General features: G+C 44.4%; 1 protein-coding gene and 1 non-coding gene across 5 annotated transcripts; one reads left to right on the top strand and one right to left on the bottom strand.

The window, feature by feature from the left end:
- Positions 1–789: 789 nt before the first annotated feature.
- C7H6orf89 (chromosome 7 C6orf89 homolog) lies at positions 790–37,371 on the top strand. Of its 4 annotated transcripts, XM_043907320.1 has the most exons (9): positions 833–948; positions 9,182–9,254; positions 10,662–10,869; positions 11,324–11,537; positions 23,819–23,973; positions 24,105–24,244; positions 25,451–25,580; positions 28,661–28,784; positions 32,004–37,371. In XM_043907320.1, the coding sequence occupies exons 3-9, from the start codon at positions 10,681–10,683 to the stop codon at positions 32,096–32,098; spliced, it is 1,047 nt and encodes a 348-aa protein (XP_043763255.1). In that variant the 5' UTR covers positions 833–948; positions 9,182–9,254; positions 10,662–10,680; the 3' UTR covers positions 32,099–37,371. The 4 variants fall into 4 exon arrangements, with proteins under 4 accessions (XP_043763258.1, XP_043763256.1, XP_043763255.1 ...); XM_043907323.1 differs by lacking the exon at positions 9,182–9,254 and having other exon boundaries at positions 790–948; XM_043907321.1 differs by lacking the exon at positions 28,661–28,784 and having other exon boundaries at positions 827–948.
- TRNAE-UUC lies at positions 18,464–18,536 on the bottom strand. The gene has a single exon. It is a non-coding gene; the product is annotated as a tRNA-Glu (tRNA).
- Positions 37,372–59,328: the final 21,957 nt, after the last annotated feature.

Raw genomic sequence — 59,328 nt, forward strand, 5'->3', positions numbered from 1 at the left:
TTCTCACCAAGTACACTGTCAATAACCTATGTTAGGGATCATGTCCTTATGCAGTTGGGCTTCCCAGGTGGCATAGTGGTAAAGAATCAGCCAGCAGTGCAGGAGACACGAGTTCAATCCCAAGGTCAGGAAGATCCCCTGGAGTAGGAAATAGCAACTCACTTCAGTATTCTTGCCTGGAGAATTCCATGAACAGAGGAGCCTGGAGGGCTACAGGCTATGGGGTCGCAGAGAGTCAGACATGACTGGGCAGGCATGCCTTATCCAGTTCAGTTCAACATTCACACAGGGCGTGTTCCAGATCAGAATCTGAGCAGAGCAAGTTTCCAGTGTAATCTCGAGCAATTTAACCTTTCCATAAACTTCAGCTTGGTTAGTAAGAGGGTAAGTGAAGGTTGTTGAAGCAGTTTCACGAATATAAAGTCCTTTGCAATGTCTGGCATAGTAAACATTAATAAGTGTGCCGTGTGTAAATTTGAGTGATCTGTTTGCCTGCCTTTCTTTTAGATTTCAAAGGTAAGGGCCTGCCCACCATTTACATTACCCCTCCCACTTCCATCTCTTAATGCCTAACACGCTGCCTGTCACATAGTAGGAGGCTCAACAAATACTGATTGAATGAATTAGTTCAGCTATGAAGTCAGCGTTTGCTCACAAAGAGACCGCTGGCAAGGATTGAAGAAGATCGAGAGGGAAGAACTGGCCGCCAGGGGGAGCAAGAAGCCGTACTCTCCAGATCTCGTGATAGTTCCCAAGCTCTCCGAGACACCGCCAGTTCTACTTCTGGCGGAAGCTTCCGGCGGGAAGAAGGGGCGCTGTCTCGCCTGTGGAGTGGGAGTTGCTTCCGGGTTGCGCGCCCGGAAGTAGGAAGTTGTCGGCCTATCCTCCTCGCCCGGCGGCTTGCTGTCCCCGAGGCGGGAGGAGCCCGAGGGGGCGCGGGCCCCGCATGTGAGTGACTGGGGCCCGAGGCCGGGAGGGGGGAGGCAGCTTCGTGACAACACTGTCGCCGCACCCTTCTGTAAAATCCTCGCGCAGCTCACCTTTCAGCGCCAGCGCCTCTCCTGCCCCTGCGCTGACCCCCTCTCTAAGCCTTCGGCGTTTTGCGGACTGACAGCTCCCTTCACCAACTCCCCGGGGTCAACTTTCTTAAGACTTCTCCCTTTTTTCCCTTGGCTCTGCCGGGGAGAGCAGAGAGTTCCACCCTAATTGAACTTGTTTCGCGGGGTCACAGTAGTGACCAAAACAGCGGACCTAGCAAAGTCTATATTTCTTTGCCCTTTTAGAGTTCTGGTTTTTGTTTTTTTTTTTAATGTTTACAGTAGATTTCCCGCCCCACTCCGAAGTATCTTTTTCTGATCATTGTTAGGGAAGGAATTTTTTTTTTTTAAGTGTGGTCTTGGTATATGACAAACATGGCATCTCGGATGACTTTGTTTATTGGCCTGATTAAATGAGCTGTTTGTAATCTCCATTTAGAACAAGGAAATTCGCCTGCTTCCTGTTGCCTAGTATTTTAAGATCATTAGTCCTGCAAGCCACACTTTTTTTCTGGTCTAAGAGCCTGCATATCCTTGGTATTTATCAGTACACCGATTTTAAGGTATTTGGCCTTCTCATGATAGAGGCTTCTCTGGTGGCTCAGATGATAAAGAATCCACTTGCAATGCAGGAGAAGTGGGTACGATCCTTGGGTCAGGAAGATCCCCTGGAGGAGGAAATGGCAACCCATTCCTGTATTCTTGCCTGGAGAATACAGTATTCTTGTTCTGTATTCTATGGACAGAGGAGCCTGGCCAGCTACAGTCCATGGGGTCGCAAAGAGTCAGACAGACTGAGCGACTAACTTTCGCTCATAATAGAGACTACTTCCAGAATAATTTCTGGCTTTTCCTATTTGCTCGTTTGGTTGTTCCCATGGTGGAATCTTCCATGGACATCTCTCCCTTAATAAATTTGCTTATTTGAGTTTGAGTTATGACAGTTTCCCTTTAAGGAAGGACATGCTTTAACCTAAATTTAGCTTTGCTACACTGAAGTTTTGTCTGAAGTTCACATCCACCAGTTTGAATACCACAGGCCCTGTTTGCCCTTTCTGCTTTAGACCAAAACAGTTTTCAAGACCCAGTGCAAATCCCTGTTCTTCCACAGCTACTTAAGGCTCCACACACACAAAAAATCCAAATGTGAAGTTTCCTATCTTGCTCACCTAAACTCTCATTAGGCTGATGTATTTTTAAAAAAATAAGAAGTAAAATAAACCATTAGTTTGTGAACAAAATGATTACTTTAGGTCTTTCTATAAATTTGTTCAACAGTGATAAGGTTCCATATCTCTGAGGTGAATTTCCATGTCTGTTATTAGTTTGTGTTGTTATTTTCTCCAAAAAATCTGCTTTCAAGAAACAGTTTCGTGGCAAGGAAGACAAGGAATAGATGTAATACAAAGTGATAGGGTTGTGTTTAAGGTTCAAAGGGCAGAAATGAAGGTCTAAGATTCAAAGGGCAGAAATAGTGTTCACTCATTGGACAAAGCACGGGGGGATAGTTTTTGTAAACAGAGAAAATTATGTGTACAGAAGCAGAAAGGTGTGAAATAATATGGCAACAAAGAATGTGAGGGAAGAATGGGAAACAAGACAGAAAAGATAGGCAGTAACCAGTGGGTCATGATAAGTAATTTGGACTTCGTCTTATTGTAATTATTATGTATTTAATTTGAGTAATAAGACAAATGTTTTAGATATATCACCTTGTAATTGATTAACAACATGGTTGGAAAGACACAATTATCCTTATTTTATAGATAAAAACTCTGAGGCTTTAGAGAGGTTAAAACAGTGTCTCATGGCCACAGAGTAGATGGAGAATCTGGTATTTGAATTCAGTTTTTTGACTCCAGTGCTGGTATTCTTAACCACCATGCTAAATTGTTCCCTAGCCAGGCGTGGGAAGTCAAGGAAAGTGCTAAAGTGCTTTAAATAGATGAGCAATGTGAGCCAGTTTGTGTTTTAGAAAAATAATTTGTAGAGACTGGCTCAGAAAGGAAAAAAGGGGTTGGAAGTATAGAAATTAAAATACCTTTGTGATGGTCTATGGGAGGGATATTGAGGGCCTTGACTGCCACTAATGTAGAGCTAAAGAGGATGTGATGAATGTGAAAGCTATACAGGATATAAAATTGAGGATTTGGTGATTGGTTCATTGGTGGGGATGAGGAAGCAGGAGGAGAGGTTTTAAATTTGGAGAACTGATGTTTCCATTATTTAAGGAAAGGAATATAGTAGGATAAACAGTTTGCAGAGGAAAATTAATAAGTCAGGTATGGGCATGTAACATGTAGGGGACTATAAGAAATCTGGGCCAGGATGTCTGGTAGCTGATTAGATAGATGGGTCTTGAGTTTTGGAGAGAGTTCTAGACTGGAGAAGAGATTTAGGAATCACTAAAAAGCTGGTGGCTAAAGCCGTGGAGGGAATGAGACAGTCAAGGACATCCGTGATGAATACCAACATTCCGAGAGAATGAGAACAAGAGAATTATGCCAAGATTTGAGGGCACTTGGGGGAGATAATGGATGGGAATGGCAGCTGCCGCAGAGAGATAACTGAAAAAGTGTCCTTTGGACTTGGCATGTGGAGAAAGCCTCTGGTGACCTTAGTGAAAGCAGTATCCGTGGTGTGAGGGGAAAAGAAACAAATGGTCCGAGGCCTGAGAAACAAGAGAGGGAAGGGAAACTTTTTTTTTTTTTGAGAGCTTAACTTCGAAGAGAGGAAGAGTATAAGCTCTGGAAATCTAGATAGGAAGGATTTTTTTTTTTTTTAAAACCATAGAAACTAGAAAAAGTGAGACTAGGAGATATGTTTAAAAATCTGGGGGTTCCTGCTTCAAATATGTCAGTGTCATAAAAGGCCAGAAAACAAAACACCAGCATCTGTTGTAGATTTAAGTAGAACAACGAGACATAACAGCTAACTGTGATATGTGATCACTGGCTGGTGCCTAGATTTCTAAAAAGCTGTATGGCCTTTCTTTGCTTTTCTTTTTTTAAAGTTTGACCATGGACTAGATATTAAGTAATGTTAGAGAATTATTTTAATAGGTATGATAATGATGCTGGTGATGATATAGAATAATACACTTATTCTCAGGAGGTACATGTTGAAACATTTAGAAGTGATTTCATGATGTGTTACATTAATAAATTTCAAATGGTTCTGGTAAAAAAAAAAAAAGAGTTGGACGGAAAGCAAATATAGCCAAATGTTTGTTAACAATTGGTGAATCTAAGTTAAGGATACACAAACATTCACTGTACTATTACAGTTTTTCTAGAGGCTTGAAATTTTTCAAAATAAAAAATTGAGAGAAAAGCAATATATTTTCAGAGAGCAAAGGAAACACTAGACTCTTCAAGTCTCAATGAGCAGAGATGTCCAGAAAGAGGAACGTTGATGATAAGAGTGTATAAAAGTAGAATTCCCTTAATTGTAAATTTAAAGCAGTTATTACAGTTTTAAATTGCATCATTTTAATGTTTTATCATTTATCTTTAAATGTGGAATTTGTTTTTTCTTAGTGGTTTTTATTACAAGTCATTGATAACGTTTTTTTCCAGTTTAATGAAACACGTCTTCAATCAATGAGAATCACTGGAAAAAGTAGAATGGAATATATTCCTAACACTGAAGAATGGATTATCATACTACATAGCTAGCATAATACTAAAAAACCTAGTATGGGGAAAAAGAAAATTTATTGTTAGGTACTCTGTATATTCCTCCAGTAGTTGAAGATTGGGACATATTTAGATGGGCTTTTGATACTTTCTTCCTGAATACAGCTTTTGTGTTTTAACTAGGTGAGTCAGTATTGCATCTTAAGAGTTGCCTAGATGGTATAGCCGTTTATTTGGGGAAACAGCTTTGGATTTGACATCCAGGGTGATGTCATATCAGTGTTCCGGACATATTTATATCAATAGAGAAATTCTGTTTTAAACAGTATAAAAGGAGAAATGTACATTTTGTCTGACCTCTTATCCTGTTTTCTGCCTTAAACATCTTTGTTGGTGAGTTCTGTCAGAGTCATTCTACCAGCTATGTCTCTGTCCTGTGTTTTCCTAGACTGAGACTCAGAAGGAATTGTGGAGAACATCCCTTCAGAGTTGTCAGTTGCCTCCTCCTTTTCCTGAAGTAATCCTTCAGACCTTAACAACCCCCAGGCCTCTCTTGAAAGCAAGATTTCTTAACCTCAGCACTCTTAACATTTTGAGTTCTTTGTCATGGGGAGTTGTCCTGTGCATCGTAAGAGGTTTAGTCTTTATGCATTAGATGCTTGTAGTGCCCCTACGGTTTTTGTTTGTGTGTGTTTATGTATAGCTTTATTTGGAGAAAAATGTATCATTCACAGTCTATTGCCAAGTGTGCTAATGCGTGTCTACCCCACCGAAGATGGTACTTTGTTACGTAAGAAATTGTTTTGTTCAATATCAGAAGTAAATACAGGCCTAGGAGACTTGCTGCGAGACATGAGTTGTGACTATGAGAGAAAGTAGAAATTCCAGGTTTTCCTGTCTGTTCCCTTTGGTTTCCCTCTTCTTGGGACTTTGAAGTTGGCATGGAGAAGAAAAAAATCATTGGGAAAGGTTGAGTACGCCTCCAGTTTTAACAGTCAAAAAGGTCTCCAGACATCCCCTGGGGAGCAGAATCACCCTGCTTGAGAAGTACTGTTCCACAGCAGTGTCTCCTGATTAGGGGTGTGCCTGTGATCAGCAAGAAAGAGATTTGAAAACTTCCACACCTGGGTCCCATTTCCAGGCTTCTGGCATTTCAGTGTATAAAGCGTGTTGCATAATACCTTGATTTTTGTAACTCCGCAGGTCACTCTGCCTATGCCCTTGCAGGTATAAGCCACTGTTAAGAGTCGAACTCACTCGTAGAAACTTCTCTCTGTGGCAAAGCTCATTTCTGCCAGAGTTGGACCTTCTTACTAGAGAGAAAGGGATTGCCATCAAGCTTCAGCTGATTTCACTCAGTCTAGATGAATATACTTGATGCTTAACCCTGACTTTGTGTTTGATTTTTTTTTTAAGGGACAAGTTCTTTGTTTTTGTTTTTTTTTTTAAAACAAACCCTTGTGTTGAGGGTTGACTTTGAAGAGATCCCAGCGAGGGAGCTGCTCTGCTAGTCTGACCTAAAGGGACAAGATTTTTTGTTGTTGTTTAACATCATATCCGCTAGATGCCAGTAGTACCCCTGAAGTGTGACAATCACAAATGTCTCCGAACTTTCCACATACCCCTGGGGGGAGGGGGAAGAGAGTTGCCCCTAGTTGAGAACCACTAATTTTACCAAAGGCAAAAGGAAGGCTTATTACCAAGACCCCCCATGTGCTTGTAGAAACTTCATTAAATCGGTAACTGTCCTTCTGGTAACTCAGGAAATGTGTCAGAATCTCAGGGAAGAAGGATGTACAGCTTGCAAGAAGTGTGTGTATTCAGTATCATATTATCATTTTGCACTTTCTGAAATAGTCATACACTCCTAGAATTTTAGAGCTAGAGGAAACTTTTAATTTTTTATTTATTTATTTATTTTATAGAGGAAACTTTTAAAAACATTCTGGTTCAATCCTCATGTCTTTTGGATGAGGAAATAGGCCAAGTGACTTAGCCAAATCATAGCAGTGAGTATAATAAATGCCATAACAGTGGTAAGTTCAAATTCTATAAATACACATTTAAAATATCTTTACTGAGATATATATATATAATTTATGTATGCCGTGAAATTCACTTATTTAAAATACACAATTCAGTGGGTTTTGTTTATTCACAGAGTTGCACAACAGTTATAATTTGTTTTGAAGATTTTTGTCACTCCAGGGAATAGCTTTGTATCTATTAACAGTCACTCCCCATTCCTCCCCACCCCCCTCCCCTAGGCAACCTCTAATAAATATTTTCTGTCTCTATAGATTTGCCTGTCCTTGACTTTTCATATAAATTCAGTCATGTAATTATCTTCTTTCACTTAACATAATGTTTTCAAGGTTCATCCATGTTGTAGCATGTACCAGTGTTTTATTCCTTTTTATTGTTCAGTAATATTCCATGAATTCCATGAACATTCCATGATGTATGAATATTATTGAAATCCTTTTTGTTATCCTTTCCTGGATATTTGGATTGCTTTCATTTTTGAGCTCTTATGAATACTGTGGCTTAAACAAGTTTTTGTGTGGATATTTGTTTTAAATTATCATGGGTACATATTTACAAGTGGAGTTGCTGGCTCATATGGTAGCTCTGTATTTGAGTTTTTGAGGAACTGCCAAACTTTTCCAAAGCTGCTGCATCATTTTACATTCCCACTCTCAGTGTACAAGAGTTCCATTGGCAGCACTTGTTATTCTCTGACTTTTTCATTATAGCCATCCCAGTGGATGAGAGGTGGTATCTCAGTGGGGTTTCGATTTACACTTCCTTGATGGCTAATGAGGTTAAACATTTTTTCATGAGTTTCTTGGCCATTTGTATATCCTCTGCGGAGAAATATCTTTTCAAATATTTTGCCCATTTTTAATTCGGTATTTATCTTTTTATAATTGAGTTGTAAGAATTCTTTATGAACTCTGACTGCTAGTCCCTTATCAGATATGTAATTTGCAAATGTCACCCCCCTATTCTGTAGGTTGTCATTTTACTTTCTCGGTGGTATCATTGGCAGCACAACAGTTGTTAATTTTGATGTAGTCCAATTTAATTTTCTTTTGCTGTTTGTGCTCTTGGCATCCTGTCTAAGAAGCCATTGCCTAATCCAGTGTTATAAAGATTTCCCCCTTTGTTTTCTAGTTTTAGGTCTTTTATCCATTCTGGATTAATTTTTATCTGTAGTGTAAGGAAGCGTCCAACTTCGTTCATTTGCATGTGGATATGTAGTTGTTCCAGCACCATTTGTTGAAAATATCCATTTTATTTTATGTTACTATTTTTTTTGGCCCTGCTATACAGATTATGGAATCTTAGTTCCCCAACCAGGGATTGAACCCCAGCCCCTGGCAGCGAAGGAGTCAAGTCCTAACCACTGGACTACCAGGGAATTCCCGAAAATACACATTTTAAAGTAATAGACTTTCACCACCCTTTCACATGAACCTTAAAATTAAGCCCTATGTGGTCTTTAAAAAAAACCCTTTGAGCAACAGCAGAGAGTTTGGAGAAAGATTGTGTCCCTTAAAATGTGTGGGGTTCCTCCCCCCTCCAGTCCTCAAAATCTAGGTTACCTGTTTGTTAATCCACCATTCGAAGTCCGACTCTGATTTAGTCGGCCTTGGGTTGGGGCCCAGGTATGAGCATCCCTGAAAAGCTCTCTAGGTGACCTACTGTGCAGGCAGTTGAGGACTAGCCGCCCTGCTGGAGGAGGAGCTGAACCAGGATGTGTGCTGGCCCGTGGCAGCGCAGGCCGCCGCCTCTGCTGGAGCCTCCTGACTGTTGTCTTCTGCTCTACAGAGGGCAGCATCTCCTCACCGAAGGGATAGAGTTGTTCTGTGTTAGTGCTTTTCCGTGTTAGAAACACCTTAGGGATGAAATCCTAAAGTGAAATAAGAGGATCCTCTGCGTTATGAAAACAACAACAAAACTCCCAACCAGCAGAAAACAGCATAGATCCCAAGTGCTGTTTTCCCTCCTATAAATGAAGAAAAACACTGTTCTGTAGCCCAAGTGCTTTTTAAAGAGAAGTGCTTTATTTTGTTTTACAAGTGATCCAGGGAGAATTCTATGTTGCCTTTAGTTTTTGCCTTTTATTGTATGGCCATTGTGGAACGGCCTGGCTTTAAAATAACTGTGCGAACACAAATTGAATTTTAAAATGAGTTATATAGATCTTAGGTTTTTAAAACATGTAAAATGCAAATGAAATGCCCTTTGTTGTCTAAAATTCTGTTTGCCGAAAAGCATGAGGACTGCAACCTGCCAAGTGTGAAGCACTCCCATGCCGTGGTCTTGTGTTGTCTGAGATCCTGGCTCAGCCAGGAACGAAGCATATCAGCAGGTTCCTCAGTAAGTCTTGCCTTCAGTGATCAGTTCCTCCTCTCGTGTTGCTAAAAGTTTCATTTGATGTGAAAGGAAGGAAATAATTGGTCAATAACACTTCCCATAGTCTGTTTCTTTTTATTTTAGTAAATTACCTGTAGCAGATTTCCTGTGATTGGTTTCAGAAATCATTTGGGAGACTTCCCAGGTGGTCCAATAGGTAAGACTTCTCACTCCCAAAGCGGGGGGCCCAGGTTTGATCCCTGGTCAGGTATCTAGATCCCATATGCCTCAACTAACAGATCCCTCATGCCATGACATAGATCCCAAGTATCACAACTAAGACCCAACACAGACAAATATTTATTTTTAAAAAATCATTTTGGATGGGCACTATTATTCAAAGTCCCATTAAGGTTTTATTTTTGTGCTCTGAACTAGTATTCCTCAAAGTGTTTGGGAACCAATGCTGGTCTGTAAAGCATTTTTGTTACTAGCCCACAATTCAGTTCAGTTCAGTCGCTCAGTCGTGTCCGACTCTTTGCGACCCCATGAACCGCAGCACACCAGGCCTCCATGTCCATCACCAACTCCCGGAGTTTACTCAAACTCATGTCCATCGAGTCGGTGATGCCATCCAACCATCTCATCCTCTGTCGTCCCCTTCTCCTCCTGCCCCCAATCCCTCCCAGCATCAGGGTCTTTTCCAATGAGTCAACTCTTCTCATGAGGTGACTGAAGTATTAGAGTTTCAGCTTCAGCATCAGTCCTTCCAGTGAACACCCAGGACTGATCTCCTTTAGGATGGACTGGTTGGATCTTTTTGCAGTCCAAGGGACTCTCAAGAGTCTTTGCCAACACCATAGTTCAAAAGCATCAATTTTTCGGCACTCAGCTTTCTTCACAGTTCAACTCTCACATCCCTACATGACCACTGGAAAAACCATAGCCTTGACTAGACGGACCTTTGTTGGCAAAGTGATGTCTCTGCTTTTTAATATGCTGTCTAGGTTGGTCATAACTTTCCTTCCAAGGAGTAAGCGTCTTTTGATTTCATGGCTGCAATCACCATCTGCAGTGATTTTGGAGCCCAAAACAAAGTCTGACACTGTTTCCACTGTTTCCCCCATCTATTTCCCATGAAGTGATGGGACCAGATGCCGTGATCTTAGTTTTCTGAATGTTGACCTTTAAGCCAACTTTTTCATTCTCCTCTTTCACTTTCATCAAGAGGCTTTTTAGTTCCTCTTCACTTTCTGCCATAAGGGTGGTGTCATCTGCATATCTGAGTTTATTGATATTTCTCCCGACAATCTTGATTCCAGCTTGTGCTTCTTCCCGCCCAGTGTTTCTCATGATGTACTCTGCACATAAGTTAAATAAGCAGGGTGACAATATACAGCCCACAATTAAGAAACACTTAAAAATTTGTATCACATCTTGACATTATCTTGACATATTCATTATGTTTTACAAAAGAATTGGTCAGCAGTGGATTGGGAAAAACACAGAACTGGTCCCTCCCCACAGGTGGCCTAGAAGTACTGTTCTAAAGGATGTAACTTTGAGAAGGAAGTACTTCAAAGAAACCACCTTTTTACATTTATTCTCTCTCTCTCTATCTCAGAGACTCTGCATTGGAAGACATGGATCTTGCCGCTAATGAGCTCAGCATTTATGACAAACTCTCAGAGACTGTTGATTTGGTAAGACAGACGGGCCATCAGTGTGGCATGTCAGAGAAGGCAATTGAAAAATTTATCAGACAGCTGCTGGAGAAGAATGAACCTCAGAGGGGGCCACCCCAGTATCCCCTCCTTCTAGCTGTGTACAAGGTAAAGACTTGGAAATAGCTTAGACGGAGCACTGACTCATCAGCATTCTCCCCAGATATTGCTGCTGACTGATTCCACCACTGAACCTTGGTTTTTCTATGAGTCAGTTGGCCTTTACTCTTTGTTACCATATATGATTAGGAAACTTGACTCTTCTGTTAAATGTTGTAGATGAAAGCTGTGTACTTATGGTTAGCTGTATTTGTATATATTTTTAAACGGTGAACATGGCCCCTGATCCATGTGATATAAACTTGGTGAGCCTTGCAGTCCTCACAGTTGTCAAGCTTTAAATCCTTTTGGAAGTGAATGTCAATGACTTGTTTATGAAAAAGGATTAGTTCTTAAAACACATTGGACATAGTAGAAAATGCCTGTTACTTTTTTTTTCCTTGGCATTAAATATTTCATTTGCTGGGACCATTATTAATCCATTTCCTGTCTTTCCTTGTAGGTCTTCATAACCCTGGGATTAATCTTGCTCATTGCATACTTTGTGATTCAACCTTTCAGCCCGTTACCACCTGAACCAGTGCTTTCCGGAGCTTACACTTGGCGCTCACTCATCCATCACATCCGGCTGATGTCTTTGCCCATTACCAAGAAGTATATGCCAGAAAATAAGGGAGTTCCTCTGCATGGGGGTAATGAAGACAGACCCTTTCCAGGTAGAACACTACATTTTCTACTTACTAGATACAGCTTTCTTGGCAGTATATCATGAGAAAGAAGGTCACATTGATTGACATCTAATGAGAGACACTTTCCCGTATTGTCTCATTTAATTCCATCCTCAGTAAAACTCTGTGGGATGGGTTTTATTACCCCATTTTGCAGATTGAGAAACTGAGGCTCAGAGGATGAAGAAACTTGTCAGAGAAACACATCTGGTGTTGTCAAATTCAAGCCCCCTGATTCTTAACACACATGTTGGGGATGAGAGTTTTTCCTCATAGGAAGGATTTGAGTGTATCTTTACCATTTTCTCTCCTATGATCCCTATCCATAATAGATATTTTAATAAGTAGCTATTGCTTTATTGAAAGCATCTGAGTCCAACCCCTTAATAGTCCTTAGCCTGTTGGGCTAGGTTTTTGTCTAGGTGTATCCCTCTCTTTCAGTTAAATATTTTCTGTTTCACAGTTCACTTACATAGTGCTTATAAGTATACAACTTTGCCAAAAGTTGAATTTAAGAAACACTTTAATTTAGTAACAATGCAATGGTAGCACAGAAATTCCTGGTCCAATTGACCATTTGGGGAGTTGCTTTTTTGAAAATAGTGTAATGCAGTAAGACTTGAAATTTACTTTTTGAGAAAGAATAGAGGGATATTGTTTGGGGATTTTATTTTAGTCATCTATTATTTTATCTGTTTATCTTATTTGCCTGTATGAAAGAATATGTACATTAACACCACAAATGGATTATAGAACTTTTTGTATAACCAGGTTCTGAAACCTTAGGCTTCAACATAACTGTTGGTCTTCTCTTCAATGTTGTTTTCCAAAAAAAAAGTTAGTAGTTGAAACCAAGCTTTATAATCATAGTGCTACTCTTTAAGCCAAAACCTAATCAGTCATAAAAATCATCACTTGGTTTGAGTCTCCTTTGAAAGTTATTTTTGTACACTTGGGGAAATCCTGAAGAGGTTTCCAGAATTATATCAAAATCAGAGGAAGGGAACATTGTAAAACAAAAACCCCACCTCGTAAGTCTTTTTCTTTTTTTTTTTTTAATCAACTCATATATTTAGACTTTTAAATTCCAGATATAGCTTTCTTATGTTTATTGGGAAGGTTATTTTTGAAATGTCATCAACAGAGCTCCAGCTCGTTATCAGGGAGGTCCAGAACACGTGGGGAAAAAGCCAGAGAAGCTGGTCAGTGAGGCCAGCCTGCCCTGCTTCCTCGGATGCATCAGCCTCCGTCCTGTCTTCCCCTCCCAGCCTCCCAAAGCTCGTCTTCTGCTCTGTGGCACATGGGAGGAAAGTCCGCAGTTTTTAGGACCAAGTTCACGGCATTTATTTTCTTTCTCCCCACTTTATAAACTACATCTCCACAGACTCTTGAGTTAAGAAAACATAGTCAGTGGACAGTGATTGCTCATTCTGTGTATCAGAGTTTAAAAATTCAAGAAACATCAGTGTCTTGTCAACAAGCCAGGTTCAACAAGCCAGGTTGTTTGGCCACTCCAAGTGAATATTTTGCCTTGCGTATTGAAATAAAATGAGTCCTTAGAGCACACTTGTAAAGAGAGAGCATTGGAAGGGTGTGGTTTTAGGTCTTTAATGTTGTTGATTCTACTGCAGAACTGCTTTTACTTGTAAATTGAGATTTGTTACCCTATTTTCTGTCTCATATTTCTGGGAAGCTGTAGACATGTAACAGCATTTTGCATAGCATTTGGAGGGAAGCTTAAGAATGCATAATGAAATAAGGGGTGAATGGAAACATGTTGGGGAGAATTAGGCAACAGAAGTGCAGGGACTTCCTGGTGGGTCCAGTGGTGAAGACTCAGCGCTTCCATTGTAGAGGACATGGGTTTGATCCCTCACCGGGGAACTAAGATCCCACATCCTGTGAGGCCCAAAAAAAAAAAAAAAAAAAGTGCAAACTGCTGGTCCTCCTGGAAGAGGGCCAGAAAAGCAAAAAACGTAAATTATCATTCCTGTTGTCATGTACCAAAAAGCAGCGGCCTTTCAGTTAGGACTACTTAGCAATACCTTAAGTAAATGTCGAGGGAGAATGTAAAGTGAGTGTGGCTCTCCAGAGGAAAGCCCTCCGGCGCACCGTCTCCCTGAGGGCTGGCCTAGTGCCCCCGAGGGCCACCTGACGCTCCTTGCAGGGGCAGCTCTGACACCCCAGAGGCGCCACACCAGTGCTGCTAGGTTCTTCCTGGCCGCCAGTGGTTTTCCCTCTTGACTCTGTCCAGGGAACAGAAGGCAACAGACGTGGGGTTGTGTTTTTCTAGGTTTCAGCCTTGGGTAGGAAACCCTGCCCCTAAATCCTCTTCATAGGGTGGATGAAGTGACTGTGGTGAGTCATGTGAACACCCCACTCCGTAGCAGAAAATAACTAAGCTGACTATTTAGTACTTCCCAGTTGCCAGGCCCTGTTCAGAGGGCTTTCCGTGTGGTGGCTCATTTGATCTTTACAATATTCCTAGGCAGTAGGTTCTGGTTTTTGTCTGTTTTACAGACGACACTGAGGTACAGTGAGATTAGGTCACTTGCCTGGGAGTCCAAGGCTGGTAAGTCATGGAACCGTGGCAGGCAGATTCTTTACCGGGTTCTTTACCACTGAGGTACCTGGGAAGCCTTGACTTACTATTTGACTTAATCTTTTCTCTCTCTTTTTTAAAAAAATACTGATACATTTTTTCTATTTGGCTGTGCCAGGCCTTAGTTGCAGCATGCAGGGTCTTTGTTGTAGCATGTGGGTTCTGTTTCCTGACCAGGGATCGAACCCTGGCCCACTGCATTGGGAGCTCTGAGTCTTAGCCACAGGGCCACCAGGGAAGTCCCAGTCGTTTCTCTTATTAACCTATAGTTTTCCCTTCACATTTACATTTTTAGTTCTTATCCACTCTCCCACCCCCATCTCCCGCCTCCTGCCTTTATATCCATTTTGACCCCACCATCTGTCCTCTTGGATTTTATCCTTCCCTAAAATCATTGTCTTAGAGCTCAAAAGGAACATTAGAGTTGATCTGGTACATACTCCTGTTTTTTTTTTAAACTTTTTATTCTGTATTGGTGTGTAGCCAGTTAACAATGTCAAGATTGTTCAGGTGAACGGCAAAGGGACTCAGCCATACATGTACATGAATCCATTCTCCCCCAAACTCCCCACCCATCCGGTCTGCTGCATAACATTGAGCAGAATTCCGTGTGCTATACAGTAGGTCCTTGTTAATTTTCCACTTTAAGTACAGCGGTGTATACATGTCCATCCCAAATTCTCTGACTATCTCCACCTTGGAATCGTCCCCTCTGTCAACCATAAGTTTATTCTCTAAATCTGTGTCTGTTTCTGTTTTGTAAATAAGATTTATTTGTATCATTTCTATTTAGATTCCCCATATAAGGGATATCATACAATTTTCCTCCTTTCTGTCTGACTGACTTCATTCAGCGTGACAATTTCTAGGTCCATCCATGTTGCTGCAGATGACATTGTTTCGTTCATTTTAATGGCTGAGTAATATTCCGTTGTACATATGTACCTCATCTATCCATTCCTTTCTTGATGGGCATTTAGGTTGCTTCCATGCTCCTGTTTTATGAAGAGGAAACTGAAGCTGGGAGAGGTGAAATAGCTTGCTTACCCAATTACGCGTAACAGACTAGCACTTGAACCTTAGTTTCTTTCTTTTTTTTTTTTTTCCAGATCACAGTGCGTTATTTATTATGCAGTGATATCTCAGTAGACAGAGACAGCATGTCTCTTTACATGTGGGTTCCACCTTTATTTATTTATTTATTTTTTTCATTTATTTTTATTAGTTGGAGGCTAATTACTTTACAGTATTGTAGTGGGTTTTGTCATACATTGACATGAATCAGCCAGAAAGATAAAGAACATTACAGCATACTAACACATACATATGGAATTTAGAAAGATGGTAATGATAACCCTATATGCAAAACAGAAAAAAAGACACAGATGTACAGAACAGACTTTTGGACTCTGTGGGAGAAGGCGAGGGTGGGATGTTTCAAGAGAACAGCATTGAAACATGTATATTATCTATAGTGAAACAGATCACCAGCCCAGGTTGGATGCATGAGACAAGTGCTCGGGCCTGGTGCACTAGGAAGAACCTTAGTTTCTTAACTCAAGTCTGCCACTCTTTCCATCACATCACATTTCCTGCCTGCTGCCTTTGCCCTCAGACAAGCCAGGTTCCAGCCTGTTAGACTGAACTATTTTGTTTACTTTGGGCATTTCTGATTTTTAATTGTAACACTCATACATCCTGAGAAGGCCTGGGACAGTTCCTCACGTACAGTTAGACGGTGCATCTCTGTATCTGTACTGCATAACTGGAACCTTATGTATCCATCAACTTTCAAGGGGTGGTTGAAGTGGATCTCCCAATATTAAGGAGTTTGGGGAATAGTACATCATTCATTGACTTAGAACTAATCAGACTTAGAGTCCAGGCCAGTGCTCAGAGATGAAGTGCTCAGACCTATTTATTTGCAAATAAAAGATTAAGTTATGGCAGCTCTGTCAAGAATTACAGTGTGTATACCAGCACTGTGTCATGTACCGCACCCTGTATTCCTCAGTCTTCACAGCAGTCACATAAGGCAGTTAGCATTTTTATGTTAATATTTGAGAGATGAGGAAGCTGATATGCAAGGGGGTTGACTAACTTAGCTGCAGTCTCACATTTAGAGACAAATTTCTATACGAGGAGAACTTACAAAAATAGGTGGACTCTACAGTTTGGAATTTTTCATACGCATTGCTTTCTGATGGCAGAGCTATTGGCAAAATGATTTCTTGGGTTCTTTCCATCCCATGGTGTATGAAAGTGCCTCTGGGCCTGTTGCCACTCCTGCAGGGGGCCTGGCCAGGGTCAAGGCTTCACCCCTGCCTCATGCCCAGGGAGCTGGAAGTGCTAAGCAAAATGAGCTCCTGGAGCAGAGCCTGATTAAATACTGAGCACGCACCAGTGACTGTCACAGAGGCTTTGTTGTGGACTTTGCAGGCTTCTCTTAGGTACATTTCTAATGTGAGACACCTAAGAAATTATGAGGTTATATTTATTTAATTCTTATTTTGAGATTTTTCTCCAAATTCAGATTGTCTGATTTTTTTTTTCTCCTGATGGACTTAATCCTGTTGTTGTGTGTGTTTTGGCTCAGTCGTGTCCGACTCTCAGCGGCCTCATGGACTGTAGTCCACCCGGCTCTTCTGCCCATGAAATTCTCCTGGGAAGAAACCTGGTGTGGGGTGCTGTTTCCTACTCCAGAGGATCTTCCCGACCCTGGGATCGAACCTGAGTCTCTTGCATCTCCGGCGTTGGCAGACGAATTCTTTACTACTAGCACCACCTGGGAAGCCCAATCCTATCGTTAAATCTTCTGAAAAGTCAAAGTTTCATTCATTCAGTCCGTCATTCAGTGAGTGTGTATCGAGACCCTACTGTGCAGCAGGCACTGTTCTCAACAGATCAGCGAACAAAACAGTCCCCCCACCACCACCCCGCTCTCATGGGGCTGCTCTTGACTCTGTGCCTTTCTTCTTCCCTGTCCTTTGTACCCACAGGCAGGTTTCTGTGCTCCTGGAAAGAAAGACATATATATATATATATATATTTTTTTTTTTTTCTTTTTGCCAGATTAATAGTCTGTGTAAAAGGACTCTCCACTGCAAATTCCAGAGTATGTTACGATTGTCCACAGCGAGCCAGCCTGGGTGCCTTTCCTTTGTAAACGACTCTCAGGCACCAGGAAGCCTCCTGACAGGCCCTGGCTCCCCGCTCTTCTGCAGGGTGCCCAACTCACAGAGAAGCCTGGGAGGTTAGTTTCTGCCTTCATTACCTTCAAGGCTATGTTTTGTCTGCAAGACTGTTTTTGACATCTCACACAGTGAAACGATGCCATAATCACAGTGAGAATTTGGAATCCAGGTCCTTTGTTGTATTGAACTCTAATAATGTGGCGTTTCACTTCTCTGGCACAACTTTTTTTAGTATAACATACATAGCTTATATAAGGAGGATACCTTGAGTAAAGAAGCCTTGGAAATCAAAAGAAAGTTAGGGATTGCCATCCAACTTCCTTTCTGTCTGGTGCTGGAGGACAAGTGGATAGATGCTGAGGAGGGCTGGAAAGAGGTGAGATGCAGCGTGTTCAGTAACTGAAGAAAAGCCGTGGACCAGGGTGGTGTGGAATGGTCTGCTGTGTGCTGTTGGCTATTTTCCAGCATGAGTGAGATTTTGCTCACTCTGTGGTATGACAGCTCCAGCTATTTGTACAGAGCACACAGCAGACAAAACCTTTTCAGACAGATGGAGGCCAAGTTGAAGTCTGGTCTCTTCTCCTTTTGTTGTTGGAAATTCTGTGAGAAGGGGAGAAGGAGCCCCAACTGTACACAGTCGCCCTCCTCCTGGTCACTTCACTGCTTAGCCATTCCTCAATCCCTTTCTGAAACAAATAGGAGCACATTCTTTATCCACCTTGGTGACAAAGGCTGCAGAGAAGTCCAGGGTAGCTCTTCCTCTGGAAGTGCCGGCTCCCCTTAATTCAGATGGAGTGTGTGACCTACCCCATTCCAGGGATTATTTTTCCTCATCACCTCCCCTCTTCCTTGGCTGGCCACCAACCTGGCCCAGGTACCTCTTCTGTCAGGTACCTCTTCAGGGGCCTGCCTTCCAAGATGACTAAACTCTGCATTAAAAGTTAATACTCTCGGTTTGAGTCTTCATGGTCTTCAAAGACATAAAAAAAAATTATTTTTATTGAAACATAGTTGATTAACAATGTGTGTTTCAGATGTACAGCAAAGTGACTCTGTTCTACATATACACGTATCTATTCTTTTTTTCCCACTGTACTGCACGGCTTTCAGTATCTTAGTTCCCTGACCAGGGATTGAACCTGGGCCCTCGGCAGTGAAAGCTCAGAGTCCGAACCACTGGACCACCAGGGAATTCCCTCCAAAGACATTTTTATTTGGAAAATACATAAAACATATACGAAGACAAAAAAAAAGACATAAGATTTTGATTTTTGAAAATATACTTTTTTTTTTTTTAACTTTTTTTTGCCATGTCGCATGGCATGTGGCATCTTTATTTCTCTTCCAGGAATAAAGCCCATGCCCCTCGCATTGGGGAGCACAGAGTCTTAACCTCTGCACTGCCAGGAAAATCCAAAAATATATTTTTAATGAAGTAAATTTTCTCACCTCTACCCCTCCCAATTCCTCCACTCGGGCAACCACTGGTAATAGTTTGAATATACATCCATCCTTCTGAGTTTTTCCGTGGCTGTGCAGGTTGCTATACTTTATATCCATAAATATAAAATATTTTTTGGTTCACACACACAAGGAAGGCTTATGTAAATATTTTTGGCTAGGCACATTGTATTAGTTCCTAAGTTTGCTGTAACAAAGTACCAAAGGTCAGGTGAATTATAACAACAGAAATTAATCTTCTCACAGTTTTGGAGGCTAGAAATCCAAACATCAAGATGTTTCAGGGCTCTTCTCCTTCTCAAAGGCTCTAGGGACGAATCCTTCTTGGCTTTTTCCAGGTTCTGGTGGTTGCCATCAGTCCTCGGCATCCTTGGCTGTGGCCACATAACCCTGTTTGGCCATCTTCCCTCTGGGAGTCATCGTGCGGCCTCTCTTCTTCTGATAAGAATGCATGTAGATTGAATTTAGGGCCCACCCCACTTCAGTATCACCTCATCTTAATTAATCACATCTGCAAGGAACCTATTTCCAAATATGGTCAAATTCTGAGGTTCCAGAAGGACTTAAATTTTAGTGGGGGGACACTATTCAACCCAAAATACACATTTTTCAGGAGTTTATATTATTCCATTGTGTGAGTATTACTTAATTTAACAGTTTCTAGATTTTTTTGCTGTTAATAAAAAAAAAAGATTTGGGACATTCATATACACATATTTTTATATACATGTACTATTATTTCTGTGGGGCTTCCCCAGTGTTTTAGGTGGTAAAGAATCTCCCAGCGATGTGGGAGACCCCAGGTTTAATACCTGAGTAGGGACAATCCCCTGGAGAAGGGAATGGCCACCCACTCTAGTATTCTTACCTGGAGAATCCCATGGACAGAGGAGCCTGGCGGACTATAGTCCAGGGGGTCACAAAGAGTTGGACATGACTGAGCAACTAACGCTTCACTATTATTTCTGTAAAACAGATTTTTGGAAGTAGAATACCTGGGTCAGAAAGCATGGGCATTTTACATTTTAATAAATACTTAAAAACTATCTTCATAAACTTATGTCAGTGTGTAACTTTCATTAACATGTATTGATCATCTACCCTGGATATTATCATGATTTTGCCAGTCAAGTGACTGAAAAGTGGTATCTCACTTTAAGTTGCATTTCTTCAGTTATCAGTGACAGTGGATGTCTTTTCAGATGTGTTTTTAGGCCATTTGTATTTATTTTTCTGTGGACTACTTGTTCATATTATCTACACAGAGAGAAAAAAACAGTGCCCTTTGCCTCCAGACCTCCTGCCCAGCACGGAGGTGACCCGTGAGCTGTTGGAGGTGAAGGTCCTCGGGTCTGCCATATGCCCAGTGTCTGTCACAAGGCTCTTATTACATCCTCTAACTGTACCTGTGCCTAAGGGGTGTATCCCCCATAGATTATAAGCATGACCATACTTTATAATTCTTTTGTGTTACCCCAGGATGCCTTTGGGCACTTAAACATTTCCTAGAGTTAATTTGGCAGGTGGTGGATTGTTGTCTGTTGTTATTCTCATACATTTTTTCCTTCTAGATAAACTTTAGAATGCAGTTGTCACAGCCCTACCTCATCCCCACCTTCACCAATAAGAGACTCTGATCAGAGATTCTATCCAGTTGTATTAAATTTATATATGTGTGTTTTTGAGTAGGCTTGATGTCTTTATGACATTTAGTCATTTATCTAGGTCTTATTTTATATCCTTCAGTAAAATTTTATAGTTTTACCTTTTTTGTTTAGTTTTTTGCCAGTTATTATGAATGAGATCATTTTCCATTTCTGTTTTTAAAAGATTATGGTTAGTAATGTAAGAACAAGGTTTCCTAGGTGGTTCAGTGGGTAAAGAATCTGCCTACAGTGCAGGAGATGTGGGTTTGATCCCTGGGTCAGGAAGATCCCCTGGAGAAGGAAATGGCAACCCACTCCAGTATTCTTGCCTGGAGAATCCCATAGACAGAGGAGCCTGGTGGTCTACAGTCCATAGGGTCACAAAGAGCCAGACATAACTGAAGTGACTGAGCACACACAGACACAGTATAGGAACAGTGTTGATGTTTACGTGTGTAGAGATCTCTACCTTGTATTCTGCCACCTTAAATTCTCTTTTTAGTATTCGATTCTTGTTTTCTTTTCCTCTTTGGGTCTTCTTCCTCCACCTGCTGTTCAAGCATCTCTACCTGGAAATCCCAAGAATACCTAAAGCTCAGAATAAAACTAAATTAAGTGACAGTTAAAATAATCTTTTGATACTCTTAGGTTCAGAATTGCTGCTACTAGTCCATGAAGCGGGCTTCCCTGGTGGCTCAGATGGTAAAGAATCAGCCTGCAGATCATTTTCCAGTCCCTGGGTTGGGAAGATCCCCTAGAAGAGGGCATGGCAACCCACTCCAGTATTACCTTGAGAATCCCCATGGACAGAGGAGCCTGGCAGGCTACAGTCCATGGGGTCACAAAGAGTCGGGCATGACTGAGCGACTAAGCACGAACACAGCCCACGAAGCACCTTTGGTACGTTAGAAGAATTTCTCCCAGCAATTCACTCCTGGTATGATTGTCAGAATTAATGGACTCATTTGAAATATGGCATGTTATTGCAGAAAAATGTGATTATAAGTATTTGCAGCCCTCCAATGTCTCCCTTAAATGAGGAGCTCTCGGACCATCTCAGCCTGTATAGATGGTCTCCGCAGTGCTGCTGAGAGCCATGGACTTTGTCATCACTGCCTCTGGAATCACCCCTTTCTTCCCAAGCCCACTGCCTCAGACTCGTTAAATTTCCCCTCTCATCACCGTACACCTCCTCCTCCCCAATAAGAGGACAGAAACAAAGCATAACTGGGTCTGCCTCTTCCCAGCCTCCCTCTTCCGGGACACCCTAATCAGCCGCAGAATAACCTTCCTAGAAGGAAGCCCTAGAGCCCTCATCACTGTCTTCCTCAGCCGTCTGTGTTGTTCCCGCCCCGCACCCTTGGGTGGTAATTCCTCTTGCCTTCACTCTCAGTTTGCTCATCTGTAAAATCAGAATAGTGATGCCGCCTCAGTAAGTACGTGGTAAGGAGTAAACAATATACTACCTGTGAAAATACAACTGACATTGGGCTTATCACTTTAGTTTTCTCTTCCCTTCCTTCCCCCTCCCTCACAAGTACTTTGGAAACTGAAATGCTATATAACTGTAACATAGTATGTTGCCTCAGGGCTCTATTTTGGCAGCTTTTCTTCTGTGAGAATTAAGACTTTTCAATTGAATTTGACTCAATATAAGGTGCATTTGGGGTTTCCCAGGTGGCTCTGTGGTAAAGAATCTGCCTATCAATGCAGGAAGACGCAGGAGATGCAGATTCGATCCTTGGGTCGGGAAGATCTCCTGTAAGAGGAAATGGCAGCCCACTCCAGTATTCTCGCCTGGAAGATCCCATGGACAGAGGAGCCTGGTGGGCTAGAGTCCACGGGGTCGGTCACAAAAGAGTCGGACATGACTGAACAACCGAACACATTCTGAACACGTGATTACTTATGCCTCATTGTATGTCTGTTACCCGGAGTTCTTGTGTTTTGGCAAAAGTTCATCATATTTGACCTCTAATAAGGAACATGTGAAAATACTCCAGAAGGGAAAATAAGAGGGTAACTGCAGCCTCAGTGTGCCGCTAAAACAGGTGCCACTGGAGGTTTTTCTACTGCCCTTGGAGCCTCGCAGCGATCGCTGTGTGCTGTGGCGTGTGCTCGTCCCAGGGGTGAGAATAGTGGGTGGTGCTGCCTGCGGGAGACACAGAGTCTGTCTGCAGGAGATGCGGGCTCAGGGGACACGCTGAGCACACGCACCGCCCTCCCCCGGTGAGTGTTCCTTATCCTGCAGACTCCTGCCTTGTGCTCACTACAGAAGATGTTTTGTGTTAAGAGTCAGTTTCCACGTCTGCTTCTTGGCTCAGAGAACTGATTTCCTTTCAGCCACTTTCGATTGTTGTCTTTTGTTCTAGGCTCTCTCCTGATTGGATTTTCATTGGGTTTTAATCAGAAACCATCTGGTGAAACATTTTGGATTCAAATTAAAGATCTATCACAAACACATATCTCAGAGAACACAGATGAAACCCAGACTGGACCAGAAAGCAAACAAGACATAATGCAATAATATTATGAACAGAATAGTCTCAGAGGGAAGGAACGCAGAAAAAACCAAGAAGGGCTGCATAGAAACAGAGCCAACCCCTCAAAGAGGGACCTACCAGAGTAGGGTGTGGGGGAGCCAGTGAGCACTCACATCAGGGCCTGAGTGGGATGTTCTTCTAGTTCTGACCACCCTGCAGTCCTTTGGGCTGGAAGCCACGGTTAGTAGCCCTTTACCCTCCCCTGAAGTGGGACAGAGCGCTGATGAGCAGAGGCCATTTACTTTACTCCACAGATGGGCCCTGAAAAGTCCCGTCTCTCCTCTTCATCCCTTGTCTCTGCACCCGTTTCTCACTCTTCCTTCCCAGAGCCGTCCTGGCCCCGCCTTGTACTTGTGAGCCCGGGGTCTAGGATATCAGAGAAATGCTGGCATCACTGGCAGTGGGACCACCCTGCCTGCCTGCCCCTCCCCCACGTGCTGTAGCCGGTTCAGACCTGTTGGTCACAGGTTAGAAAACCGGGAAGGAACTGCATCTCCAACCCCATGTCACAAATACAGCTCCCCAAACTGTCTGACTTCAGTTGTTGATCTGACTTAGGAGATACTTGTATGTGTTAAAAAATAACTTTCCACAAAGCCTAGAAGGGTGTACAGAGGGAAGGACCTTCCCTCTCTGCCTCTGTCCCCTAGCTAGGCTGTCTGCTTCCTTCTTGAGGGTTCACTTATTTGATATGTACCTTTTCAGAGGTCACCCATGCTGATCACTGTGAGCTTTTAAAATTATTATGCCTCTCTGTCTCCATTGCTGGGCTTCCTGGATTCACCCACTGTATTTGCTTTCTCCACATGCCTTCCTCTGTCAGACTTTGATCCCTGGTGGACAAATGACTGTGAGCAGAATGAGTCGGACCCCATCCCTGCCAACTGCACTGGCTGTGCCCAGAAATTACCCCTCCAGGTGATGCTCCTGGAAGATACCCCAAGGAAATTTGAGAGGCTGCATCCTCTGGTAATCAAGGTGCGCAGAAAGACTGGTTCTTCCACTGCCTTCATAACCCATTAAATGGCTAGAAAGCATCAAGCCCTGGGACGTTCCTGATAAGTAATTCCGTGTTGTCTTGTTGCACTTTTGTTTTCTGCCTCCCCAAGACGGGACAGTCCCTGTCGACTGAGGGGCTTCAGGATTTTTTGTGCCAGTATCCGGAGGTGACAGAAGGCTTCACCGAAGGGTTTTTCACCAAGTGGTGGCGCTGCTTTCCTGGACGGTGGTTCCCGTTTCCGTACCCATGGTGAGTGCGGAAAGGGGCACCCAGCCGTGTGTGTGTGCGTGTGTGTCTGTGTGTACAGAAAGAGGGCAGACCAAATGTCAAAATGGTACTAATTACTGCCGTGACCCTGCTATGCCCGGCACCGTGTAAACTTTACCACACACCCTCCAAGTCAAGTGATAACTCCAGAGCAGTGTTGAAAACCTGATGGGAGAGAAAGGGGCTGAGTTGAAGAGGTGTGTCGAGAGGGGAGTCACCATGGTGGGCATCGAGATTGCCTAATAGAAGCACAGTTTACTTCTAACTGTAGTGTTTGGCATTTGCTTTCATGCTGAGTGGGTCCTGAGTGTTGAGGACTGCAGAGAGAGCACAGAGAATAAAAGGGAAGGTTATTTCTTAGCATTTGTTGGTGCCAGGCAGCATGCCTTGGTGCTTAGTGTCTGTTCCTCATTGGAAATGCTCATCATAGCTCTGGGAAGTCGAAATTGTCATTGTTGTTTTTCAGTTCAGGAAAAGTGGGAATCAGAGAGGTTAAGTACTTTGCTTAAGGTCACCCAGCCAACACTGAAACCCGCATCTGTCTCCCTGTTCCTTCTTGGGTCTTATAGAAGACATGGGCCATTTCTTGGGGGTGAAACTTGCTTTCTACAAAGAAAAGGAATGCCAGTTTACTTCTAGAATCATTCCGAAGAGGATTAAAACTGCTTGTTCAGGCTTTTTGTTGGGTCGTTTCTCTGCTTCTGCCTTTCTTTAAATTTGCTGTTTATTTGCATGATCAAATACTCGGTTTACGAGTTGATACAGGCTTCCCACGTCATGCTGCTCCACTTCAAAAGGGTCATGATTGTTGCCCCCTCGTCCTCCCTTCTCCTTTCTTGCCCTGCCTGCTGTTACTTCAGTCTCTTTGCCAAGAGAGGATGAATGGAGTGTTTCTTTTCTCCCTCTATATGTTGTTTTAGCTGGATTTTATAAACACCCCACCCACACAGACAAATTGTGGCTGTAGAGTGAGTGAGAGTGTGTGTGTGTGTGTGTGTGTGATGTTTCAGTTAATTGATTCGGCATGACTGTTCTTCATGGACGGAATACTTCAGTTGTTGTCCTGACATCTTTCCCTCTTCACCCACCACCCACAGTTTTCCCACCCTTGCCGAGCTCTCTTTAGCCATGGTTTTGGGCTGGCTTGCCCAGTTTAACTACCTTTTCCCTCTTGTACACATTCTACAGGAGAAGACCCCTGAACAGATCACACATTTTACGTGAGCTTTTCCCTGTTTTCACCTATCTGCCGTTTCCAAAAGAAGCCTCCTTGAAAAAATGCTTCCTTCTTCAACCAGAACCTATTGTGGGGAGTAAGGTAGGAAATTCTGAGAAGATTTGGATCTAGAATTTTTCTTGTTTGGTACCTAGGCTGATGGCATAAAGCCTTCCCTTCATGTCAACCTGGAGGGTGAGCTGAAGGGTCATCCACAGAATCTGGAGTTCTCTCTTCCTGCTGCTTGCCAACACACCTGCAGCGGCCTGACTTTTTACTGAAGGCATGCTTCCAGAGAGTCTAGTGACCTTGCAGATCTATTTCCTGTCCTTAACACCTGGGGGCAAGCTACCTTTCTACATTAAAGGAAGTAGAATCCTCAAGTTTAAAGAGTCCTGAGCATGCAGTCAGACTGCTCTACCTCCAAGTCGAGAGCAGGCAGACTGTGAATGAATAGTGTGTAAATGAACAGTCTAGCGTTTCTCATTTTGTAGGTATAAGGAAACTGACCTCCAGAGAAATTAAATGATTTGCCCAAGGACACAGCAAGTTACTGAGAGGTCTCACCACCTTCCACTCTCAGATTGGCTTTCCCCAGAAATAAACACATGAGAAGCTTCAGATGGAGAGCAAAAAGGGAGAGCAAAAAGCTTGGGAGCGTGGTTTGGAAACAGAGGGGTTGGCAAGCACGCGCCTGAGGCGGTGTGTGCGACACTGCCTCTCCCCTCCGTCCGTGGCCAAGTACCCAGAGCCCACGTTTATACTCTGGGGCCGGCGGACTGGCTAGAGCTGTTCTGTCCTTGTGTCTGTTTACTTTTCTCTGAATTGCTCTTTTGTTGAGTCTCAACCCTGAGGAAGCTTTTTGAGTCTGGATTGGTTTGGAATAATTAAAAGGATGAATTTTCCTTAGTTAAAAAATTAAATTTGCTGAACTGCGACCCCTACCAACTCTGGATTGTGTCTTTAACCTCCTGACACTATTGTTTGGGTCCAAATGTGCTGAATCGTGTTAAAGGAATTTCAAAGCCTTTAAAAAACAATCATTTTGTCTAGAAGTAAACTTCTGCCTGCCAGCTGTAGGGTGGAGGTGCTGGGCTCTGGCCTCAGGTTTTTAAGAAGTTTATTCTGCTGTCTTCGGCTAGAACTCGGGGCCTTAGTATGATTTCATCTTCATAATTATGATACATGAAAAAATTCTGGGTGAGGGCCTTTATCACTGTCTTGGGTTTTCCCACTTGAATCTTAATTTCACCAGTCTGCCGAACAGGGACACCAGGGAGCCCAGCCAAAGGGGTAAATACAGAGTTCCGCAGACGCCTGTCAGAATCATCTTGTTGTGGTTCTCAAGGATGTTTTTGGAAGGGGCGTGGCCCAAATAGGCAGAAATCCTGAGAGTCTGGTTTCTTAGAGCATCTGTTCCCCACCCTGGCCCAGGCTCTCCTTTCTCCACAGCCATGTTACTCCACCCTTGGTCCACATCCCTGGGCCCTGGACTCTGGTAAAGTCATGTGTCTGTGGGCCCAGATTCCAGGAGGGAGCCCTGGGATAGAAGATAAGCAGTGGGGTCCGATTGTTGAGAGACCCTGGGGGAAGAGGTGAGGGGCTCCAGGGCCCACTTTTCCCACCCCAGGATGTTGCCCAGGGCTGGACCACTCCATCCTGTCGTCTGTTTCTCCTGAATGTGGAGGAGCTTGGTCCTAGCCCTTCTCAGGCCTATGTGAAATAGAGATATATCTGCTTAGCTTTTGGTCTTCTGGAATTTTTTCGAGACTGCTCGTGACAGGGCTTCTGTCGGTCACAGCAGCTCCGGACACTCGTCCTCCCTCTGTCACTGCAGCAGCAGTTGCAGTGGCCCGAAGCGTTTCCATGGACACAGAGTGATGGCCAGGGCCTGTGGGGAGCAACAGAGAGACCAGGGTTGGGAGGCAGGAGAAGGTAGGGCCACATTCTCAGGCTCTGGAGGACCCAAATGGTAGGAAAGAAACCAGGACGTGGCCTAAGGAGTCACACTTCTGACTCCTGCTTTGTAAGGGTGCATAGGAGCTGGGGTTTTCTCTCGCCATCCAGACAGGAAGGGAAGTCTGACCGAGTGCGCCCTGTCCCTTTGTTTATACTCCCTGCCCCTCCCAAGCCCCAGGCACACGGCAGGTTGCACTTAGTGCCTGCTGGAAGCAGGACTGATTCCCCGGTGTTTCAGTGGTAGGGAATCCGCCTGCCAATGCAGCAGACGCAGGAGATGCCAGCTTGTTCTCTGGGTCAGGAAGATCCCCTGGAGGAGGAAATGGCAACTCACTCCAGTATTCTTGCCTGGAAAACTCCATGGATGGAGGAGCCTGGCAACTACAGTCCATATGCCCTCAGAGTGCCGTAGTTACCCGTGCAGTTGTACATCCTTAGCTTTCAAAATCAGAGGCTGATCCTACTGTTACTAGTCCTTAATCAGTAGCATCATGTATCTGCTCACCTGGGTCTTGCCAAAAAATTGTAAACTTGAACTTGCTGCTGTCTGATTCTCTTGAAAAGTCTGACAGTAAGAAATAATATTCCACAGACCATTGCCCAGAGGATATGCAGACTGTCTGTTTGGATCAAACCAGACCCGCAGAAGGTTGCATATTTAGACCACCACATGTTGGCCTCTGCGAGACTTTTGTTAAAATACAATTAGATATTTTGCCTATGACCTACTTGGAAACTATGGCTAGAAATTGTGAATTAGGAAGCTTGAGCCATTTCTGCTACAGGGCTGCCATTGCAGATGTTTCCGACAAAACTACACAATGTCTCTTTAAGAAAAACCCTAGAAAAGATCTTACCATGGGACTTCCCTGACAGTCCAGTGGTTAAGACCCTGAGCTTCCATGGCAGAGAATGCAGATTTGAACTCTGGTTGGGAGCTAAAATCCCCCATGCCTCCTTGACAGGGCCAAAAAAAAAAAAAAATAGAAATCTTCCCTTAGCCTTAGTACAGGGAGATGCCATTCTTAGCAGAAACTAACTTGTTTCTTGTCTTTCAAACAAAATTGTGAGTTTCATTCTTGGTTCTGTCTTCCTCTTTGCTTAGGCTGCTAGGAAATCCAGAGCCACATGTGTAAGAATTTTTGTGTGCTCCTCTCCCATGCCCCAGGGTTTGACTTGGTTTTCTCTTCCTTCCTTTCCTCCCCCCGTGTCCTCTCCCCCAGATGCACAGGATGCATGACCTGCTCACCATCGGCAGCGGGGAGGCCATGCTGCAGCTCCTCCCGCCCTTCCAGTGCCGCAGCCTCTGCCAGTCCGTGGCGATGCCGCTGGGGCCAGGCGACATCGGTAGGTGGAGGGTCAGCCGCAGGGTCTTTCTAGTTTTTAACTCAAAAAGGCATTCTAAAAATTAAATACTGCCTTCCCAAAGATTTATTAAAGTCAAAAATAGCTTTTTTTTTTTATTAGCAAGGTCGATTATTTATGCTTAGATGTAATGATAAATGTACATTACTGAGAACATTACTGAGAAAATGTAGCAAAGAGAAATGGGTCATATGCACATTTAGAATGCATGTGTCCATTGGCTTTAGAGATTTCAAATTAGGAGGAATTGTTATGGAAAATATTTAGAGCAATACTTTCTTTGCAGATAAGGACATTGAGACCAAGAGAGGAGAGGTGACCATTCCAAGGCCCAACCGTCAGTTAGGCAAAGCATCAGTCTTAAGTGACTCCTTTTACTCACTCAAGCCAGAGGAGGTACAATTCAGATTCGATGGAACCCTTTCTGTGCCCAGTTTGCTAGTAAAACAATTCAGGCAGTATGTAAGGGCAACAGTCACACAAGGAAATACTACCTTCCTTGTGGATCCCATAGTCTGGTCACAGCCTCACAGCCATGACCCACCCTTGGCTCCATGATTTCCCGACTGTGACTTGTTCTGTGCCTTACCATCTACAAATAGGTTCTGAAGAAACAGACTTGAATCAATCACTATCAGTTTGACAATAGAACTTTCTTGGCAGAAGCAAAATAAATCAACAAGCATCACCGTTGCCCTTCTTGTTTTTCTTGCTTGTTTTTCTTTCACAAGACCTAGGGGAGCCCTGACTCCCTGACAGAGCCCAGACTGATTTTCCAGTTTATTCCTTTTAATTTTTTTTTATTTGGAAGACCCCAGTCCCTAGAAACCTCTCACCTCGCTTGGAGGTAGGGTGCATACTGAAAACTGCCTAACTTTAATCCAAGTTTCATAACTTTTGTTTCAATTTAAAAATGAAAAAAATGCACAAATTAAGCACTTAGCCGATAATGGAGCACAGCTGGCCTGGCCCTTGAGAATTACTGCAAGAAGAGAGGATTCTTTTGTGGAAATTAGTCCAAACCCGTCGTTTTGTAGTGGAGTGACGCTGCGCAAGTCTGTGTGGCATTCTGGTTTTGGAATGTGTAGCTGTGCTTGAAAAAGTTTCTGTCTTATGTTCTCCAAATGCCTGACAGTTCAGACAGCTACAGAAACACTTGCGTTACCCAAATTCCAGGTTTTCAGCTCCCACAAGCATCCCGAGTGCCAATTATAGAATTTAGGGAAAAAGGGGGAAAAAAAAGGGATGACTGGCAGTGATCAAAGAAGCTTTGATTCCATGATCAAAGGCTGGTGTGGCTAGTCCAGAATGGCCCAGAATCCAGAGACTGATCCTTGTCGTTCTGTGACCGGCCAGTCGCTGACCGGAGGGAAAGGAGCCCTGTGCTTGGCAGTGTCTGTGAAGGGCAGAACGTGACAGGAATGTGGAGAAGGGATGGAGGCTGATGAGAACCAGGGGAGAGGGCAAGTCAGGAGAAGGCTGGGGGTGGGGAGGCCTGGGGAGGACAGTGGGCTCGGGAAGCAGAGGCAGAAGTAGAAGCAATGGCTGCAGCTGCCGCAGGGAAAAGTGAGGAATGACAGTGGAAGAGAGTAACTTTAGTGCTGTAAAACAGATGGCCACTCTTGCACCTCAGAGACCCTCAAGAATAGCGCCATGTCAAGCAGATTCTGTGTTTTTTGACAAAATAAGCATCATCCCATGATGGTTGGGTTCAGAGGTCAGTGTTCAAGATCACCAGAAAACCCACGATGGATGGCATTTTCAAGAGTTACGTGGGTGTTGAGTGTCAGAGGCTGACGCTGGTAAGCCCATGTTACCTGCCATGATGGTACAGTCACGGCTCATAGTGACCTTTCTTGAGTCACCAGAGGTTACATTCCATTCCATGCTCTCAGTTTAAAGATGAGTGGTGTATATCCTTCTCTAGAAAATTTTTCATCAGGAAGTTACTGAAGTATTAAAAGGTTTTTGATTTTACCTTTCTAGCCCATTCCTAGATATCATTGCTCAAATGATACAGGTCATGACCCTAGGGTTCATAAAGCAGCCCCTGGGAAAGACCCTTGGCAAATAGGGCTCTTGAGTCACTGACTTTGGGAAATGCCTGTCTTGTTGAAACACAGTACGCATTAGTGTACAAAAGGCTCTGAAAAGCCCTGGAGGGATCTAGTGGTTTTCAAACTTACTTGACCGTGGAACCCTTTCTCCCCTGGGCTGTATTATAGGGTGCTCCTGTTTGCAGAATACAATTTAGGAAGTATTGGTTTGGGTTAATCTGGATGTTCTATGAGACCATGTTGTGTATAACCTCAGGAGAATTGGACAGGGCGCCCTGGCCTCCCCTAGAACCCGTCCTGTTTTTTTGCTGAAAAAAAATGACCCTGAGAATTGATGCTCCATATCAACCTTATCTGGGGCTTCCCTGGTGGCTCATTGGTAAAGAATCTGCCTGCAGTGTGGAAGCTACAGGAGATGCAGATTTGATCCCTGGGTCAGGAAGATCCGCTTGAGGATCCCCTGGATGAGTATGGCAACCCACTCTAGTATTCTTGCCTGGAGAATCCCATGGACAGAGAAGCCTGGTGGGCTACAGTCCATGGGGTCACAAAGAGTTGGACACGACTGAAGTGACTTAGCACACACACATGCACATCAGCCTTATCTAGGGCTTCCCAGGTGGCGCTAGTGGTAAAGAACCCACCTGCCAATGCAGGAGACATAAGAGCTGCAAGTTCGATCCATGGGTTGGGACGATCCCCTGGAGGAGGGCATGGAAACTCACTCCAGTATACTTACCTGGAGAATCCCATGGACACGGGAGCCTGGGGGAACTACAGTCTATAGGGTCGTACAGAGTCAGACACAGATGAAGCCACTTAGCACACAGATGCATCAGCCGTATCTAGAACATCCTGCTTTCATAAACCTGCCGAACTGTGATTCACGGTTACCCAGGTGAGGGGTGACGCTGAAACACTTTGGTTCGTAGTTGGATGAACCCACTGGATGTCAGCTTTCAGAGAGGACTGAGTTTAGCTGGGGACACTTATGCTAGGAGGAGCTCACGGACCTCCAGAGCAGGCATGGCCTGAGTCTGCGGGTGAACCTGAGGGCAGCCCTGCAGACCCACCTAGCTTGTGCCCACAAGTCGGCCCAGTCCCTGCCACTCACATGCTTTCCTTGTCGCTGTTTCCCTTCAAGGCTACGCTGGAGCCACCCACTGGAAGGTCTACATTATAGCCAGAGGGGTCCAGCCTTTGGTCGTCTGCGATGGAACCACCCTGTCAGAGCTATAGGACACAGATCTAAAGGAACAGCTTTGAGAGCTGAAGACCAGATCGAAAGGGGGAGAATAAAAACAAAAAACGATGAAACCACTTTCCAGGGGTTGGTTACTTAAGTCACCTGCCCCGTGCATGCGTGTGTGAGCCAGTTGTGTGCTGGAGGCAAAGGCCAGAGCCAGGGCCTCCCAACTCTTCCAGCCCAGCTGCTTGGCCAGGACTCTGCCACCAATACCGGTCTATGAGAGACGGGCCTCTGCCTGGCCTCTTGGCACCAAAGCCTTGAGGCTGCCTTCAGGCAGGGAGCAGGGTTGATACCGTCCCTCACTTGCATGGCATGATCCCCTCTGCTGGCTCCTGGCCACGAGAGGGTAGTCAGCAGGTCCTGACTTCAGCACCATCCTCTGCCAGGTGGGCCTGCCTGTCCCATCTCCCTGGTAACACCACCCTGTACGTCTTTTGGAAAGCCACACATGGTTAAAGAAGTCATGGCAGTTTCCCAAGCAGAGTGGAATCTCGAACCAGTGAAAAGGATCAAATAACCTCAAACTGCACTCGAGAACTGCACTTCCTTCCCAAGTGTGCGTGGCTCTCAGAGTCTCCGATGCCAGGTCAGAGCCTGATTGTAATTGAAGCAGTAATTCCTAAGGTAATAGCTTTCTCCATTCTGTCAGGTTCTCAGTCTCCCTCCCTCGCCTGTCTGGCTGGCGTCTCAGCAGTTGGGCTCCCAGCGCCCCTCCCTTGGCCCGGCCAGAGCCCTTTACTGCTGAGGCAGCACCGCTCTCATCAGCCGTGTTGCTTTTACCAAATGTCTTCAGAGGGGGGTGAGTTAAGAGTGCTGGCCCGGGGAGAGGGCGCCTCCCCGGGTTTGATCTTTAGGGTCCGACTTTGTGCAGAAAAGATGTTTTACAGATGTGTCAAAGTGATGTTGTCATGTGGCTAGGGAAGGAACTCCAGACGCAAAGTGCTGGTCAGCTGGGCGTGCGACTGTGCAACTCTCTGTCTTGAAATGATTTCTCTCTCTGTACTGGGAACCAAAGTGAGGTGTTTTTAATTCTTGTGAAAATACAAAACCGTGTTCCTTTTGATTGGACAATTCGCTCTGCTCGTTGTTTTCCCCAAGTGCTTTTTGTATGTCTTAAGTGTACAAATAAGGACACTTTTTTTGTTTGCTTTCCCCCTTTATTAATCCTTTATTGACTTTGTTAAATATCTGGCCTCTGATCATGCCATTGCCAAGCTGAAGGAAAAGAAGCAGATCACACTACAGCCTCTGGTTCTAAACTGCAGAAATCAGACAGATAGTGGAGGTGTCTGCTGTGTTGAGTTACAGACCAGAGGCAGACAGTGGTGGGGGAAGAGAATGGGACTCACTGCGGGGTCCTTGCCATCCTTTGGAGGCACCCCTGTACCTTGCCCCAGGCCCTCTTTCTCTACACATCTCATGAGCATCAGTGAGGATCACTGTGTGCTAGAATGGCCTGTTTGGGGGCTTGTAAAGGACAGGGAGGGTTCACAGAGCTCAGAGCCTCCTCCACGGACTTGAGTGAAAGTAGGATGAACTGTACCTGAGGGAATTTTTGCTTAAAAGAATCAGTACCATGTGTGAAGTAATATAGGAAAAACAAAACTTCATGTCCATATAAAAGGCATGCTGCTAAGCAGTTAGAATTTAAAAGGTTTTAAATCAGAGGGACCATTCAGAGGCCAGCTTTGTGCATACTTTTAAAGCCTTTGCAATATCCTTGCCCCTGGTGATACGTAAACAAGTTCCTTAGAGGTCTCTCAGAGTTCTCTTAAATTAGGCCCTTTGGGTTAACAAAAGAGAGGGTTCCTTAGGAGCAAAGCAACTGTTTTGATGGTTGAAATTCCCCGTTGTGTTTTTATGAATTACCCCGTGTTCCTTCCCCATTTTATTCTGGCCCGTCACACCTTAAATGATCTTAAAATGCCCTCTTCAACTCAAAATTGAAAGACCCTTGTGTGTGTTGGTGTTCTGAGGTCTCCTGTGGGAGGTCCCCAGAGCTGTCAGCTGTCTTCAACAAAGAATGGTCTGGCAGCAGATAAGTAGAAACCTTCCGTGTGTACACTACTCATTTTACTTAAAATCTGTCCAGTTCAGAATTGAATGTAGATTTATGTTAGGGGTGAAATTCTTCAAAGAAGGTTTTTTAAATAATGTACCTTCTTCTCAAGGTAATTCTGAAAAGCAGAATCTACCACTGACCAGTCAGTGGTCAGTGAGGAACCAGCGAGTTCCTTTCCAGTTACCCAAGGCTTTGTGTGAGGGTGCCGCAGGGTCACCCCTGCTCACCTAGCTCTCAGCTCCTCTGTGGAAGCAGCAAAAGTTCCTCCACATGACCCAGTGTGGGAAGGAGGCTCATAAAGATGAGGAAGCAGGGTCAGGGGGCTGGTGGGGCCATAGAAATCCCCGTGTCTACCACCACCCTAAGAACAAAGCCACAGGGCTTGCTTTAAACAGAGGGCCTTGCTCACAAGTTTGCTGAGTGTTTACCAAGAGGTGACATGGCAGTGAAACTCATATACTGAGTTTCTCTGGGGAGAAGTCAGCTCTCTGGGGGAGAAAGGCTGCTTTGGCCCCAGTTTGAGGCATTATATCCAGGTGTCCTGAGGTCCCCAAAAGTCAGATGTTGAAAAGAACACTACCCCTGTTCTGGTTCATGAAGAACGTAAGTAGAACTTACCCTCTCCCCACTCTCAATTTTTTCAGCAGGGAGAGAGAGTTTCATAACCATGGTTTATGAAAACAGAATCTGCCTCTTTGGTGAAATACAAAACAGTCCATAAAATAGACAGATTTGGGGTCATTTTCTGAGAGAAAGACATAGTAATGTTTCTTAATAATGAAATAGTCCATTCCAGCTTCAGATTGTCTGGGTACACATGATTTTCTCCTCTGATCTTTGCCCAGTCCTGTGAAACAGATATGAGAGCCTCATTTACAAGTAAAGAAACTGGGGCTAAGGACAGTTCCTTTGCTGGCGGTCGATGGCTGGTTCCACAGCACGGTGTCTTCCTGCTCCGGTGCAGAGTGCTGCCCAGGAACAAAGCCATGGGTCAGACTGACGCTGGTGTGCCCAGCTGAGTGGGAGAACCTAGGGGCAGGGTCAGCAAGCCAGGAGCTCTTCAGGGTTTGTTTTTGAAACTGTTTGAGACAGAAATGGAGAGAAGCTAACAGATGACTTTTATAAAAAGCCTTTTCCTTTTTCCGTCCCCATCTGAAAGCGCTTTTTAGGAGTGAATATTCCAGCCATTTTCGCATCACCACAAGTTTCCAGATGTGTGAGCAGCAGAGGGACTCAGCCCAATTCCAGTTGTGGGTCCCCTTGGAGTTTACATCACTTGTTTTTTTACTTCGCGGTTTTCTATTCCCTTCTTCCAAAACCCAGCCTAGGCCTCGGTGTAGGAGCAATTTTAAAACAAAATAATTCCTTAGCTGCAGGTGATGGCCTCAATCATTTTATGTTTTTTATATAGGAAGTGTTCTTTTTTTTTTGACTGCACCACACAGCGTGTGGGATCTTAGTTGCCCGACCAGGGTTGAACCCACACCCCCTGCACTGGGAGCACAGAGTCTTAACCACTGGAACACCAGGGAAGTCCCTCAGTCATTTTAATACAGTCTGGATGCAGTTTTGCTCATTAGCCAGTGGCTTCCATAGTGAAAACTGAAACCCTCAGAGTAGATGTTTGCTTCTCATGTAATCCTCACCCAGCAGAAGGCCAGGTTATAGAGGAAAGAGACTAGTGCAGGGAGAGAGTCGATCTTGTCTACCTTTTGAGAATCACTTATTAAACAGGAATATTTTAGACTTTTGAGTTTTCCTATTGCGAGAAGACAAACTCTCCTGACTTACAAGTTCCACACTCCTTAATCGTCCCCTTTTCAGCTTTTTCACCCACTAAAATTGGTTGAAGGAAGGGAGTGCCAGAGATGTGCTTTAAAGTAACATTTTGGTCTGAGAATCTCTCCACATTCGGACCCACGGATACTGGGTCCAGAGCTGACGCATGTCAGGGCCAGGCGACTAGGAAAGTGAGGTGCTTACAGAGCGAGCTCTGTCACAAATGGAAAGTTTGGTTGCCATCAGCCTCTCCATATCCAGCAGCTGCTTCTGCAGAAGCATCTCAGAGAAGATGGACAGGTGGCCTCCCTCGTGCACACATCCGAGTCCACCCGCCCTGGGCGCGGCGTGGCTCTAAGTGCTGGCCCTGGTGAGAAGCCCTCCAGCCAGCTCGTCTGTCGTCCAGGTCGCTTTGCGTCTGGTTTCCCTGCCCTGCATAATTTCAGCATTAGAGCTAACTACATCCGTCAGTTCTCCCTCTCTGGAGACCGTGAGACGTCCAGATCTTTGCAGAATACTGGAGAGAAGAGATGTTACGAAACTCCCAAGTGGAGACCTGGAATGGTCCAGACGTGATGGGGCTGCCCACGGGTCACTCCTGCCTTCTTGCATCTGTCTGTCTGTCTGTCAGCCAGCGTCAATCCAAGAGTGAGCCATAACTGCAGACACCCGTGCTGAGAAGGGAAACCAGCTTAGTTTTGAGTTTCAGACAGAAATTGGAGAGTCGGGACATCTGCTTCACACCAGGTTTAATTTACCTCTTTATCCCCCCTCTCCGCGGCTCTGTGGGGGAGGCGAGGTCAGCCTGCAAAGCCACCTTGACCTACAGCTCAGCAGGGTCCCAGCCTTCAAGCTTCAGCCCCTCAGAGCACTTCCAGCCTTTCCAGGAACAAACTCTTACCTGTGAGAATTGGTGACCGGAACTGGGCGGACACAGGCCATCATTCCCAGAGAAGACACGGCCTCCGTCATAGATGACCTTCCCTCCAAACTTCTCTCCATAGTCTCATCCTCAGAAAAATTCTGGCCATGGTCTCCGCCCCCTCGTCCTTCCTGCGGGAAGGTCAGTGACAGACCCCTAGGGCAGAGGGGAGAAAACTGGAGAGGCAGAGGTGAGCGGGAACTGGGCGTTCAGCAGAGCGCCTGCCGCCACCAGGGATGAGATCCAGGACGGCTGCAGTTCCTCGAGGGAGCCAGGGGTGGGGGCCCCGTCGGGGGGTGGGGGGCTCCCAGTGAGCAGAGGGGTGGACACCTGTCCAGCCATGTGGGCTCCGAGTGGTCTAAGCCGTTACTCTTCAGTGTGGAATGTTGATTGTAACTTAATATACTGAAAACTTGTAAAGAATGTATGTACATTAAGGTTTCATGTGACAAAAGTTTTTACTTTTTGCAATAAAAAGTGTGTATGTTGGTTGATAAGAACTCGCCTGTACTTGGTGTCATCCTTCGGTTTCCCATTTTCTCTTCTCCCGCAGCTTGGAGACTACTGGTAGTCACATCCTACTCCTGAGGCAGGCCTCTGCTGTGGGCCTCCAGGTCACCTGTCCACCCTGGCCTGGGTCCTGTCTCACATCCACACCGAGCTTTGCACTCACTCACATTCACAGACGCTTCTTTTACCCCCATTCTAACCCTTTGCCTGCCATGGCTTCTGATCTCCTGTTCCCATGAATTCTCAAATCTCAGTCCTCCTGTTAGTACCCTCCCCTGTTCTTGCACTTTGCCCAAAATTCAAATGAGACCCTCAACCCCTATTTCCTTCTCCCAGCAGGCTGCACGCAGCCCAGGTGCCCTCACAGTGTCGCCCCATCCATAGGTATCCTTGGTCCTTGCAGGAGGACAGCGAGGCCCCCTCGCTGGCTGGTGCCCTCGCTAGCTCAGCCCCATGCCCCCCGATTGAGGCCGCTCACAGCACTGAGTCAACTCAACTGCAGATTTATCTAAGTCATTTTTGTGTGTTCATTCGTTTTTGATAATTTCTTTGTGCTATATGCACAATTTTATATAAATGCATAAATATGGCCATTTCCTATATAGTGTTTAGTGTTCTCTTTTTTCTTCAGTTTTTTTTTTAAATAATCAATTTTCTTTTTTTTAACTCTTTTGACTGTGCTATACAGCCTGTGGGATCTCAGTTTCTCAACCAATGCAGGCCCTCTGCATTGGCAGCATGAAATCTTAACCACTGGACCTCTGGCGGCGTCCCCTGCTGCACCCTTCTCCCTCCCCCCCACCTCATCCCTCCTCTCCCCTGGTCAGGCGAATGTAATATGTATACAGCCATATCCTGCCATGTATCTTCCCACTCTTTCTTCCATGTTCTCTGTAATCATAATCAGAAATGATGAGACTTTTGCCATTGCTTGGCCAAAAGTGGGATCATATTACAGGCATTTGATGTTTCTTGCTTTTCTTAATACCTCACAGAGTTCCCTTCAAGTCAGCTGGCATAGCTCTCTAATCCATTCTTTTTAGTGGATAATATTCTATGGTGTGATATGCCATCATGTATTCAACTCTTCTCTTGCTGGTAAATCACATCCTGTTCAATGATTATCTGGATTATAAGTCAAGGAGTCTAGAGTTAATTTTTTTAATGCTTGTTTTTACAAAATGTATATTCATTCTTGTTTGTGCCAAGTCTAACGTACATTCTTTGAAAATTAGTGCATTCCATAATGCTATTCATTAACCTGCTTGAAAACTGCACTTCAACCAAAAAAAAAAGAGAAGGTAAGTCTTGATTCCATGTAAAAAGGTGGCAGAATCATCAGGCCCCTTCTTTCTCGACCCCTCTAGAGCTCTTGACACTGACCTGTGGAAAAACCCCTCCCTCCCCTGGCTTCTGTGTGACCACTGTTCCCCTCTTGGGACTCCTCTTTCCACTCATCTCCTCTAGAAGTCCTCCCCCCGTCTCTGAAATGTTAGTCTCCTCTACCAGTCTGCCCCTGGATCCTCCTCTTTGCTTCCTCCCTGGGAGAGATCTCAGCTCTTTGCTTCACCTTCCACCCATGGACAAGTCACCTGTGAGCTCAGGCCAGGCCCGCTCCTCACCTGAGCTCTAGACTTGTCAATCCAGCATTGGGATCTCATCTCCATCAGCTCTCTCCCAAAGCACTTCTGATTCACCGTGTACAAAACAACTGTGCAGTCTCCGAGGGTTCCTGTCTTTCTCCCCCAGCCTCTACTTCTGGTCAGGACCAAGCTCTGGAGACGTCTGCCTCCTTGTCACATGCCCAGCCCCGGTTTAGAACCTTGCTATTTCACTCCTGGACTCAGACAGTAATTGCCTTCTTTGTTTCTCATGTACTCCCTACCATCCCAAATCACCATCCACTTAGCTGCCACGGGAATCTTTCTAAAGCATCTGTTCCCTCACTTCCTTGCTCAGCACCCTTCAATGGCTCTCCATTACCCACAAGATAGGAAGTCCTGGCTGGCCCCTCCAGCCTCATTCCACTTCTTTCCTTTGCTTTCCCTCCTCATCTACTGTGCCCCACCTCTACTGGACTGTCCATAATTCCTAGAAACATCCAGACTGTGGAGTTTGTCCTCTTTTTTTTTTTTTTTAAGAGAAGTTTTAGGTTCATAGCAAAATTGAGCAAATAGAAAGTTCTTGTATACCCCCTACCCTCACACAGCTTCCCTCAACTATTGACTTCCTGCACCACAGTGGTACATGTTAAAATCAATGAACCTACACTGACATCACCACCCAAAGTCCATAGTCCACTTACATTAGGGTTCTCTTGGTGTTTTATATTCTGTGGGTTTGGACAAGTGTATACTGATATGTGGGCTTCCCTTGTAGCTCAGTCGGTAAAGAATCTGCCTGCAGTGCAGGAGACCTGGGTTTGATCCCTGGGTTGGGAAGATCCCCTGGAGAAGGGAAATGTCAACCCACTCCAGTATTCTTGCCTGGAAAATCTCACAGACAGAGGAGCCTGGTGGGCTGCAGTCCATGGGGTCGCAAAAGAGTCAGGCACGACTGAGCAACTAACACTAACTAACTATACTGATATGTGTCCACTTCCCCGGTGGTGCTGGTGGTGAAGAACCCACCTGCCAATGCAGGAGACATGAGGGGCGCGAGATTGGTCCCTGGGCTAGGAAGACCCCCTGGAGGGGAGGGGATGGCAACTCGAGTATTCTTGCCTGGAAAATCCCACGGAGAGAGGAGCCTGGCTGGCTACGGCCCATCAGGGTCACAAAGAGTCAAAGAAGACTAAAGCAACTTAGCACGCACCCATACTGACATGTACGCACCACGATCGTGTCATACAGAACATGACATCATACAGAATAGTTCCACTGCCCTAAAAATACTCTGTGCTCTGTCTATTCAACCTTCCCCTCCCTGCTGATCTTTTTACTGTCGCCATAGTTCTGCCTTTTCCATAATGTCACATAGTTAACATCCATCATGCAATATGTAGCCTTTTCAGACTGGCTTCTTTGACTTAGAAATACGCATCTGAGTTTTCTCCATGTCTTTTCATAGCTTGACAGCTCAGTTCTTTTTAGCACCAAATGATCATTCCTTTGTCTGGCTGTATCACAGCTTATCCATTCACCTACTTGGTTGCTTCCAAATTTGGGCAGCAGTTATGAGCAAAGCTGCTATCAATATCCGTGCGCAGCTTTTTGTGGAGACCTGTTTTCAACTCCTTTGGGTAAAAGCGCAAAAAGCAGGATTGCTGGCTCGTATGATAAGGGTAAGATTTAGTTTTGTAAGAAACTGCCAGACTTTTACAAAGTGGCTGCACCATTTTGCATTTCCACTCAGAATAACTGAGACTTCCTGTCTCTCTACATCCTTACCAATGTTAGGTGTTGTCAGTGTTCTGGATTTGGGCCCTTCTCATAGTTGTGATACCTCGCTGTTGTTTTGTTTTTTTGGGCCGTGCTGAGTGGCTTGTGGGATCTTATTTCCCCAACTGGGGGTTGAGCCCAGGCAATGGCAGTGAAAGTGCCGCATCCTAACCACTGAACCACCAGGGAATTCTCTCACCGTCCTTTTAAATTGCAGTTCCCTACAACATACGATGTTGAGTCTCTTCACATGCCTACTTGCCATCTGTGTATCTTCAGTGAGGTATCTGTTCAGGCCTTTGGCCCATTTTGTAATCAGATAGTTTATTTTTTTATTGTTGAGTTTTAAGACTTCATATATTTTGGATAACAGTCCTGGATGAGACATACATTTTATAAACATTTTCTCCCAGTTGGTGGCTTGTTTTCTCATTCTCTTGACATTATCTTTCATGGTGCAGAAATTCAACATTTTAATAAAAGTCCAGCCTATCAGTTGTTTCTTTCACAGATCATGCCTCTGGTGGTATATACAGATATTCACCCGCATACCCAAGGTCACCTTAATTTTCACCTGTGTCATCTTCTAAGAGTTTTATAGTTGTGTGTTTTACATTTAGGTCCATGAACCATTTTGAGTTAATTTCCTATGAAGGGTGTTAGGTCTGGGTTTAGATTCCTTTTTTTTTTTTTTTTGCATGTGGGTGTCCACTTGTTTCAGCACCATTTGTTGAAAACACTATCTTTGCTTCATTGTATTGCCTTTGCTCTTTTGTCCAAGATCAATTTGCCGTATTTATGTGGATCTGTTTCTGGGCTCTGTTCTGCTCTATTGATCTTTGTTCTTTTGCCGATACCAAATTATTTTGATTACTGTAGACTTTGATAAGTGTTGAGGTCCCGTTGTGTCAGTTCTCTGACTTTGTTCTTCTCCAACATTGAGTTGGCTATTCTGGGCCCTTTGCCTTTCCATGTAAACCTTAGAATCAGTTTGTTGATATCCACAAAATAACTTGCTGGAATTTTGATTGAAACTGCATTGACTCTACAGATCAAGTTGCATCCAGGTTGTTTTTACTTCCAAGTTATCATTCTTATCCCGTGATATTTTAAAACTTCAATATGTCCTTTCTGCTCAGTTTGAATTCCACTGTATTAGTGCACATTCCTTCAACATGACACATGTCTTTTAGGCTTTCTCACTAAATCAAGCTGACGAGCCTCTAGATACCATGTTGAAGATAGCTATTTCACCAATCTTAGTTTTTCAGAATAATGACTTTATTATTTCTGTAAAAATGATTCATTTTCTTATAAAGTATTGAAGACAGTTTGAATGATGTTATGGAAACCTCCACCCAGACATAACTACTGACAGCATTCTAGGCATCTCGAGGGTTTCCTAGCTAGAAGGTTAGATAGAAATGCTTTATTAAAATGGGCCCAGTCATACCAAAGAATAAAAATGCTACATCAATTTTGTATGATTATGATAGAAGAAAAAGAAAGTTAAGTAGACATTTCTTTCCCCCACACAAAAAATTAATTCCTTAAAAAACCTTTCTGAAGTTAAGATTATGAGAAACATTGAAAAAACTAAACTGTTCTTAATAAAGTTTCATTTCTAGGTGATACGGTTCAAGGTTCTGAAGGTGAAAAAATAGCTCATTCTTTCTCCAACCTCCTATCTCTTCCTCTACTTTTCAATCTGTATGAATTACAGTTACATGGGTATTATCACTGTTGAATTTCCTTCTGCTCTGAAACCATCATTCCCAGAATTATTTAGCCTTCATTTTATATTTAAACTGATTTGTGACTCATCAGCAGTACTTTTACCATCACTCTTCATTCCTGAGTTGTTTTTAAACTCTTGGTTGGCTGAATCATCGTTATGTTTTTCAGGGAATGGCTCATAAACGCTGTGTTTTCTGCATTTGAGAATGTTTCTGTGGTCTTTATGCTTGAATACAACTTGGCTGAGTACAGTATTCTTGCATCACACTTTCTTTTGCTCAGAACTTTGGAGGCATTTCTTCATTATCATTTGGTAGCTTGACTGTTGGTGGGAACAAGACGGGCAACCCTAAGATTTCCCCATTAAAATAAAACTGACTTTTTCCCCTTTCTTCTTCCCCTCCTCACCTGCCTCTTTCTTCTTCCTCTCCTTCTCCTCCTCCTTTCCTTCTTCTCCTTTTTCTTCATCTGTGTGCCTGAAGAATTCTTTCTTTCTTATTCCTTATCAGCTTTTCCTGGAACAAAGTGTGCTCTTTTGAGTTGCAGTTTCAGTCTTCATCCTGGGGAAGATGTATTTTCCTTAAAATGGATGCTTTTTCATTTGTTAGGTTTTCTGTTTCAGATTCTGTCTTTATTCCTTTGTCTCATTTTCTTGATCTCTTATGAATATTGTTTTGTCTCTCCTTTTTTTTTTTTTTTTTTTTTGGCTACCTGGTGTGGCATGTGAGATCTTAGTTCCCAGACCAGGAACTGAACCCCCACCCCCTGCAGTGGAAGCCGTCTTAGTCACTGGACTGCCAGGGAAGTCCTTCTTCTCTCTTTTTAACACCTGTCTTTTTTTTCTCATTTACCATGAATATCTCAAGGGTTCCCTCTGTATCAATTTATTTTTCAGCCACATCTATTTAGTTTCTTGTTATTTTTGATATGCTTGTTTTATAGACGTGCCAACAGTTTGTTCCCTTTCTATTCAGTTCAGTCACTCAGTCATGTCCGACTCTTTGCGACCCCATGAACTGCAGCACGCCAGGCCTCCCTGTCCACCACCAACTGCCGGTGTCTACCCAAACCCATGTCCATGGAGTCAGTGATGCCATCCAACCATCTCATCCTCTGTTGCCCCCTTCTCCTGCCCTCAAATCTTTCCCAGCATCAGGGTCTTCTCAAATGAGTCAGCTCTTCGCATTAGGTGGCCAAAGTATTGCAGTTTCAGCTTCAACATCAATCCTTCCAGTGAACACCCAGACTGATCTCCTTTAGGATGGACTGGTTGGATCTCCTTGCAGTCCAAGGGACTCTCAAGAGTCCTCTCCAACACCACAGTTCAAAAGCATCAATTCTTTGGCACTCAGCCTTCTTTATAGTCCAACTCTCACATCTATACATGACCACTGGAAAACCCATAGCCTTGACTAGATGGACCTTTGTTGACAAAGTAATGTCTCTGCTTTTTAATATGCTGTCTAGATTGGTCATAACTTTTCTTCCAAGGAGTAAGCGTCTTTTAATTTCATGGCTGCAGTCACCATCTGCAGTGATTTTGGAGCCCCCAAAAAATAAAGTCAGCCACTGTTTCTACTGTTTGCCATTCTATTTGCCATGAAGTGATGGGACCAGGTGCCATGATCTTAGTTTTCTGAATGTTGAACTTTAAGCCAACTTTTTCAGTCTCCTCTTTCACTTTCATCAAGAGGCTCTTTAGTTCTTCACTTTATGCCATAAGGGTGGTATCATCTGCATATCTGAGGTTATTAATATTTCTCCTAGCAACCTTGATTCCAGCTTGTGCTTCTTCCAGCCCAACGTTTCTCATGATGTACTCTGCACATAAGTTAAATAAGCAGGGTGACAATATACAGCCTTGATGTACTCCTTTTCCTATTTGGAACCAGTCTGTTGTTCCATGTCCAGTTCTAACTGTTGCTTCCTGACCTGCATACAGATTTCTCAAGAGGCAGGTCAGGTGGTCTAGTATTCCCATCTCCTTCAGAATTTTCCACAGTTTATTGTGATCCACATAGTCAAAGGCTTTGGCATAGTCAATAAAGCAGAAATAGATGTTTTTCTGAAACTCTTGCTTCTTCGATGATCCAGCAGATGTTGGCAATTTGGTCTCTGGTTCCTCTGCCTTTTCTAAATCCAGCTTGAACATCCGGTTAGTGCAAATGTAATTGCAATTTCAGACTATAAATTTTAAATCATTATAACTAGGCTCAAACACATCTTTATTGATCAAAATAGGAACCATTACAATCAAAACATTTTTGCCAATGAGAAATAAGTTTGTTCATTCCTGTAGCATAAAAACCCATGCTTCGGGATTCGATGAACTCTTGGAAAGCATTTTCTGCCTCCTGCTGGTTGTGGAAGTGTTTTCCCTGCAAAAAGTTGTCGAAATGCTTGAAGAAGTGGTAGTCAGTTGGCGAGAGGTCAGGTGAATATGGAAGGTGAGGCAAAACTTTATAGTCCAATTTGTTCAACTTTTGAAGCATTTGTGTGACCTGCGGTCAGGTGTTGTTCATAGAGAAGAATTAGGCCCTTTCTGTGACCAATACCCGCAGCAGGCATTGCAGTTTTTGGTGCATCTCAATTTACTGAGCATTTTTCTCAGATGTATCCGTTTCTTTGGGAGTCAGAAAGCTGTAGTGGGTCAGACCCACAGCAGACCACCAAACAGTGACCATGACCTTTCTTTAGTACAAGTTTGGCTTTGGGAAGTGCTTTGGGGTTTCTTGGTCCAACCACTGAGCTGGTTGTCACATAAAATCCACTTTTTGTCACGTATCACAATCCAATCAAGAAATGGTTTGTTGTTGCATAGAATAAGAAAAGACACTTCACAATGATAATCTTTTTGATTTTCGGTCAGCTCATGAGGCACCTACTTATCAAGTTTTCTCACCTCTCCAGTTTGTTTCAAATGCCAGACTTCTCGTGTAGGGATAAGAGGATCCGCTCCAATGACTGCTCTCAGTTGGTTATTGTCAGCTTCCAGTGGCTGGCCACTGCGTTCCTCAGCGTCGAGGCTCTCATCTCCTCTGCAAAATTTCCTGAACCACCACTGCACAGTACGTTCGTTAGCAGTTCCTGGGCCAAATGTGAGTTGTCTCTGCTGCTTTATGACCCATTTTGAGCTTGAATAAGAAAATCACTCAAATCTGCTTGTCTAACATCATTTCCATAGTCTAAAATACATATAAAATAAACAGCAAGTAGTAAGTCATTAGCAAAAAAAAAAGGTGAGAAATGCATATTAAAGTGATGTATAGCATAACCACATTTATTCAAGAATGTATTCGAGTATCCAGTGGAAAATTTCAACAGTGCTAAACTGCAGCTACATCTGCACCAACCTAAATATTGTCATCCCATCTGTGCTTACTTCTCGAATTCATCTTGTTGTTAAATTTTTCTGTAGTTCAAAATGCTATAGGAATTTATTTTTTCTGTTCCTTGGGTTACTTTTTTTTTCAGACGTGGTTTTCATTGATCACAGGCATGTTTCTCTTTCATATATTTCTGCAGCTACTCTGTCGTTTCTTTTCAATGTCTCATGCTTAACATGGCAGCTCTGCCAGATCTTTGTTTCTGTATAATCTGGGTACGTTCTCAGTTCTAACAGTGTCTGTACCCCCCCACTAAGATTTTACAAATGCTAACTTTTTACCGTATTAATGATGTGTTGACTTGTGCAGCTCACTTAGCGCTTGCCATGAAAGCCCCCCCGTCTTTGCTTTCTCATCTGAGGACCCTCCCCACCAGGTAGACAGCTGGGACTCTCTCATTCTTCCTCCCTTCCTGACCTCAAGCTGACTTTCTGCTTGTTCACTCTGTCCCGATCAGGAACTCATATTTTCTCAACTGCTTACCATATTCCATCTTCTCTTGTTTAAAAAAAAAAAAAAATTCCTCATTTCCATCCCCACCAAGTGAAAGTACTGAAGACTAAGTTAATGAAAACCTAGTAAATGTAAGAAAATACATTAAAAGTCAACTCAATAGGCCCTTCCTTTCCAACCACTCTGACACACACCCACACACTGGGCCTCCTTGCCCCTCAGGGACCTCTCCATGAAGTGAAAGGGCTGGGGACTCAGGAGCCAGAGGCCTTGGTAGGAATCCCACTTCTGACATGTTAGGACAGTGACCTTGGGGAGTTCCACTGACCTCTCTGCTTTTGGCTTCCTCGTCCCTAAAGCAGTGCAGCTAGCCCTATCTTCAGAGCATCGCTATAAAGATACCTGAGACCAGGTGTGTGAAGGGCCCGGAGCAGGGACTCAGCGTGTTCTCTGTTTTCCTCTCATGCTCAGCTGAGTCCTCTCTCACAGTCAGCTTCTGCTCTTCACTGTGGACGGCCTTCCTCCAGCCTCAAGAGCCATCCTGGAAGTCACACGCAGAGCCGGACCAGACCCCAAAGGTTCTCTAATCCCCCCTCCACTTTTGTGAGGAAGTGAAGCCGAGGCCTGAAGTTGATGGCTGAGTCAGGAGTGGAAGCACCCACCCAGTGCTCCTGACCACCAGTCCTCTTAGGTTTATGGAAATACGGTCTGTCTGCTCCCTACCCTGCTCCACAGTCCTCCACTTGGCTTCCCTTAGCCCAGTTCCATTCTGAACCCTCAGTAAAAATCACCTGAAGAGAGACTTCCCTGGTGGTCCAGTGGTTAAGAATCTCCCTTGCAGGGCCGAGCAGGGTACGCGGTTCCCCTGGCCAGGGAACCAAGATCCCACACGCTGTGGGGCTACTGAGCCTCCAGGGAGCCTGCCTGACGCAACCAAGATCCCACTGCTGCAACTAAGACCCAATGCAGACAAATAAATGAAAATAAAAGTATGTTTCCAAAAATCACCTAAAGATGTTCCCTCACAGCCTCCCACTAAGCTCTTCCCTCATCCTCTTTTGCTGACTCCCACATTTAACACTTTGTTTCACCCGCCCCATCTGGCCCGTGTTTGTGGGACAAAAAACAAAGCTTGTTCTCAGCTGAACCCATTCCCACCCCCAGCTCCCTCCGGAGGTTGGGCCCTTCAGTCTTCCTTCAGAGGCCCCACGCTTCTCTCCTGCCCTCTGGTTCCCGAAGGCAGCTCATGTGGAAGAGCCAGCCATGCTCTCCTTCCACCCACACAGGTCCCTTCCTGGCTGAGGACGAAACTCTACATGGATGTCCTGCCAGCAGCATACTCAGGAGGCCTCGGAGAGAACTATCTTGGCCCCGAAGATACCTCTCGGCTCTCAGGTTCCCCAACTCCTGCCCGAGCCCCAGTGCCTGGCAGATCCGTCCTCTGCCAACCTCCAGGCATGTCCAATCGAGCTGCGCAGAGCACCGAGGGCTGGCTGAATGTGTCAGGTTTTTCCCCCAGATGTCCTCAGGGTTACAAAAAAGAATATGGTCCCAACCCCTCAAGGTTTAATACAATTTATGTTGTGGAGACAAAGGAACAAGTGTAAAGGGCACTTGAAGGACTAAATACTGGGAAGTAAGATGTTCTCTGAGAATTAAACCGTATCAGTGCAAGATGAATCAGAGCAGATCTGCAGAGCCATATGAAGGAACCGTTTCCACATCTGACTGAAATCAGAGTGGAGATATAATACAAAGAAACAGTAAAGACCGTGCCCATCAGAAAGTGGAGAGAGTGGCCACCAGTGGAAGCCCAGAAAAGGGAGAGCTGTGGAGGCAGACGCTGGCAGTGCCCCTCTGATTGGGAAGACAGTGCCCTCCAGGTGGTACAACTGACCTTACCCACACCTCTTTGGATTCCGAAGCTTCATCCATGCTAAGTTGCCAGAGGAATGGCAGAAAGCTGGGAGTGGGGAACGGGAGTGGATCGGAGTCACTGGTGAAAGCCAGGCTGTGAGCTCCATGAGGACAGGCTCCTCATGTTTCCTGAGCGAATGCTGCAGAATAAGAACTACACCAGTGAAGGCGAGGCCAGAGCTGGGCCTTCAGAGATGGGAAAGGACTTAAGTGGATGAGGGACAGGAAAACATACATTCCAGAATGGGTGCTTTGCCTGGAAAATGAAGGCTCGATGGAACAGCTCGGTGCGCGCAGACGACTGGCAGGATGCTTCCAAACACAGCACGCCCTAGGGTAAAGGCCAGCTTGTGAGATGAGATGCAGTGCAGTGGGAACCATCAAGTTCCTCAGGAAAGACACAGGAGGAAAGTGGTGTCTCAGAATCGTCCTGGCTGGGCGGCTGACGGATGCCTGGGGAGGAATGGGGCTGTGGGGTCCAGAGATGAGCCAGGCAGGCAGCTAGGAGGCCTTGAAATAACTCCAGTCGGGATCATGGGGCTGTCTGCCACAGTGGGCACTGGAAATGAAGTCGGGGAAAAACAGGCAGAGATATGCACAGAAACGATTCCCGTGCTATCCTTTGTATTAGTGGGGCTGGGGAGGGGGTGGCGGTGGTGGTGGTGAGGAAAAACCCAAACGTCCATGAGTAGGAAAATAGACAGGGAGGTAGCTGTGTGTTCATGCAATAGAAAACTGTGCAGCGGGAAAATGAGCAGGTAGCTCTCCAAGCCTTGATGTCAAGGAACCTTGGAAAGAGAAGAAGGAAGGAAGGAAGGAAGGGAAGGAAGGAGGGAGGAGGAGAAGAAGGGAAACAAGTTTCAGAAGGATCTAACCCATGCTGTCCAGTGTGGTAGCCACGAGCTACATGTGGCTGTGTAAGCTTAAATTAATTAAAATGTAAATACAATTCCTTAACCCCACCAGCCACATTTCAAGTGCTTGAAAACCACACGAAGTTAATGGCGACCATCTGTGATGGCACAGATAGAGGGCACTACCACCATCACCGAGAGCTCCTCTGGGCAGTGCTAACGTTTTCAGAGATACAGAACAATACAACATGTTGTGCCTGGATAAGGAATGCATAGTCAAAGTACAGTGGAGATCGTGCAAATGTCAAACAGCAAAATCTTATAGCGGGATATCTGGGAAGGTCAGTGTTCAGGATCAGAGAAGGGACACTCGGGGCTTCCATGTTTTATCTCTGAAGCCGCGGCTAAATGAGTCCTCGATATATTATCATCTATACTTTTATATGCCTTAAGTATCTCATAGTAAAAACAGTATTAAAAGGTGGGCTGGACCTGAAGGACAGTGTGATGGAGACTGAGGACAGGTCAGGCAGGAGACCAAAATGACTTGAATTTCTCACCTGACAGGTGTCAGGAGGAAGTAGGGAGCGCTGGCTGTGGGGGCATCTGACCGTCCTCAGCCTGGTACACGCGGTCCCACGTGTGCTATTCAGCCGTTCCCTTGCTGCCATCACCACCCTCCACCCTCACAGACACGCTTCTCGGTCCTCGTTGCCATGGTTACCTGGCCTCCAGACAGCTATGACGGGGGTCAGGCACAAGCACCTGTAGAGGCTGACCACCTGCCGGTCACACACACACCTCCAAGTGGCCCCCCTGCTGGCCCAGACTCAGCCCTCACCATCCTGACCACACACCCCTTCCCACAGGCTCCTCCACCCAGCTCCAAAACCAAGCCCAGCCCACACTGGTAAAAGGGCCACTCACATCCCGTTAAGAGTCCAGCAAGGCCTGGGACAGCTGTGCTCCGTCAGGAATTTGTCTGCAGCAGGAAGCCAGCGACCCAGGGGAGGTCTGGGCCAGGCGCCCAGCTCTGCTAAGGTCAAGAGGCTCCTGGATGCAGGCTGTGGGCACTGGCCAAGTTTGGCATTTCAGGGGAGGGAGGGAGTCTCTGACCCCACTGTGCTGGGCACCGGGACCCGGTCATGATTTGGGTCTGGCTGGGTCAGCCTCCTCTTCGGAGCAGTTTGTTGTGGCCTCCACTGTGGGGATGATGCCTTCTCCTTGGAGCCCCTCTGTCCCTGTTCCAGAGCCAAGACACCCTAGACCAAGAGACTAGTTAGCAGATCCCATTCTGCCCCATCAAGGCACCTGGGTACCTCCTGCCTCTTTCTACTGATTCAAAACAGCAACCATTTTTCAAGTGCTACATATGTGACATTAATTTTATTGAATCACCCCTGCATGTCTCTGAGGAAGGTGGTATTATCCCATTTTACATATGAACAAAGTGAGGTTTGTAAGTGATTTGCCCAGCCAGTGAATGACAGTCATGCTTAGAGCCTGGAAGGGTCTGACCTGCTTTCACCTCTGAACTCTCTCGACCCCCTTTTCCTCATCTCCCTTCCTCTGGCACTCACCCGGCCGCCCTGTCCTTCAGTCTGTCTCTCCCTCCCCAGCCTTTCTCTGTACCTCAATCTGTGTGATCCCCTCCTCTGTTCCTTTCTCCTTGCCCCAGCACTTCCATCTCCCCTCCTTCCTCTCCTTCCCTCACCCAGAAACACAAAGATAATTCACTATACGGTGAACTGCTGTACCATCGAGTGACTGGGCACTGCAAAAGCCAGGACTTTCAGAAGGATTTGGATTCCGTGCCAGTGACCTTTTGTTTCCATGAGAACACAGAATGTGGCACCCAGCAACCTGGCCTGAGTCTGCTATGTCAATGCTAATAAAAGAGCAAGCTGAGCTACAATGATGAGAATGAGAACTAAGAAAATAATACCCACAATATAAAAAAAAACCTTACACCCAAAGGGAAGTGATTCACCTGATGTGTAACTTTCAGAATCGGTTAAGTGACATCACAGCTACTCTATGATGTAGTTGGAAAATAATTTCACAGTTTTTATTTTGCAGACACTGCAAAGTGGTCATTAGGAAAATATGACCAAGTTACAGAAACCATTTATGATAACTACCTAGGAAAAAAACAGACTCAGCCCAACATTGTACACGTGCTATTGCTTCGTTCAGTTCAGTCACTCAGTCGTATCTGACTCTTTGTAACCCCATGGACTGCAGCACTCCAGGCTTCCCTGTCCATCACCAACTCCTGGAGCTTATGCAAACTCATGTCCATCGAGTTGGTGATGCCATGCAACCATCTCATCCTCTCTCGTCCCCTTCTCCTCCTGCCTTCAATCTTTCCCAGCATCAGGGTCTTTTCAAATGAGTCAGTTTTTCACATCAGGGGGCCAAGGTATTGGGATTTCAGGACTCAGCATGAGTCCTTCAAATGAATATTCAGGACTGATTTACTTTAGGATTGACTGGTTGGATCTCCTTACAGTCCCAGAAACTCTCAAGAGTCTTCTTCAACACCACAGTTCAAAAGCATCAATTGCTTCATTAAGGAAAGAAAAAGGAAAGATACTAGGACTATGCTTCTCAAACCTAGTAAGGAAAGAAAAAGGAAAGATACTAGGACTGTGCTTCTCAAACCTAGTAAGGAAAGAAAAAGGAAAGATACTAGGACTGTGCTTCTCAAACCTAGTTTGAGGAGATGAAGGACGTGTTTGTGTTTGTAAAATTTCCAGTACATCACAAGTCAGTAGTTTTGTAAAATGTCATGAAAATAAATAATAAACATATATCTATTAAAGCACTAGCATCCAGGGAATTCCCTGGTGGTCCAGTGGTGAGAACTCAGCACTTTCACTGCCAAGGGCACAGGTTCAACCCCTGGTCAGGGAACTAAGATCCCACAAGCCGCATGACCAAAAAATAAATAAAGTAAGTAAATTAAAAAGATAAAAAAGGACTAGTGTCTAAAATATACTTTAAAAAAAACTTGCAAAACTAAACAGTAAAAAAAAAAAAAATCCAATTTGAAATGAATAAGACATGAACAGACACTTCACCAGAGAGGACGGCAAATAAGCACATGAAAAGACATTCACTATCATCATCCACTAAGAAATGCAGAGTAAAATCACAATGAGATCTCACTGCACACAGATTAGAACGGCCCATCAGTTTCCTAGGGCTGCAAAACAAATTACCACAAACTTGGCAGCTTAGAACACCAGAGGTTGATTCTCTCACAGCTCTTGAGACCAGAAATCAACACATCAAGGGTACCATGCTCCTTCCAAAGGCTCTAAGAAAGAATCCTTCCTGGCCTCTTTCATCTTCTTTTTTTTTAAGGAAATGGCAGCACACTTCAGTATTCTTGCCTGGAGAATTCCCAGGAGAGAGGAGCCTGACAGGCTACAGTCCATGGGGTCACAAAGAGTCGGACACGACTGAGCAGCTATCACTCACATTTTAAGATTTTAAAATATATTTATTTGGCTGTGCCAGGTCTTAGTTGCAGAATGTGAATTTTTAGTTGCGACATCTGGGATCTCATTCCCTGACCCCTGCTTGAAGAGTGCAGAGTCTTAGCCACTGGACCACCAGGGAAGTCCTCTCTTTCCGCTTCTTGAGGCTGCTAACAATCCCTGTGCTCCTTGGCTTGTAGCTGCATCACCTCTATCTCTGTCCCTTCTTTCGTCATCACATGGCCTTCTTGCCCGTGTGTCTGTACTTTCTCATAGCCTTCTTATAAAGATACGAGTCATTGAATCTAGGGTCCACCCTAATCCAGTGTGACTTCACCTTAGCTTGATGATATCTGTAGAAACCCTATTTCCAAAAAAGATCATATGCATACGTTTTGGGGGTTGGGACTTGATCATATCTTTTAAGGGGACACAATTCAACCCACATTAATGGTGTAAATAAAAATAAGAAAGAAGGTGTTAGTTGCTCAGTTGTATCCCACTCTTTTTGATCCCATGGACTGTAGCCTGTCAGGCTCCTGTCTCCATGGAATTTTCCAGGCAAGAATACTGGAGTGGATAACCATTCCCTTCTCCAGGAGATCCTCCCAACCCAGGGATTGAACCTGGGTTTCCCAGATTGCAGGCAGATTCTTTACTGTCTGAGCCACCTAGGATAACCACAAATGCTCACAAGGATGGGGAGGAACTAGATCTCTCAGACACTGCAGCTGGAAAATAATTTCACAGTTTTTATAAAACAAAATATATATTCACCAAATGACCCTGCAATCATATTCTCAGGCATTTATCTCAGAGAAATGAAAACTCATGTTTAGACAAAAATCCATAACCATGTTTATCTTATAATAACCTCAAACCAGAAACAACCTAAATGTCCTTCAAGAGTGAACAGTTACACAGATGACGGTACATCTATACTGTGGAACACCATTCAGCCATCTAAAGAAATGGGCTATTGATATTAATACATGCAACAACCTGGATGGATTGCAAGAGCATTTATGCTTAGTGAAAAAGTCAGTCTCGAAAGGTTACATGCTATATGATTGCATAATATTCTTGAATTATAAAACAATAGCAATGGAGAAAAAAGTAATGGTTGCCAGGGAACAGGATTAGGAGTGGGGGTTGAGACTATAAAGAGGTACAAGAGGAAGTTGCTTTAACTTCTGTTTATTAGTTGTCATGACGACTACACAAATCTGAGATCAAACTTCACAGAACCACACATGCACACACATGTGCGCATAACACATATGCGTACAACATGGAACAACTGACTTGTTCAAAATTGGGAAAGGAGTACGACAAGGTAAGTGAAATCTGAATAAGGTCTATAAATTCAGTACAACAGTGTTGTACCAATGTCAGTTTCCTTGTTTAGATATTGTACCACAGTTACATAAGATGTTTGGGAAAAGCTAGGTAAAGGGCTCGTGGGACTCTGCTAAAAATAGCATTTTTGTGACTTTCTGTGAGTCTATAATTATTTCAAAATAAAACATTAAAAAATTATTAGAACATTAAAAAATTATTCCCTGGTGGCTCAGTGGTAAAGAATCTGCTGGCCAATGCAGGAGACACGGGTTCAGTCCTCGGTCCGGGAGGATCCCACATGCCATGGAGGATCCCACATGCCGTGGAGCACTATTGAGGCTGTGCTCTAGAGCCCAGGAACCACAACTACTGAGCCCACAGGCCCTAGATCCTGTGCTCCGTAGCAAGAGAAGCCACCGCAATGAGAAACCCACACACCGCAACTAGGGAAAAGCCCAGGCAGCAGCAAAGACCTAGCACAGTCAAAATAAATCAACTTTTAAAATTATTTTTAAAATTATTAGAAAAACAAAATGAAAAGCAGATACACAAGATGCAAACAAAAAAAGTCTTAACGACCTGTATAATCATGATGGTGTAGTCACCTAGAGCCAGACATCCTGGAGTGTGAAGTCAAGTGGGCCTTAGGAAGCATTACTATGAGCAAAGCTAGTGGAGGTGATGGAATCCCAGCTGAGCTATTTAAAATCCTAAAAGGTGATGCTGTTAAAGTGCTGCACTCAATATGTTGGCAAACTTGGAAAAATTTGCTGTGGCCACAGGACTAGAAAAGATCAGTTTTCATTCTAATTCCAAAGAAGAACAATGCCAAAGAATGTTCAAACTAACCTAGAATTGTGCTCATTTCACATGCTAATAAGGTTATGTTCAAAATCCTTCAAGTTAGGTTTCAGTAATACCTGAACCAAGAACTTCCAGATGTACAAACTAGGTTTAGAAAAGACAGAGCCAGAGATCAAATTGCCAACATCTGTTGGATCACAGAGAAAGCAAGGGAGTTCCAGAAAAACATCTACTTCTGCTTCACTGACTATGATAAAGCCTTTTATGTGTGGACAACAAACTGGAAAATTCTTAAAGGGATGGAAATACCAGACCACCTTACCTGTCTCCTGACAAACCTGTATGCCGGTCAAGAAGCAACAGCTAGAAGCAGACATGAAACAACTGACTGGTTCAAAATTGGGAAAGGAGTACATCAAGGCTGTATATTGTCACCCTGCTTATTTAACTTACATGCAGAGTGTGTGTGTGTTCAGTCATGCCTGACTCTTTGCAACTCTACCGACTGTTACCCACGAGGCTCCTCTGACCATAGGATCTTCCAGTCAAGAATACTGGAGTGGGTTGCCATTTCCTTCTCCAGGGGATCTTCCAGACCCAGGAATAGAACCCACATCTCTTGCATCTCCTGCATTGCCAGGAAATTCTTTACCACTAGTGCCACCTAGGATACATCATGTGAAATGCCAGGCTGGATGAATCACAAACTGGAATCAAGACTGCTCAGAGAAATATCAGCAACTTCAGATATGCAGATGATACCATTCTAATGGCAGAAAGTGAAGAGGAACTAAAGAGCCTCTTGATGAGGGTGAAAAAGGAGAGTGAAAAAGCTGACTTGATACTCAACATTAAAAAAACTAAGATCATGGCATCTGGTCGCATCACTTCATGGCAAATAGAAGGTAAAAGTGGAAGCAGTGACAGATTTCATTTTCTTGGACTCCAAAATCACTGCAGATAGTGACTGTAGCCATGAAATTAAAAGACACTCGCTCCTTGAAAGGAAAGTGATGCCCAACTTAGGCAACATATTAAAAAGCAGAGACATCACTTTGCCCACAAAGATCTGTCCGGAGCCACCGGGATGCACCCAGTCCGTGACAAGGTCATGGGGCGAGAGAGGAACCTACAAGGCAGCTCTTCCTCACATGGGGCTGCCCCGGGGGCCCAATATGTCCCCTCCAGAACCGACGGAACGAGAAAGGAACCTGCAAGGCAGCTCTTCCCCTCGAGGTTGTCCTGGGGGTCTGGTATGTCCCTTTCTCCCTTCTGTCTTACTGTTTTGGGGCTTTCTATTAATTTTTGGAAATATATAGTAATAAGGCCTCACTGGAAAAGTCCAAGCCTTTTGGAAATGCTCATGATTGCTCTGGCTCAGGACACGACCATAAACATCAAGTCAAAAAAGAAAACGCCACAGGTATAGTTTGGCTGCTTGCTTAAAAGATTATAATGTTCTAGAATAGAAAAGAGGAGAGGTATTTAGATTTAAAAGTAGATATACTGCTTTAGTTTACTTACTCCTTGGTTGAAAGGGTTTTCTTTATTGCTATTTCCTTGTTGCTATTTGTTCATTGTTTCCCTTTCTTTAAACAACACGGGATATTATGGGTATTTTTGTAAAATTAGAAAATGGGATATATAGGATTTTAATAGAAGATTTATATTAACCAGCTTCACTGCCATTATCTTACTATTAATAGAGGTGTTTTGCTGCTTTAGAGGTGTTTTTGCTGTTTAATAGTTAATAGTTGTAAATTGAGATTTTGTGGTTTCAGGTAAAGAAAAATATCAGGTTTTTCTCATGGTACTATTCTCAGAAATGTCAAACATGTTACTGTGACCCTTCCCATGTATTGTTTTATTGTCCAAAGAATTTACACTATACCTGAGATTTGTGGAACATTGTTTTTGTTAGAGTGAGAATGTTAGGCCATTGAGGCAAGAAGACTATGTATGGGACATTTAAGTATAAACCCTGTAATCGGAAATGTTCTAGATGAATGCATAGGGGAAAAACATGGGAAAAAAATATTGACGGAAGCACAAACCAATATCTGATGTAATATGTGGTGACTTAAGGGAGAGGTAACGTTCATTCTATAAAAACTGAGCTATCGTAAAAAAAAAAATCTACCTCTTCTACGCAACCTTCTGTGTGTGTGTCTGTCTGTCTGTCTTCCTCGCCAACGCCACTCATCCCTTGGGTATTCCTGGTCCTGCCGGGGCTGGACCTCAGCAAAGATCCATCCATATAGTCAAAGCTATGGTTTTTCCAGTAGTCATGTGTGGATGTGAGAGTCGGACCATAAAGAAGGCTGAACGCCGAAGAATTGGTGCTTTCAAATTGTGGTGCTGGAGAAGACTCTGGAGAGTCCCTTGGACTGCAAGGAGATCAAACCAGTCACTCTTAAAGGAAATCAGTCCTGAATATTCATTGGAAGGACTGCTGCTGAAGCTGAAGCTCCGATAATTTGGCCACCTGAATTGAAGAGCTGACTCATTGAAAAAGACCCTGATGCTTGGAAAGACTGAAGGCAAAAGGAGAAGTGGGCAACAGAGGATGAGATGGTTAGATAGCATCATCGACTCAATGGACATGAATTTAAGCAAACTCCGGGAGATAGTGGAGGACAGAGGAGCCTGGCATCCTGCAGTCCATGAGATTGCAAAGAGTCTGACACAACTTAGTGACTGAACAACAATGACAGTACAAGATGCCTCAATTTTTGAATCACATGTTCAACAGACATAAAACAATTATGCCAAATTATGTCAAATTGTAACAGTACTTCAGTGCCCGCTCTTGTCTTCTGAACCTGTTGTGCTAAGGAGTAGCAGTGAATATCTGGCAGAATGGCACTGGGCCATGGACCACATTTTGAGTAGCACTTACTCAAAGACTAGAAGTGAACACTATAGAGGTGGAATTTTCCCCTCTTTTTGGCTTGATTTTATGTTGTGGAATTATATTGCTATTCAAAATTTGGGGAATTCCCTGGTGGTCTAGTGGTTAGGACTCATACTTTCACTGCTGGGGCCCCGGTTCAATCCTTGGTCAGGGAACTAAGATCCAGTAAGCCATGCAGCAAAGCCAAAAGAGAGAACGAGAGAAAAGAAACAATTTAAAATTTGTACAGATAATAACTCAAAAAATAAATTTCCTCCAAGTCCTGGTTAAAGAGAAAAACGTATTTGACGTAAACCACAGCCAAGCCTGCGTGCTTCCTCCCTCTCCTCCTCCCCTGACTTCACCTCCTGACCTCCACCCCTCTGTCCCCAGCCTGCTTGCCCTCAATCTCCCTCTCTCCCTGGTGGGAGGTTCCAGGCTCTGGTGCACCCCTTCCTGGCCCTGAACATTGGGGACATCACTTCATCTCTCTGAGCATCAGTTTTCTCGTGTGTGATGATTACAGTACCCACCTCAGAGCTGTCGTCTGAGGAGTAAATGAGATCACCCACACAGCAAGAGCTCTGAGCCCCTGGGGGAACATGTGCATGTGGAGTAGGGCCCTCTGGCTGCCCATAGCGGTCCCCAAACAGTCAGGCCAGCTCTGGTCAGCCTCCCAGTCTCATTCCTATCTCACCCTCCCCTGTCAGACAAGCCGGCTCCTCCTTCTCTGCCTCCGCAGTCTACCTCCCCTCCAAGTGTACACGTCCTCCCCTTCCAGCTGTGAGCTCCCCCAGTCCAAGGGGGATCCTCCCCAGAGGAAAAGCCAGGCCAGCCTGCTGTATTATTTTTCTCTATTAGAACTGAAGACCCTGTAATTCCTCCCACCTGTAATAATAATAATAACAATACATTCATATTGGCTAATTCAATGAGAGCTTAGTGTGTGCCAGGCACCATCCCAAGTCCTGTCCGTGTTTAAATTCATTTTGTTCTGCCCGTAGTCCGAGTCCCTGGTCGGGAAAGAAGACTCCTCGAAACAATGCAACTCGCAATAGGGGAATTTATTACTGACTCGAGCCAGGGCCTCCCGCCCTCACCAAGTGTGTGAGGACGAAAGGCCCCGAGCCCTAGTTCTCTCGGGTGTTTATTAGGTCAAAATAAGCAGCAGGTAGTTGGCGCAATCGGATTGGTTACACAGTGGGTAGTTGGCGCAATCGGATTGGTTACACAGTTGCAAGGTAATTTTTGTTGGCCCAACGTGGGGCTTTCAGCTTTCCCCTGATAGGTTCCCTTTTTTCTGGCTAGGCATATGTTGATTGGCTGGCTCCAGGAGGCCTGATAATTATGTTACCCCGGGAAACCAGGCCTACTCCTAATCTAGGCTGCCTGCCATGGCGTTAGCCGTGACAGCCTCACAATTTAATGCTCACAACCATCCTATGAGGTAGGTTCTCTTCTAAGCCCAATTTACAGTTGAGGAAACTGAGGCCAGCAAGCAAGGAAATAGATTGCCCAAGGCCACCCAGACGATTAGCCCCACACTCTTACCCACAAAACTATACATGCTTCCTGGTGGTTTTCCTCCTTCCTGATAGGTGGGATCAGATCTCTCTTACCCAGCTCAGGGCCTGGCACGATGGAGTGTGTGTGCGTACTAAGTTCTTCAGTCATGTCCAACGCTGTGTGACCCTATG

Source organism: Cervus elaphus, chromosome 7 (assembly GCF_910594005.1).
Source record: "Cervus elaphus chromosome 7, mCerEla1.1, whole genome shotgun sequence".
NCBI lineage: Eukaryota > Metazoa > Chordata > Mammalia > Artiodactyla > Cervidae > Cervus > Cervus elaphus.

Bases quoted from the DNA above. Each gene is read 5' to 3' on its own strand.
- C7H6orf89 (XM_043907323.1), top strand. From the start codon at position 10,681: ATGGATCTTGCCGCTAATGAGCTCAGCATTTATGACAAACTCTCAGAG. The intron at 23,974-24,104 runs GTGCGCAGAAAG...TGCCTCCCCAAG, and splicing joins TGCATCCTCTGGTAATCAAG to ACGGGACAGTCCCTGTCGAC. The intron at 25,581-28,660 runs GTAGGAAATTCT...CCTCTCCCCCAG, and splicing joins AACCTATTGTGGGGAGTAAG to ATGCACAGGATGCATGACCT.